This window comes from Molothrus aeneus, chromosome 4 (genome assembly GCF_037042795.1).
Source record: "Molothrus aeneus isolate 106 chromosome 4, BPBGC_Maene_1.0, whole genome shotgun sequence".
Classification (NCBI taxonomy): Eukaryota; Metazoa; Chordata; class Aves; order Passeriformes; family Icteridae; genus Molothrus; species Molothrus aeneus.
Window position 1 is genome coordinate 9,906,921 of NC_089649.1, and position 72,089 is coordinate 9,979,009.

The window sequence follows — 72,089 nt, forward strand, 5'->3', positions numbered from 1 at the left end:
CCTGTATCGCTGAATTTTCTCAAAAAATTGTCCAGTTAGACCAAGTTGAAAAGTAGCTCTTTTACTGTGGTATGTTTAGGAAGAGACACAGATGTTTCCTAAAAATCAGTCATTCCTAACTGTCATTATCAAAGAATTGTGGTTGTTGATTAGCTTAAATGTACAAAAGAACATGAAACTGAAGTCAAAGCAGGTTTTTACTTATACTCTAATTCAGAGCCCTTGGGTTAAAAAGAAGCTTTGAGTTCAGTGCTCTTTGCATCTGACATAATTCCAAAAATTGGAAACAATGTTTTGGTCAATCTTTTGTTATTTTTTTAACAATTTAATATGTGTCAAAAACTCCTGAGGATCACTGCATTTGCCTATGGGGTATTTTTAGTTTTCAATGTTTTCTTATTCCCAGCTCAGTTTGTTGCTGTTCCTGGGGTTTTTTGGTTGTTTGGTTTTTTTTGTTTGTTTGTTTTTGTTTTTGTTTTTTTTTTTTTTTTCAATTATATCTTATTGCATATATCCATTCACTTGTTCCTTATTGGTAGAAAGGGATTGGTTGGAATCAAGGGGAGGTTACCCATTTCAGAGTTCCCACCTCTTTAAAGTCTTTCAAACCAGGACAACTTGTTTGTAGCTCTGGGCAATGCTGAAGCTCAAAAGCTAATCTATGATTAATAACCACAAGTAATTGGGGTAACACTGGAGTTTAGGCCTTTCCCCATGTGTGTTCATGGTTACAATACTGGATTCCAGAAAGATAGTAGGTGGCAAATAAGATGATGCATCTTGGTTTGGACAGTAGATGGGAGTTATAAGAAAACTTTTAATCCATAATGCTGTAGAACAGATCCTTTTGTGTGCAAATGTTCCAGGGCCAAATTTTTGCTTTGTTAAAAGTCACAAAACTTTTGAATTCTTTATGAGTGAAGGGCTTCCTAAAGGCCAAAAGAAGTGTGGTAAAAGGGTATTGAAAAGAAAAATCCTGAGAGCACAAGGAGCAAAGTGATATGGGAAGATGGCAGGATTTTGGCAGAGCAGTGGTAGGCACACAGTTTGTGGGAATTGGGGTGGGGCTGTGGCCAAGCCTCACCCCTCATTGGCTACAGCTGTGCAGAACAGGTGAGCAGCATTGAAGGGAAGGAGTGCCCAGGGGCACTGAGCAAGCACCAAAGGGAGCAGAGGGCACACAGGTGCAGGGCATCAACAGGAGGGGATCAAAGGCTGGGCTGAAGGACAAGAAGATGTTTGCAGCCTTCTGAAGTGGTGGGGTGTTACTCTGTGTGGGCAGACACCAGAAGCCTTCTGATGAGGAAAGGTGTTACTGTGGATGGGAGAATGCTTGAAGCTTTCTAAAACTGTGTGGTGATATTCTGTGTCTTGTGGCTGTCCCAACTGTGACATGTGCTGTGACAATTGGGTTAACTGTGTTTTGAAGCTATGTAGACAGATATAAGGCTAAGTTAAATATTCATGTGGGGAATGGTACTGATGAATGCCTGAAGATGTGTTGTTGAAAAATGTGCTTTTACAGCCAGAACATATCTAAGTATTTCTGCTGAGCATATATTTCTTTGTATACTATACCTAGGGCTGTGGATACAGCTCATCTGTTGTAACGTAAGTGTAAAAACTGAAGTCATATACGTTCTATTTGTTTTCTGCAGTTTTAATTGCAGTTTCTGCATGGTGTGCACAGTTTCTGTGCACACCATGCAGATAACAATATCATACATCTCTAGACAGGGACAAGCCCATTTACACTCCTACAGATGTTTGGCTGTCTATTAAGTTCTGAAAATTACTTATAAAACCATAAGATAGACAAATGGAATAAGTTCATAATTTTGGTCAGAAATGTCTTTGCCAGTTTGCCAAGGCAGGATCACAACTCTGTCTCACTGTGCAGACTTAAGAGGAGAAGAAAGCCAACAATCTGCTCCAGATCCCATAGCTGGTCCTGTAAAGCTGTGTTATGGCCCCTTTAATCAAAGCAGAAAATAGAGCTATAAAAGATTACTGAAATATGTCTGGAGAATAGGATCAAGTCCAGAAAATGGAGTTTGTAAACCCTGTGTAGGCTGTGCCTAGGATTCTAATAACACTAGTGCTCTCTTATTCTAGCACATGTTGAGAAATGAATTGATGTGCTTCTGTAAACCTCTCTACTTTCAGTTTTGCTAAGTGATTTCTTGTTCATTTTCCTTAGAATTTTGAATTAATTTTAGTTTGGTTTCAGAGAAAAGGTTATGAAAAGATTAGTTCATGTGGAAAATTAGTATTGTGGAAGGTTTTCCTGATTTTGCTATACTTTTTATTTTCAGAAATATTTGAAATATTTCTTTGAGAAAATAGACTTGTAGTTTAAAATGCTTTTGGTGGTGGATAGTGCCTAAAAGAGTACAGTATTTCCATGATAGATAATAATAAAATTTTATCTTTTAAATATTCTGGGTTAGAGTGAGCAACAAAAAAAAAAATTTTAATAGTTAGCAGAAGGTAACAGACATCATTAGAGGTAAGTGAAACTGTTAAAATCAGGCTTTGAGATTTCCTTTTAAATGTGCTATTTCAATATTTATAGAATGTTTTCTATTAGATGCAGGTATTTTTCCCTTTGAGTTGTACATGAATGCTATTTGTTAAAAAACAAAACATTATTTGGATAAAAACTAGAAGAATATCTAAATCTGTTGCCTATGAGCTGGAAAGCTGATGCTGGGAATTTAGGCTTTTTACCTGTATTTGAGAGATTCAATATCGTCTGTCTCACAGAGGAAGACAAGGACAACATCTTCAGGGTCACTGATGCATATTTAGTACACTCTGCTGGATTATTGGCTGACGTAGGAGGAAATGATTTTATCAATAAAAATTGAGTAGCAAGAAGTTCAAATATATAAAGAAAAAAAAAAGATTGTTCTACGTCATTTAGAGTGAAGTCTGAGATGTTCCAGGTTTCACCGGGAAATCTTGCCATGCATGTCTTTAGGACATTCAGTTCTAATTCAGAAACAGCCTTGAGGAATGTGCCATTGCAATTAGAAGCAGAAATTATTAAATATAGTATATGTAGCCCATTAGTGTACTATATACAAAATTGAAAGTGTTTTGGTATGCCACCTGCTCTTTTTGTACCTTATTGTTTATTTAATTTATCTGTGATTTTGATATAGGTTTTTAAATCTGTGATAAATATTTTTCATCTTTTCTCATTTATCATTAGTCAAGGTACTTATAACAACCTTGGATGTCTCTAATTTTTCTTTGCCCTCTGCAGCTGAGGAGGGGAAAAAAAGGGTTTTTGGTTGCCTTAAACACCTTAGAGCAAAAAGTGCAAAATCTAAATGCTTTTTAACTGAAAGTTTTGGAAATAGACTGTGAAACTTGTTTAGAAGTAAAACTTGTTTAAAAAGTACAAAGCAAGAAACGCCTGGTTTCCTGGTATACGTAAAAGTCCAGACTATGAAAGTTGTTTATATGTTTTCCTCACTTTGGAAGTAATGGGAATTAGATAGCTAAGTGCCTTTTGAAGTCTGACCCAAACATCCAGGTGAAAATTTGTCAGAATCTCAAGAAATGCTGCTTATTTTCCCCCTTTCAGCTCTGTGACTTTAGAGCAGCTGAACTGAGGTCGACAATTAAAGTGCTTCAAGTTGCTTGTGGAGGAGTGTGTTTGTCTTGAGGAAACAACACTGTAAATGTAAATTTTGCTCTCTTTATTTTCAAAGTATTCATCATCAAAGAGTCTCTCAATGACTCCAAAACTCTAAGGAGCTCATTGTCTCTCTGTAGACAAATAGACAGAAATATTTGGATTTAAAACTCTTAGACAAGGGGGTACGTTTGTTTAAATGTAAGCACCAGGTCAGTCCTTAAATTGCAGCAAAGTGCATGATATGGACTTCTGTGTGAAAAGTTATTTCTTCTTCTGTGGAACAAAATAAGTAAATAAGGACAAAACTTCTGCAAAATGTATTCCACAGTTCCTTATGGGAAAATATTCCGAAGTAATACATTATAATTTAAAGATTTTTTTCTTCTCTGATTTTATGGGCTGAGACTACTTGAACTTGGTGTTTTTCTTCAAGCATATCGTGTCTTTGGCATATTTTTAATGATTTATGTCCATATGTTTATGTGTTAATCAGGCTCTTCTTAGAAGCGACTTCTTCAGTATTTCGAGATATATTTCTAACCCAATAAAAACCAATACCCTAACAATTTTTTTTATTAATATATATCCTTTATTATTTGTTCCTTGCTATATATATATATATATATATATATATAATATGCATTCTTTGGACCTCAGAGAGAAATAGGTTTTTGGTACTGAATAAAAAAAGTAATTCCATAAAGAACTGAGCAAGTAATTCAGTTGAATACTATGTCTAAAAATCCTTTATATATTTTCTTGTCTTGACTGTATGAAGCATTATTTTTTTTTTGTTGTTATCATGGCTATTGGAATGTTTTCATCTCTTTGTTACACTCTTCATCAGCTTCAGCAGCAATTATGTATGCCCAAAGAACACAGATTATCTGAGCTTTATGTCAGCACAATCTCCATTATTTTGTTTTTCCTTGTGCTATACAGGGTTTAAAACACACTAGACTGTTATAGAGGAAGGTTGAGTGGGCTGTTGTCTCATTTGGATAGCAACTCGATTTTATAAAATCTTTACTCCTCTTTCTTTCACGTTCTGAGTTGTTTTGTCCAGGTGACCACTTATTGCTGTTGTTTCTGGTTATATACCATCTAAATTGAATGGAAGTTTTGTATAATTTTCTTTCTTCTAGATGCAAATTTCTGAGGCTCTTGGCTCATCCCTTGTTTCACAGACCATAATCACCTAATCTATTTAATTGAAATTTCCTCTGAAACCACTTCTCCATATCTGACACAATGTCAAGTGACTCTTCTTGCAGAAGCAGAGCATGTCCATTTTGTGTTGTATTTTCTTGCATGCAATGGCAGTGGTTCAAAACCACTTCTCAAATGGCCCTCGTCCATGCGGACAGCTAATTGTTTGTATTCCATTCCCACTGAGTCAGGAGAATACTTGGCTTAGCTCATGAGAAAATAAGGACCATGAGAAATCGAACCAAACTGATGAAATAAGATGGTTCAGAAAATTGCAATATCAAAAAAAGAATTCCCTGGCCCACCCTCACCTCTAGTGTCATGTTTGTTGCTTAGCAAAATCATAGACTGCAATCTTTAGTTGTTCATTAAACTAATGCATCGATAGAACAGAAATATTCTGTTCTGTTCTATCGATGCATTAGTTTAATGAGCAACTAAAGATTGAGAGATTGAAGATCCAGTTCAACTGACTGTCCATTTCAGGGCTGCATAGAAGTTGAAACATGTTGTTAAGGGCATGTTGTCCAAATGCTTGGTAGGCTTGAGGATCGATCACCTCTCTAGGGATCCTCTTCCAGTGTCTGATCACCCTCACTAAAGGTGATGCCTCAGGTTTTAGCTTTTATATTTTTCAGATTCTGTACTGCTTTAGTGTGTGGGTCTGAGCTCCATATGAGGGGCTGGTGAGCTCTCTTCACAGAGTAGGTAGACAAAACAATTCGTTCTCTAGCTGGGGACCAAGGGCAACTGATCCAAATCTCAGGCCCAAGAGCATAAACAACGTGAACTGAAGAGAGGAAAACAAGAAGGATGGGACTTCATAAGCTAAAGCTGTCACTGGACAATTAACTCCAATATGCAAAGGGACCAGAACTTATAAAAGTGTGAGACCCTGTGACCTGTTGTCCATTTTGGGTTCACCTGGGGTGCAGCCCTGGCTGGGCTCTTGTGCTGCCCGAGGTGGATCCACTGAGGCCTTTTAATAAATCCCTACTTTATTCTTTAACTCTCTCTAGCCTCTGTTCTAGGTCAGCCTTCACAAGGCACCAAAGGAATGCTTCCTAACGTCCAGTCTAACCTTCCCTGGCACAGCTTAGAACTCTTGTTTCCTTTCAGTGGGTACCAGAGAGAAGAACTCAGTGTGGAGACCCTGGGGGACATCCCCTAGGTTGGTGGGAAACAAGAATCTTCCCTCACAAAGCTGTTAAGACCCCATTGGCTCCTTCCCCTGCTCCTATGTCCCTCAGCCACTTCCTCCCTATTCCTTGAATGGCCCTCATCTTTGTACTGCCCCAAGACCAGGCTGACCCCTGGCCCCTCGGGAGGGAGAAACCTGGAGACTCCCCATGAAGGTGTCTGGCACCCTGAACATCTCACCGCATGGCTGAATTAAACATCTGTGGATATTATGCAAAGATCCTTTTTGCTTCCTTAGCCTGGGCTTTATTAGCAGCAGTTCAGCCTGCAACAACTCAGTATTTCCCTCTCAGTGTTCTCTTCTTCTCAGGAAGCAGCAGGAAGGAATGAGGTCTCCTGTTAGACTTTTTTTTCTCCAGCCTAGAGGAACCTACTCAGTTGCTCTTCATAGAGCATTCCTTCCAGCCCTTTCACCTGCTTTGTTGTCCTCTTCTGGACTGTAGGCTTGTTTGTTTGGGGTTTTTGGAGAGTACAGTGTAGTTTCCTTTTGGAGATGACAAAACTAAGAAGCTTTAGAATTACTGCAAGTTTGGTTTTGTTTTGAGCAGTAAATCTTCTGTCAAGTCCTTCGTAATACCTGTTATTTACTGCTGAGATCACACTTGCTTGTGCTTGATGGTGTTGAGAGGCTTGATGCTATTGAGGGTTTTACACAAGTTTTGATTGAGTTTAGCTGCTTCAGATTTTTATATTGCATATTTATTTATAAGCATATAGGGTCTTCAACATCCCTAAGTCTCTCAATTCTTTTCTCTCTAGAAGCCCAACATGAACAATTTGTGTCAAAATGTTACATGCATTACACCATTGTTTATCTGAAATAATCTAGTTAAATTAAATCAACTGGAAGCTAAAGAATAGATGCTTCATATATAACAGTGGCTTTGGAGGGTGAGAAAAACTTGTAGCCCACAGCACATGCAGTTCTCAAAAATATAGGTTTTCAAAATGTACTGTAATTGTTAGGAACTAAAGTAAGAAATTTATCATAACATGACAATGTATTGAAATCCACATCAAAAAAAAAACAACGCCAAAAACCCACAAACCTCACCTCCAACCCTAAGAGTTGATCCAACCCTATATAATTTGTTCAGAGTTAAATTCATTGGTATTTCTCTAGTAGGCTTCTCTTGAGTTTTTTTTTTTTTACAGAAGTGAGAGAGCTGAGTACTTAAGCCTGTTAAAATATGGATGGGAGCAATTTCATTCCATTAACATTTAAGCAGTGCATTGGAAGTACAGCTGTACCTTACAGGATGGTGTAAGTCCTGGTATAAGAGAGTGGATGAATTATAAAATAAATTTGGTGGCAAATGGTCCCTGAAAGGTATTCATTTGATCACATCCTTTTTTACAGGATTCCTACACCACTTAGCAAGGCTGGTTAAGTTATTTTTTAGCCATCAGAGAACAGGAAGGACAGAAATCTGCTAAGCAACCTCTGCTATGCTGCATGCCAGGCTACAAAATAGCTGTTTAATAGGTAAGCAGATCTTTCCCATTTAATTATAAAATAAACAGGGGTGTGGAGGTGGAAAAAGCTGCCGAAATCCTTTAGGAAGGGAGGAAAGAAGGAATTTTGCTGTATATGAGTTCTAACACAGCATCTATTAGAAAACCATTTGTTTCAAGTAAGCTGTGAGATTTTTGGTTAGGAACTGTGTTGTAAATGCTTAAGAAAAAAAACCCCAACATTTTCTGTAGAAAGAGATTTGTCTTTGAACAGGCTGTCCAGAGCTACAAGTCATTAAGTTTAGCTGTTTATAATCAAGGAAATGCAAGGAGAACCAGAGACTACATAAATTCCCGAAAGTCTTATCTGAGAGGGACTTAAGGCAATATACTGATGAATACTGTGGAAAATTCCTGAGTTTAAATTTGCATATTTTTTTCTTGGGCACTGCACTTCTGTATTCATAAAGCAGAATGAAGTAAGAACTGCATTCCATGCATAAGGAATTCTTTTCTCTTTAGTGTAAGTCAGCATTGAAAGAGACACAACATGCAGCCACCAACATTATTTTCCTTTCTCTCTGTAGGTCAACTTATTCATTATTTGTGGAAATTGTGGTCAGTATGTGCTCTTGAAAAATGCTCTTTATCTCTGAACATTAGTAAGAAAATAGGAAAGCAGCTCTCAAGAGTTGGCAGGAACCAGGAATGCATGAAATAAAGCATAACTTCAATTTTATTTTTCTCTAGTAACAAACTGATGTTGCTTTCTCTATCAGGAGCAGAGAACGTGCAGGATCTGGCCCTTGTTCAGGAAAGCCACTTATTAAAACTTGATGTACTGAATTATTTCCCTGCCCCTCTCCTTCCTGTAATGCTTCTAAAATATTTGAATGTTGTATTTTTGTATCGTCAGAATTACAAACTAGACGCTGAAGCAATCAAAGATTGAAGTGTGCTGTTGAACATGCATGTATTAGACCTGCAGGGGTAGGTAGAACCTTCATATACAAATACAGTGACTGAATTTAGTTCACAGTGTGTAAATGGACTGTTGAGAAGATTTTTATGTTGCACCCTGATGTCCTGTAATGCATTCATACTGTGATGCTCATTTGTTGTGCCATAGTCCTGTGGTATCCCTGAGAATTTTTTCAGTGGCCTTCATCTACAGATGAAGAAAAGCAGGGTATGTTAAAAAAATACAGTGGGAGTTTTTCAAATGACTAAGAAATAAATTAAGTAATCAGCATTTCACCTGCTGTACAAAAATGGATGTCATTAGAAACACTACAGGGTAGGTTTGCAGCATATAAAGACTCTGAGTAGCTGCAATCTTTGATAATGATGAGAGTTGCATGTTTAATTCCCTGTGTGCCTCGCTGAGAATTAGTTAGTAGCTGTATGGGACTTAAGATCAGCTAAAGCTGTCTTGTAACTCCAAGTTTTAATTTCCTAAAGTTGTGCATACTTTTTTCTTTTGGCTTACAGATCTGTAGACATTCTGCTCTGATATTTTACATGCAAATTTGAGTCTAACTGTAACTTTCTGTCTCAGTCTGAGCTGATGAGAAAAGCCCCATGATAACCATATGTTACACTAACTCTGTAGAGGGAGCAATGGGATATTCTGTACTTTCTGTAGCTGTCACTGGATATGTAACTTTTCCCTGAACTGTGTATTTAGGCCCCCATGGAGAACTGGATTTAGAGTCCTGTGCTTCCTGAGATACAGTGATTTTGATATGAAAACAAAAGAAAAAAGTTTAAGACAGAAAATAATATTCTGTACGACTGTGAGGAGACAAACAAGCCTCAATACCTGGAAATGCATCGTGAGGAAAGTTTTTCCAGCTTTCATGAAAAACCAACATGTGTATTTCTCTTCTCGATCATTTTCCTTTTTCTTCTTGAATGAAGAATAATAGATTCTCTGGGATTTTTTTTTTTTTATTTTTCAGCATTTATGTTAAAGACTAGGGTAGGTATCTTCAAATAGCTTCAATAGTGTTTACTTGCTACTCCTGTTACTGAGAAAGCATTCCCTGTGGTTCTCTCTTGGAACCTGTGACAAGTTTTCCCCGTTCATTGAAAATTCTGGATGTTTTCCTACTGCACTTTGTTCTCCTGTTCCAGTAGTTAGTTTGAAATGTGCTATGACTATTTTCAGACAAACAGAGACTTTCTGTTTCAAAATCTTGCTATGTGGTTAGCATTTTTATCTCATTTTTCTAAGCAACAGTTGGTGCTTTGTGAAAATGAGCAAAAAGTTGCCAATCAGGCTTTATCAAGCTGGGATTAAAATTACACAGATTGTACACAAGGGTAGTAGCTATTTGCCTTTTATTTTCTTGTAGATCCTACTCAACATTGTAGCTGATCTAAGACTTCTCAAAGGTTTTAAATACCTACTTGAATATACTGCCTAAGGTTTTCTTAGATATTAAAAAAAATTGTATGAGCAAAATTGTTTCTTTTTTTTCTTTGCTATGTGTTTTAAGATCATACTAAAAACCAGTTATATATTGAAATTAAATTTTAGAAAATATTTCCATAACTCATAAAAATGTTAAGGACAGCAGCAATTCTGGAAGAATTCTTATTTGGCGTTAGGGTTGGACTTGAAGACCTTGGAGGACTTTTCTAACCTTAGTGATTCTATGATATTTTTAATGTATTTAAGCTATGGTATAGTTAAAAAAATACAGTGGGAGTTTTTCAAATGACTAAGAAATAAATTAAGTAATCAGCATTTCACCTGCTGTACAAAAATGGATGTCATTAGAAACACTACAGGGTAGGTTTGCAGCATATAAAGACTCTGAGTAGTAGTATAAAATATGGGTGGGGGGGTTGTGGAGAGATCAAGCTGAAAAGATAGATTACATCAATTCTGTAGGATTAATAAGATGGGGAGTATTTCATGGAGTAAATGTGTAGTCACAAAGAACTCAAGATGACCTTGCCTGCTGAGGAGACACCATTTTAGTTGTAGAACCAGTGTTTGCTTTGCAATTTTTGTGTTTGGCCAGAGAAGCAGAATTTTCATGGTCACATGTTATTTCTGTGTCTAATAATTTTAGATGCATTTTGGTCACAGGAACTTGTTTTGACAGCCTGTTAAAGTGTCAAAGCAAAATCACATGGAAACAAGCAGATGGATTGCATGCCCAGATGAGAGAGATGCTGCATTACTTGGCTATCCAGTAAAAATGTGATAAATGTCTTAGGCTGGGGAGAGGTTTATGTGGAGCTTACATCTTCAGTACACATCAAAGTCAATCAAACACAGGTCAAAAATCTATAGGATACCAGCCTTCATTAAAGTTCCTAGTGTCACTGTCATATTTTCTGGAAAAATCCCTTTGCCAGGATTTCTGCTCCTGGGAAGCTGAGAAGCCTCAGAGAGAAATGAAAACAATAACTATCTGATTGCTTCTCTTGTGTTTGCTGCTTTGGAATGTGGTCTGGAGAATTTTTACCAACTGGTCATTTTTTGATTGGTTTCATGTGAATTGTTTTCACTTAATGAACAATCACCATCGGCCTTCGTTGAGGCTCTGACGAGTCACAAGTTTTTCATTATTCATTCTTGTTAAGCCTTCTGTCTGTATCCTTTCTCTATTCTTTAGTATAGTTTTAGTATAGCATTCTTTAATATAATATCATATCATAAAATAGTATGGGAACCTGGAGTCAGGTTCTCATCTCCCACCTCATCCTGGGGACCCCTCAAAAACTCAACACTCCTTGGTTTGCTTTTCTGTTGCTGTTTGGAAGTAGGGCTTAGTGAGACTTCTCCGTAAAGATCTTTTCTTCTCTGGTTTGCAGACAGATGATGTTTCTGTCAATTGGACATCTGTAGTTTTGCTGCCTGGCTTAACTTTGATCCTAAAGTATTAGCTTGAAATAACAGCAGCATAGATTTTAGAGAGTACAGGGGCAAATATTTCAAGGGAATGTGAGAGGGTAGTTTGGATAGGGCTGAGAGAATGAAGGCACAAGGAAGAGAGAAGAGGGCAGGGAGGGCATAGTTAGTGGAACATTTTTTATGCTTAAAACAGATGTGTAATAACGTCTTCAGGTTGTTTGCAGGTGTTTGGTTTGCTGCAGTGTGTTATCTCTTCTTTCAGTTAGTATGGGCTCTTTCTCAGTTGTATTGTGATTAAAAGACATTGCATTTACTACTTGGTGTAAAAAAAATAGTTCTACTGCATGGCCCGTTTCTCTGGGTTTTGGGCTAGGGGAAATTAAAAGGATGTTAGGTTTTTTTGGTGGGGTTTTTTTTGTGGTCTTTTTTGTAGTTTTCTCATTTTGGTTTCCAGGAACAAATATGTTGTTTGCAACCATCAGGAGAAGCCAACCTATTGGGGAAAGGTTTGGGGCCAGGGTGGGAGAAGGAGATGACCAAAAGGAGTTCATTTGTTGTGAATTATTGTCCTGGTGGTCCCTAAGCTGCTTAAATATTAACTGAGGAGTTCAGTAAAATGCACTTGAGGAATAACGGGATCCAGTGTTAAAGGCACTAATTTGGCCTCCTAATGCTAACAGATTAAGTGTGTGCTGATCAAAACTGGAAGGGAAAGACTACTGATTTAATAAAAAAATGTGGATTAGGCTCCATTTTTAAGAGGAATCCTGTCATCGTGCCACCCTCTGTTAGAAAGAAAAATTGTGCCCAGGTAGGGCTATTTTGATAAAAAGACAGAATGGTATAATACAGAGGATAATATTGGAATTTGTGTATGTCATCAGGAGTTGATGAGCAATCTCAGAGTGAAATCACCACATAAACTATATAATTCTCAGAAGCTGAATATGTGAGTATTTTGACATCAGCCATCCACTGAGTAGATAAATGTTTGCTAAAGGTTTCTTACACAAGCTTTTTTTTTCTTCTCTTTTTCCTTTTTTTCTTCCCCCATTAGGAATTAACCAGGGCTGGTTGCAACAGCTTATCAATATTACAGACAAATCTACTAACCACCAAGGTGGTCCTCTTGCTGATGATTCAGGTTGTTAAAGCAGTTTTTCTTTATGTAAATTTATAATCACTAGTTTGTTAATATTCCCACACTGGGTGAATGTTATGTACAAGGAGCTGGTTTATCTGGTATGAAAAGAAAATCATCATTTTAGACAAATATTGGTCAAAGATCTTATGTGCATTTATTTATAATAATATTAATATTCAGACTACCTGAACCCCACCAAGGAAAGGCTTTAATTCATTTTTGTTGTTAAATAATATTAATAGAAATTTCCTTACTGACTGTGATGATGGCTTCTTCACTGTTTTTTTTTTTTTAATTTTATTTCTTCTATTACATAGAGGAAAAATTATTAAGGCAATTTGAACTATGAGAAGGTATATATGCAAAAACTGGGGGGGTTTAACACCTACTGTGACGGGGGGGTGAAAGTGGATGGGAAGAAGGAAAATGACGTTTGGGAAGCATCATTTGCATTTTCAAGATTGCATATTAAGCATATTGTTTTAATGAGCACACTGGTGTAATTTTGTAGGTGTTTGGCAATTATCAATGGTGATGTCATTCTCAGAGCAGTCATAAGTATTTACATCCCTGTACTGAGCTTAATCAACTAATATATGTGTGTGTGTATATGTGTGTATATATATATATATTTTCTCCCTATTTTGCTGCCCCCGAAGCATATTTTTCAGTTGTCAAACTCTTTCTTCTTCAGGGCTGTAAATCAGTTCAGAAGACTTAACTCTAATGATTTAATTAAGTATTTTTATTACGGAATATGGCATTAATTTAATTCCTAATTTAGGATGGTTAAATAACCTTATCGACCCAATTAGGTGAATCACATTGAATATCTGTCTTTGAAATAAATAACATGGGCCTTTGTATAAATGGCATCTAATTTCTAATTATCTTTTTGTTAGGATTTCTTCTTAAATATTAAATATTTTATGTTTTGTAATGTTCATGTAAGATCTACTTAAATATTCTCAAGGGGACTGCCTTCTAGAAAACTTGCTGATAGACATTGACTGTGAAGGGTGAATGTACTTGATGCATTGAGTATTAAAAATATGAATAACTTGAGTTCAGCACTGCGCTCTAGAAAACACTGAATTAATATTTATGGAACAAAATATTTGAACATGTGCGTAATTCTGCACACATATGTGTGTGTATAGACTTCTGTTATGCACATAAATTTGCACATCGTAGCACCTTTATCAGTCTAAGCCATGTGTGACCAATTTCTTTAGTATGAAAATTAAAATTATGTTAAGATAATGTAAAGACAGACTTTTTACTTAGTTTTTTTTTGTTAAATTACCAAATTAATTCAGAGAAAGATTAAACCAGAATTCTTCATCCCCTCTGATGGAAATATGTAGTAATGACAAGTTACAGTGCTTTGGGTACTTTTCATCTTCATTCAGTTTAATTTTGCCGTTTTAAAATTTATCATTAAATTATTATGATTAAATTCCATTTTAATGAAATCCAAGGTTGAAAAGCCAGCTTCTTTAATGTCTGTTCCTTTCCCATTGTTTGTAAATAGAAATCATGGCTGTTCTGTATTTTCAAGTTTATTATTTCACTGTTTCATTAAAAAAAAAAAAAGAAATGGAATTATTGGGATGGTAAAACACCCATTTCCATAGTAATTGTCTTTTAACACACCGAACAACATGTCTAGTGTTTTCCCTTTCTGTAGTGCCAGTTGGGATTTATTCAGATGGTTTGCTTTCAGGGCTTTATTTTGCAGAAGGGAAAATGGATTTTAGAGGTCTGTGAAGTGCTGGTAGCTGGAGGTGTCTGAGCAGATGTGCTCGCTTAACGTGTGTGTAAAGGACATAAAAATGAACAGCAGGAGTGGTAAACATGCATGAGGACTGTGTATCATCACAGCTATGCCAGCTCTTTTGGTCCCTCACTGTCATAATTTACTTGTGGGGAATTTTGGAAGGAATCTGAGGTAGGACCTTTGACGTTTTACATGATGGAGTTTATTTTTTTAACTTTTATATAGGCAGGAAGGGTTAGTTTGGCTCACATCTTTACTGCATGGTTCAGAAGGTTAGAAGACCCTTAGTTACTAGACTTTTTAAGGAGTTATTGACTAATAAAACACTGCTAACAAGGATTTTTTATGCTTTTGACCTAATCTTTAAATATTTCATCTTATGGACCCATGCTGCAGTGTAAGCTTGCTTTCCTTGCATTTCAGATTCCAACACCTCCTTAGTCTTTTAAGCTCTCCAGCAGTTCTTTACTGAGGCAGACTCCATAGACTTTTGCTGTTTGCCATCCCAGACTGCCCTTTGAAGCAAGAACCTTGTTCTTACAAAGGTGTTCTCACCATCAGGGCCCGTTCCCTGCTCTGTCTCTGCATAGTGCTTTGTGGTGGTGTTTGAGGGAAGAGATGAGAACATTGACTCCATGTTTCAGAAGGCTGATTTATTTTTTTATGATATTATATTACATTAAAAGAAAATTATATACTAAAACTGTACTAAAGAAAGAGAAAGGAGACATCAGAAGGTTAGACAAGAATGATAATAAAATCTTGTGACTGCTCACAGCCTTGACACAGCTGGACCTGTGATTGGTCATCAAGTAAAAACCATCCACATGAGACTAATCAAAGATGCAGCTGTTGGTAAACCATCTCCAGACCACATTCCACAGCCATCAGATAGTTATTGTTTACATTTAATTTCTGAGGCCTCTCAGCTTCTCAGGAGAAAAGATCCTGGCAAAAGGATTTTTCATAAAATATGTCAGTGACAGTACTTGTGTGAAAATCTTGGGATGGTGAGTGGACAAGGCTGTGGTCTCCCACAATTCACCTTTTCAACATTAAGTTTTCAGTGAGCTGTGACAGAAGGAGAGAAAAAAGAAGAACAAGAGAGAGAAATTCCACTTAGACAGATTAGCCTCCATGCACATTGATTAAGCACAACAGTAAGAGCTTTTGAGAGAGGCTATATAGCAAAACAATAAATTGTCCATTTTATTACAGAATGGAGAAAAAAAGGACATGTGTAACTTAATGAATTAAATTAGATAGCCAAAATTGAAAATTATATGCAATAATAAGAAAAAACACTGCTTTGTTTATTTTCAAAAGAAGCAGAAGTAAATTTATGGAAATTGCTTCTATTTTCCAGCTCCACTAGCTTTCACAGAAAATTCCATTAACAAAAGATGAAACTAAACATATATTTTGTAATAAATGTGTGACTTTTCAAAAAATGAAGAAATTATTGCAAGAACCTGAAGTTCGACACTGCTTTTTCCATTTTATTTTATTTTCCCATTGAGGCAATTGGGAATTATTTAATTTGAATATCTGCAACAGCAGAAGCTGAAATATAATTTTCACTGACCCACTCCAATATAGAAGTCTCTTGAGATGTGTACTTGGTGCTGTTTTTTGGGGGTTTTTTTGGTTACAGTATTTTGGGGAGAATCTTTTTCGTTCCTTTGTTGAACCTCTGTTTCAAAGCACCTTGTCCCACCTATAGTTTCCACTTCAGTTTCACTTAGCCAGCTATATATTTACAGCTCCAAAAGATGGGTTTGCATGAATACACACAGAATAGAGTAACAAATCAAGCTGCACAATTAATCTACCTGGATTCCTGTACTATACTAAGTCCTCTGGTCCATACATTGCATTTCTGCCTGCCACACCTTACTTCATAGCTGGAAAATACCAATGCCTAAATCTCATTAGAGCTTGACTCTCTTCTCACATTCACATTTTTAATGATACTTCTTGTAGCCATAAACCTAATGCATTAGTGTCCAGGTGGGACACTATAGATGGATTAATTTGCTGCAGGAAATGTTATCTGGTACTTTTGGAAATGCTTCAAATTGTTTTGTTTGGAATATTAAATCTCCAGAAGAACCTTAGCAATATTTATTCAAAGTTTCTTGACTCATTAGCAGAAAAGCATGAGTGATACACCCTGGATTGTAATATCAGTGAAATCTGATTAACGTTAGAAAGACCTAATTGCATGAACTTACATTTAGTAATTATAATATTAATACAAAAGAAAAAGCAATGCTGGCATCATATTTGTGTAAACTGCTTTGCCATTCTGGCATCATGTCTGTGTAATTAATATGTCAGTATCCTTTAGTCCCTTACAAGAAATAGAGATGTCTTTAACTAATGACCATCAAAAAGTAATTGAAATGGACTCAATTTCTTTATATCAGTGTGCTTCTTTATACTTCACTTATTTTATTTCTCCTTTCCCTGTGATTACTTGTAGGTGCTTAGGCAATTTGAGTATAAAGAAATCAGCAGAAATAGGCCAATGCATATTTAATTTTGACCTATAGCCTCCTTCGTGGAATTTAAATCTCTTATGCTTTCAAATTAATGGTAATTTATCTGAATGAAGAATCATGTTAAGTATGCCAGCAATGCAGTTCTGACTAATCAAAGGAAAGCAGTAATTTTGCAAAACTAAGGTTCCTGATTGTGCACCTTTATTTTTATAGGAGTGAAGATGTTTGTGCTCAGACACTTATGCAGTCCGCTGCTTACATAATGTGTGTCTGACTGAATATGCATTGAAAGCAGTTGGGTGACCACTGCCCATCCATCCCCCCTGAACTCATCTTTTCTCTTTTTCTTTTGGGCAATAATTTGCTCTGAAACAGATCCAAGGATAAGTTTGATGGATGTGAATCTTTGATGATAAATCAAGCTTCAGAGACACATTCATTAAAACTGAATGGCAAGTCTACCATAATAAAAATCAAGTGTCTCAAGTGTCTAGAATGGAAACATCTACAGATGTTCATTCCTAGAATATCTAGCCACCTTTGAAGCACCCCAGATAATTTTACCTATCCTTTTTCATAAGGTTGCAGCTCAAGATGAACTATAAAGGCCACAATATTTCATTCCTTTATAGTCTCTTAGTTTATAATGCCTTTGCCTGAACTCAGGTTTGAAGTCTCTGAGGCAAAGGCTCTTTTTTTTTTTTCCAAGAAATGTCCGTGACTAGAGCTCCTGATGGTTAAATACTCCCAACAAAGCATTGAAATGCTGTTCTTCTAGAATTTAAATTAGTTTTGTGGTTGAACTAATTTATTTTAATATTTCTCTTGCAGTCTAATAGCATATTCTTCTCAACCAATCAGCCAGTCAATACTAACCACTCAGAGGTAATTTATTCTTTGATATGGGAAACTCATTGCAAGTTACTTTTTTATTCAGCAGATGAGCGGTCTTCTGATGGCTGAAAAATTCATTCTGGAACATGAGACACATAGAAAGCTTTACAAAAGTAGAGAAGAAAGTGCTATGATGGTTTCATAACAATTGAGGCTTTTATCTCAATCTGAAACTTGAGAAGTATTCTAAGGAAGCAGCATTTTCACTACAAGACTGTAAATGCAAAATAATGATCATGTGTTGTTATTCTGAGTACTTTGCTAAACAGACTTTCACTTGGAATTAATTTTCTAGTGCAACATAATTGATTATTATGATGTCTTGGTTTTTTCCTCTGATTCTTGTAAGCACTTATTGTGGTTTAAAATAATTATTTAATTCAGTAAAAGTTCCACAGAGTAAAGTGTGTAGCAGCAATACAAATTATTTAATTCACTCTGATCTGGAATGCTATTCTGCTCTGATTAAAATACTGTAACTTCACTAAAAATCTAAATTGTCATTCAGTTGTCTTGATTAAATAATAATAATAATTTTATATTGATTCTCCCCTCCAGCTAGTGATGATTGAATTTTCTGTATATCATTGATCAATAACACTGAAATCAATGCTATTGCTTACATATGGAAAAGATAAAACCTACTTAATTTTAGTTTCCATATATGTGAACATGAGATTTTGAGCTTGAAAAATCTATTTTTTTGCAAAAAACATGACAGGTAGAGGATATGTCTTTTAATAACTTTAAAGAAGAAAGAAATCAAGGGCTTTAATGAGTTTCTCATCAGCCCTTCATAAACTCCTTCTGTAGAAATAAATGCAGATTCAGAGAGACTGGGTCATGCATGTGATTATGTGCAGGATGACATGATAGGGAGTGGAATGAAAATGAAATTACAAAAAAGAAAAATTAATTATTAGAAGGAAAGAAAAAGATCTTGGATGGCAGCTTTAGGGTGGTATCTGTTTCCCAGGGGGCTAATCCAATGAATTCTTCCATTCTGACCAGTAGAGTCCTAGGCAGTAAGTTGTACAAAATCCATCTAGTGTTTGCTTGGAGCTATTTTTCGTCATCTTTTTTGGCTTTTTATCCTTCCTTGACCTTTACAGCATAACATAAAGGTCATCTGATGTCTTGAACTAATGGGTATACTGGGCTATATATTTGTGTGAACATAACAAACTTTATATTTCCTAGCTGTTTATCAAGCAAATGTTGTATATTTATATTCACATTATGCACTGCTGTTGCCCAGAGTTAGAAAATTGATTCATATGGAAATAGCTGTGAGAAATTTGAGATATAAATGCTCTGACAGCATCCATATTCTCCGCAGCATTGTCAGGAATTTGTCTGGCATATTTGTAAATCATCCGAAGGCATGCTGGTTCAGAGACTCCCACCTGGCTTCCTCCAGCTTGGGTGTGTAGAGGTCAGTACTTCTGATGTGGGTTACTACTCAGAGCTCTCTCTACAAAACACCTTCTGCTGTTACCCCTGTGCCATGCAGGCACACCTTTCTGTCACCGTCATATTTTCTGAAATATCCCTTCACCAAGATTTCTTTTCCTGGGAAGCTTACAAGTGTCAGAGAAAAATGAAAACAAGAATTATCTGATTGCTTCTCCTGTGTTTTGCTGTTTTGGAATGTGGTTTGGACATTGTTTACCAACTGGTCATTGTTTGATTGGTTTCATGTGAATTGTTTTCACTTAATGACCAATCACTGTCCAGCTGTGTTGAGGCTCTGGAGAGTCACGAGTTTTTCATTAGTATCTTCTTAAGCCTTCTATCTGCGTCCTTTCTCTATTCTTTAGTACAGTTTTAGTGTAGCATTCTTTTATATAATATAATATAATATCATACAATAATAAATTGGCCTCCTAAGAGCATGAAGTCAGATTGATCTTTCCTCCCCACGATGGGGGACCCCAGAAGATAGCACACATTTCAGATTTCTACCAGTGGAAGCACCTTGGGGCAGGGGGCATAAATTTTTTTGCAGTCCAAAGCAAAGACAGAAGGTTCAGTTGGGCGAGGCAAACTCTCAGGCTCTGAGCTCTAAGGAGCAGCCCTGGGATGTGCATTTAGCCTGGCTGGCACCTCAGGATGATCAACAGCAGAAATGTTGTTCTGAAACCTCTGTGAAGTTTTCAAAAGTTGGTTACTGCCACTTTGTGTCCATGAGGCAAAGACTTGTGCACATATTGATTTCCAGCAGGAAAGGTGGAGTGCATTTCCAGCACTCTTGCTGGCCTTCTCTTTTCCCAAGACATTGCCAAGGACTATTCAAATTATCACTTTGTTACACGCATGGTGAATTCTTCCCCCACAAACCAGGCAGTGTGACACAGCATTCCCTTGACAAACTTGTGAGTCTGTGGTTTGGCTGAACTATGGTGATATGCATCTAATTTTCAATTCACAGCAGTTTACTGTCCTTGGGCTGATGTGCTCAGGACAAGTCAGGCTCCAGAAAAATCCTAAGTGAGGGCAATTTAAGCAGTCACCTAAAAAATCTGAACAGCAATAAAATAGAAATTACTCTGACTTTTATGGAACTTGAAAGGGTTTCTTTATATATGTTTTTAAGACTTTGTTTTGAGATAATTGTTGAATCATACAGACAAAGAGCATGATGCTAAGAAGTGTCTCTAAAATTAAAATGTGAATAATCAGTACAATGTTACAACAGCTTTTTTTTATTAACCTCTGCTCATATTTGACTTGCGATATCATTTACTCCATAGCTTTTATGTTTCATAAAAATGCTGTGCAGCTGAGTATGGCACATGAAAGCATGTATGATATGTATGCAGTACTTCAGCAGCAGTAAAGAAAAGCAAAATACATATTTTCTTTGTAATCCTAATGGAGCACTTTTTTTAACTAAGCATCAGGGAGCATGTATTCACAATGTGTATTACAGAAGTTACATTTCTCATTAATTATTTTGTAGCTGAGTTTCTTTCAACATCAGACATAAAAGTGAAGGCTTTTTGTTTTTGTATTAATTAGTATCTTTGTGATAAACCGTATTTTGCTCCGATGGCTGATAAAATAATCAGTATTAGCTTATGTGTATGAATATTCCCTTAGGGTTCACTTCAAAGACTAAAACTGAGGAATGTTTTCATGAGCATGAAGAATTGCTCCAGAAATGCATGACATGTTGTTTGATAAACACTTCTGAGGTAAACCTTGTAATATGCAATATACAAACAAGGTATATGTCCTTTTAAAATTTTTAATTAGAGTAAAAATGTTTTCTTCAATATGTAAGAAGGGAAGGTTATTATCTAGGCGTTTTAGTGATTCTGCAGATTGGCGTGTTCTATGTTGATGTGATTTTTAATTTTTTTTCTTCTAAACTTACAGATTTAAGGATTGTGGAGCATGTTTATCTTCCTGCTTACACACAGGGGATCTTCACTGTTCCTTGAGATCAGAAAGGAGCCAAATCTGGCATCCTGAGCCAAATTTCCCCACAACGTACAATATCAGGAATATTTGTCTGGTAGCATTGAATATAAATATTCATACTTTCAAATTGTACCCTCTGTATTTATGATTTTGGCAATCAGCCTGAACTTTGCATACAGATGAACAGGTCTTTAAGACCTGAACAAATGTGACTTAGGGTGTTTAGAGATAGATGAACGTTTCTGATGCTCTTCATCACCTAGTACAAAGTAGGTGATAGATGTTACTGGCACAGTAACATGTACATGTAGTTACACTGAAAAAAAAAATCACCTAAGGGGTGTGTTATTCAGGGAAAGGATTACCTGTAAGCAGATCTTTACCTCTATAGCATTTGCAGAGTTCTTTGTCTGGTCATTAGGGAATTTGTAGGGGAAAAAAAATAAATCTGAGATTATCTACTGCATCTGAAGCGTTACACTCTGCCCCTTAAAAGCCTATTTTATTATGCAGCTAATGGAGAGCTCATGAAGTGGGAAGTAGTGTGGAAGATCGATCTACCTGCTTGCAAGGTATTTTTATCTGTAAAATAGTGGCAACAATTCACTGGGAATTTGAAATTTGAAATTGAGATGGAAATTTTTGCAAGAAGAAAAGAAAGGCTCGCATGATGAGGCTATTCCTGAACACACCAGTGGAACGTAGCACTACGTCTTGGTTATGACTTTTAATTCTGTATCTGCAAGTTGCGTTTCCTAGTTCCTCCTTGCTTCACTGCAACAAAGGTGGTTTTGGTCAAGTTATGGCCTCTTGGCCTCTTGTGTAATTTAATTTTGCTAAATTTCTATCTCTTTGGGGTATGTTGAGAGTTCTTGGTTTGAGCATGGCTGAAAGGAAGCAAGAGATTCCTGAGTATATGGCCAAAGTTATGTCTTCCTCTTTGAGATGTAATTTTTTTCCTTTACAATCTCCCTCCAATAATTTATCTCATTTGTATCAGGCTCCAATTTCAAGTGCTCATCAGAATGAAAATCCAGATGGGAATTTGTGTTTCTGTACTACCCAGAGACATGGTACATTAGCTGAAGTATACCTTATTATAGTGCCTGCAGTACCTGTTGCCACACTCCAGTCTTTCTCATGAGGGTTCTTTTATTTCTGTAAATCTTGAAGGACTCTAACTGATACTTTTTTTTTTTTTTTTGCAATCAAACTTGATGTCTCCTCTTTTGAAGATGTGACCAAGTGTATGCTGATTGACATTTTGCATGGAATTTTGCAGATTGCGCCCTTGTTTCATTAGGCTTTTGTTATTGTTTTCTACTCTTGCCATATACTTATGGCAATGTCTCTGAGGATGACTGATTGCTGTTGCTCTTGTTAGTATTACATTTACTGATTTCTGACATAGTTTTTGTTCTAAAGAGCACCTAGACTCAAAGAGATGAGTGTTTTTTTCAAATAATGCTAAAACAGCTACTTAGGTGTTTTGTTGGTATTGATAACAAATTGCCAGTATGTGACATGCACTGGGGACAGAAAAGCTACAGATGACAGAATTTGGGACTGATAGCTTGTCATGTTCTTTGAACCTAGGGTCAGTGAATATTTAAGGCAATTTTCTGGGTATTTTCTTTTACAGTCTAATTGCTGAGTTAATTCATCCTGATAATCTTTTTAACACTACTGAACCGTGCTGTACTGTAGAGTTCTTTATCTGCCTGAGACCTTTTTGTTAATCTTGAGAGCGAGTTCCTCAGTGCATACAATCATATGGCATTTGCACTTTATATAATATCTCAGCAGACATTTGAATGCATAACTGTTCTAGTCTCTCTCTCCTCCTAATTTTTTTCTACCATGACATATCCTATGATAAACTCTGCTCATATTGTGACTTTTTTATCAGCTTAACAAGCTTTTAATTTCTGAAGTTTTTAAAAAAGTATTTTACTACTTAGAGAAAGATAAATATATATCTGACATTTTAAGCTTTATGCCAGCATTTTTTCATTTAATTTCTCTCCTTCTGTGAAGAGTGTAGGGGGAATCTGTGAGTCTTCTTAAGGCTTTTTTCTCACAACTCTTTTTCAGGAGGTTACATGGCTGAACCTTATCTGTGCTGGCCTTGAGACAGCTGAATTCTTAGTAAGAGATCTGACAGAGAGTGCAGCTTGCCTCTCCTTCAGTTTATTGATAAATCTATTACATAGAATAGGTGCTAAGATGGATCCATGAGGAACCTGATTTCTGGACCTAGAACAAACCATTAATCACTACTCGTTGTTGACTTCACTGGGAATCTTTTGGGAATGACTTCACATTTAGCAGGGAAAAAATTTCAAAGTCTGAACAAAAGAAATTTTCCCCACATTTAAAAAGATTTTTATGAAGAAATGAAGTCAAATCAAATGTAAAAAATTGATTGCAAGTTCAGCACAAATTTTCTTGATGAATCTATTTCTTAGTCTCAAATGTTGATGAAATGACTCTATTAATTGTTGGGGCAATTTAAGCGAACAGGAAGAGAATAATGTGAATTATGCTGATATGCCTGGATTTTGTCCATTTTTACAGTACACTGTGATCTGCCACCAAGTGTCCTGGTTCTGACCAAGATGGGGTTAATATTTTGCAGTAACTGAGAGAAGGCAAGGCCCAGGACACATTCTATACCACCTCACACAAATTTCTGGGGGTGGGGAAAGGGACTCTTCTCCAGGGGGAAGGAGCTCCTTCTGGTCCACAAAATGTGGTGAAGGAAGCTGTCCAGTATTCCCAACTATTGGGGCAGAGGAGAAGGGTGGTTTTTTCCATAATAACAATTTATTTTCTTAGACCCCCTGTCATTAGTATTGTTGATGTTACAAATAATTTTCTTATCTCATCACTGCTTCTCATTGCTGCAAATTGTTCTTCTCTCAGCTCACAAACTTTGTTTTTTTGTGCCTCCAGTTGGAGGAGGAAGGGGAAGCAGCGTGTGGTTTTAGTGGGAGTATTAAATTGAAGCATAACATTTCTAAATGACAAAAGGAATTAAGGTCACTGGATGCTTAAATAAAGAAATGTAAACATTAAAAATGTTAAGTATGGTAAAATTCTTGGTGGTGTAGCAGAATAGAAGAACATCTGTCTGCAAGTACTGGTAGGGAAATTATGCCAATTTTTTTTTTTTTTCTGTAAGGATTATGTAACACTACTCTTCCCATGGAAGAGTTCTGCCTAAAAAGAATTCTGAAGCACTTCATTATATAATTTATTCTTCAGTTCAGGTGATGCTGTTAATTTTCCTTGCTGGCAGTCATTTTTGTAGCAATTTATATTGCTATAGCAGACTTCTATAGATCACTTTTATCTATTTTTGATGCCAAGGCTTTGAAAGTGAGTGCCAGTAATTTTACATGCAAAGTCTGCTATGTGCTTCCTCCTTCTCAGAGCTCTAGGGGTTTTTTTGTTGGTGAAAATACTGAAGATTTTTTGTATGTTTTCGTTTATGTCATTGCTTTTCCTCAGTAATTTATATTTCTCTCATGCTCCATGTTCTTTCTGCTTCCATTAATTTTGCTCTCCTTGTCTGTTCTCTTTTATTGTAAATGTCTACTTTTTTGCTCTTGTTTCACACATGAAGAATTAATCACCAACCTTTACAAAAAACACCATTTTCCTTTATTCCAGTCAACTCTCTATCTGTATGCCCAGCATCCACATTTCTTCCTTTTGTATTACACCTGAACTCAATCTGTGCTCTGAAGTGCTTTTCCTCAGACTTTATCCTTGACTCTCTTTATTCACTGGTTCCATTTCCTCAGGTTAAGTTTGGCCTAAGTAATCTTTACCTCCTTCCCAGCAAGTTGGGTCCTCCATGACCTGTAAGTCATTTTCAGCACAATCAACTCTTCTTTCTTTATTCCCAACTTGGTTTTCTCCTGATTCTCTGCTATATCCAAACTTGAGAGATCGTTTGGAGAACAAGGATATTCGCTTTAACCTTCCTTCCAGCTTTCTGTGGCTGTTCCTGTTCCTGCATCTGTGTTTAGCCTCCTAGCTTCTAAACCCTTTTTTCCTCTTGAGGTAATTTTATTCATAATTCACATATTAAGAGAAGATCTATTTTCCTCCTCTTCAAATCTAAAACCCGCATATAAACTGGAAAACACAGGTACAATGGTTTTCTCATGACATATCAAACACATCACATAATAGTATTTAAAATCAATTTTTCTTAACCATTTGTTATTATTAATAAGATATTTAGAATTGCTACTTTGTGCTCTCTGCTATACTAATCTGCTTTACTATTTCAGATAAGAAAAGCCATTATAAAAAAATGCAGCAACATGTCTGAGTAAATCCACATTTTTCACCTTCAGTTTTCAACCAAGACATAATTTTAAATGTTCTGCATGATTTTAACATCTGGACACTTCACAGAAATGTCATAACACAACATGTGGAATTAAGCAAATGATGCCCAAACATCCTTAGTTTCTTTTTGTTTGTAGCTTTACATGTATTTCCTCAAAGTTGCATTTCTAAATATATTTATAAAATTAATGTTACAAAATAATCTCTTCAGCAAAAGGACTGTTGCTGTGGTTATGTAGCACATACACTTTAGCAAAAGGGGAAGGTTTCTCTTGCTTTGCTTAGCTTTAAGATTTACCAAAAGTAAGATGGAAGATTTGCAAATATATGTGTGATGTGGTGTGGTTCTGATGTCTTATATCTCCTTCTTTTTCATGACATTTAATCACTGAGGTTTTCTGACTCATCAACTCCTCCATTATCCATTTCTGATGTTTTACTGGGTAGTACTTAATAAAAACAAGGCAGCAAAAGTAAAAGACATAACTTCTTGGTTATTCAATACATTTGGCTATTTTCTAGTCACTGACAAGTGGAATATTTTGTTACCTTTGAGAGAGACAAATCTCTATTGCTTACAGTTGGATGCTTAATCAGAACCTTTCCCAACCCCAAAACATTTATTCTGAACATATAAGTGCAAAAGTGCCTTAAAATACTTTTATTAACTGATCTTTGTGAGTTTTGCAAATGTAATGCCAGAGATCTGCTTTCACATATCAAGTCTGGTATCAGAGTTCAGAGAGTAACTCTGAGTTACTCTCAGGTTTTTGGGGGATGGAATGGTGTACAGCTGGAAAGGTATTTGGATTGGACATGTTATTAACCTCTGAACAGTTCCACTTTTTGTTTGAGAGTACCTTTTTCACCAAATATTTCAGTCTTCAAGCCTCAGTTTGGAAAAGAATATTACTTATTTTCAGAGGGCATCCTCCAGTCTTATTCAGAGCCTTACATCTTCTGTAAAAAACTGTGGTTGCCTGGTAGGTGCACTCACATACACCTACCTGCATAGGGAGGATTGCTGATTCAGCCTTATTTCATATGTCATAGATCAGCAGCAGCCAAAAATGCTGGCTGTAGAAGGAGCAGGATTAAACTATTTGAATGTTGAGTGCTTGTCTCTTGCTTTTCAAGGTCATTGTTGCATATGATTGCCTTCAAATAATTTATAGTTTGCTTGCTCATTTGCTCTATATGGAAATTTTTTTTTTTCACCAAAGAAATTTCTTTTGAGAGAACTTTTATCAGCAAAATAGGAAACTATCTGGTGAATATTAATAAGCATGTCTAGTGTCTGATGCTTGAAAGTAAAGTTTAAGTGTTTGATCCTTAGCTGCACTGCAGTCAGCTTGAGCCACTTAAGTAGATATCATGAGTAAAACTGAGAAAAAAGGAAAAAAAAACAAGAAAGAGGCTGTTGGAGTTCATTACTTGAAACAAGTGGCTTCACAGGCTGGAAATGAAGTAGCTTTGTTCTCTGTTTCTGAATGATTGAAGAGCCAATGTGTTTATTCTTTAGAGCACAATAGATCTTCCACAAGACAAGATGCGGCCCTGATATGAGAGCTTTGGCTTCTGGCTTGTCACGCCACTCAGCCAAGCTGTCTCTATGACTGAGTTATCCTGATGGGAGGAGGGAGAGGCTCTTTTTCCCCTATTAAGATCCTGTGTTTCTCACCACATAGGAGGAAGGAGAGAAATGCAGCTTTTCTCTGAGTTTATGAATAGAATTGGAGTGAGAAGGGCTTTGAGGCAAGTCTTTATCATGTGCACAACTGGGGTCAATGACTTCCATTCTCACAATGCCTACTCAGGGCACTGCACTGAGTCCTCAGCATGGTGCAGGGATGGGTGCATTTCACCTTGAAAGCTTTAAGGTTAGTGTCTGGCATCAGTGATTACATTTGCAATTCAAGTTAGTCTATTTTCTGCTTTTTAGCTTTTATTCAACTGAATTTAGTGCTTGTGAAAGGTGTTCAATTGTTATTTCTGGAGGCTGATCCTCCCCTTGTCCAACATTACCCCTTCTGGTGTCCCTAATGCTGAAGAAATATCTCTTAGAAGTGAGAATAATGTTTAATTTTCATGTAGCTGTAACAGTTTTAATGAGTAGCTCTGTATGGAAGAACTGAAGAGAAATCTGAGCCTATCCAAATTATGGAGTAGTAGCAAATAAATGACAGTGACTGTCACCCTGTAGAATCAATACTGGTTTTAAATGTTCTGCATTAAATTTGGGGTAATGCAAATTGGTGGGGGAAATATATGTGGCTGAATTTGGCTTTGTGAGTTTCTGGGAAGCAAGGAACTACATCTCAAAATACTGGGAAAATGAATACATCAGCAGGGATGTTTTGTTGGGTTTTCATGGACACATATTTCTAGCATGTAATGCATTGACACCCAGATTGGAAAAAAAATTTAATTTTAAATAAATTATCAGACTAATTTAAAGATCACTGCTATAGAAAAGTTAAATAATATGTTCCAAAACATGAAGTGTTTTTGTGATATGGGACTAACAGAAGATGATGGTGTTGTCTAAGAAAGGGAATGTAATTGCAGAGCTGAAGCTGAAATTCATAGTTCCCATTAGGAGCTGTGCTAAAACAGGGAAAAAAGAATTGAATGTCAGTTATGCATAACTCCTGTGCAAAAAGTTTCCTAAGAGCTGCCAGGTGCTTTGTAAGTTTTAAATCATTTCAGCTGCTGGAGATTTAGAGGAATTGTTCAGTGATATGGGGAGAATGTTCTCTGCAGGTTTCTGGGAGGCAGCACGATCTAATGGCAGATTCATTGGTCTGGAGAAAGTGAAGACAAACATGCATCTCTAAATTAGAAAATACAGCTGAAAGCTGTCCTGGGTGTTTCCTCCCAGCTCAAGAAATTAGGAATGAGGGGAGAATTATGTTCACTTTCTGATCCTTAAGAAAATTAAGTATTTATTTATTAAAGTATTTATTTATTAAAGTATATACACAGGTACCAAATGAAGTATTTCCTGGAGGTGTTTATAGAGCAGTCCTTCAGACCTCTTATAATTCATACATGTATCTATTTATGTATATACTTTCAGGTTAACCAGCTATAGACTTAAAGTGCATACCTGTTTCTGAGTGGTTCTAGAGGAAATTTGAATATTTCCTTAAAGAGGGAGGATTAAATCTTAATGTCTCACATATTTGGTGGGTTAACTGAATTATATATAAAAAAAGGGAATGTCATATCTCTCAGCCATGCTTGTAGCAGCAGAATCAGGATTCTGCTACATTTCAGGATGCATATAGGGTTTGGTTTTTTGACTGTGCTGGGAGGAAAGCATGAAATAAACACCAGGTTACTCAGCTGTGTTGAGGCATAAGCCACTATTGGTCTTCTCCACCAGAATTTTGGTCATCATAAGGAATGTGAGTTTTGAAAGCTGGTAGGCCTCTGAAGTTTTTATCTTTCCAGGCTAATGTAGCTGTACGGAGATTACAATTGTAAATTTGTGAGCCATCTGTAAGTCTCACTTTTAGACTTAATGTATGGATTCGGATTTTAAAGCCTGTCTTAGCCAAATGAATGTGAACTTCACTAAAGCCTGGAAGCTAAAAGTGTGAAATTTGAAATAGGCTCAGAATTGGAAGTCTGAGCTTGTTATTTGATATTATTGAGTGTAGTGCTAGACTACCGTTTTCAGAATCTCTTTTCAGCCCAGAACTTTAGAAGAATTTTACAAAAGTCAAGTAAGATTTCAGAAAAGATGCAAGGATGAGCACTTTAGGAAAATAAGAGTTTTGTAATAGTAAGAAAATCTAAGTTGCTGAAGTGAGGGTAGAGAAACATTTTGAGTTCTCATGATAAGTATGTTTTGGAGATGAGGTATCCAGCAGCAAGTAATTCTTCATGATGTAGGAAAAAGTAATGCCAGATCCTGTTTGCAGTTGAAATTAAGTAAATTAAAATTAGAATTAAATGTGTATTTTTAACTTAAAATACTGCAGCTATTGAAAATGTGTTTGAGGATTAATTTTATTGTATGAAGTGTGTAAATTAAAGACTGGATGTGTTTCTGAAGGTGAATGGTAAATCAAAGAGCTGGACTAATTACATATACACACACACATATAGGCTCTCTGGTTTTTCAAGCAGGAAATAATTCTAAATTTTCTAAATTGAGCTAACTGCAAGATGTTGCAGGGAAAACTACTTCACATTTAGGGAGCTATTAGAGGTCATGCTGGAAAATACTAATTCCCTCTCTTCTAAAATCAGCATGCTAGGGCAGTGTGTAAGCAGCTCTCCTGTGGTGCATGATGGACAATAATTGACCCCTCTCAAGGGAGGTCAATTCCCCCCATTTTTAACTCTCCTGTGTGGCCTTTTACTCAAGGAAGACATAAGCCCTCAAACTGGTGAGGTGAGCAGGGAGGCATTGTAACTCAGCTGCACAGCGCAGGAAGGGGAAGAAAAAAGTCACTTAGTGATCCCTGGCTTTTGCATGCCTATAGTACCAAGCCAGAGAGGAGAAAAAATGCTTTTCAACATCTGTCTCTGTGCCCTGAAATTATTTCAGCTAAACTACCCAGGCAGTAGAGAATGGAGACAGGTTCAACTATCTGTGGCACAAATATGGCATAGAAACCTCCACTTAAAACCTGTTGATTGGAATAGTTTTGGCAGAATTGTACTTTATTAATCATGTCTTTATTTTTAGATAAATATTTTTGCTAAATATTCATGCCATATGATCAGCTTAATGTTTTAAAATGTTTGTTTTGCAGCAAAATAAAGTGAGATTTCTTACATGAGATAAAAGGAATCCAGAAATTCTTGCAAGCAGTAACTGCTGATTTCAACCCACAGACAGAAAATATCTGAGCTGTGTTATGAGAGCAACAGATGCATTCTATTGAAACCAGGATTGTTCTGTGAACAAATACCAGAGAGAATAAATTTTCACTGATTACAATTAGTGTCAGACTGATATCCTAGAAGATTTAATCTTACTTACAATGCCAACTTAGGAGATGCTTAAGCACATGCTTAAGTATAATTAAGCATATGCTTGGTCCTTCACTGATTTGGGGGTTTGCACTGAAATGTGTGCACAGGGCCAGCAGCTTTCCTGGTAAATTCTGCAACCCACATAACTGCCAGGCTTACAGCCTAATTTATTTTAGTGTTAGAAGAGAAACTGTAATTCATTATGCAATTACTTCATTGAGAGTTGTAGTTCCTGCTGGCTGTGACTGTGTATAAAAAAAAAAACAAAGGCACATTAGGAATTACCTTGGAAAACAATAAAAAACAGTCTCTGGGTACTTAAGAATATTGACACTAATTGTGTATTTTGAGGAAAAAATTCCTAAATCAAGTCAGGGAAAAGTACTGGGTAGGCTTTCCCTGTGCAGTTGTCATGATTTATGGGATTTCTGTGTGAAGGATCATAGCAGTGGGCAGATGGACTGTTCCTGTAGTGCTGGAATCTTGACTTGATGGGTAGTGGTTTTTAACTCCAGATACAGTACTCTTTTAGTGCTTCATCAATCTCTATATCCTCATTTCATATTTTAATGCACATGATAGCAACCCTAAATAAATGTATATTTATTTTTAAGGCATTGTTCGTCAAACCCGGGATAGTATTGATAAATACATTACAAAGAATAACCATCCTCTGTTTAGAAAACAATGTAACAAAATCTGAGACCTTAATGGTCACTGTGACAGCTTTTTTCACTTGATTTCTTCAAGAAAAATGTTAATTTAATGTATGCTGGATTTTCAAGGTGATTTCCTTTTATTTTCAGTATATCACTGCAATGTCTCTGAATTAATTAAAGAAGGGGAGCCATCTCAATATAATGTTGTCTATTGAACCCTGTTTTTTTTTTGTCATTGTATGTCTTGGGGTTCTTTTAACATTCTCTGATGTCATACTATTCCCAATAACAGTTTTTCATCCTTTATAAATGGCACCTCTTGATGACCCTGGCCTGTTGTCAGTATGGGGTTAAGGAATGCGTTTACTTTCATTCCTATCTTTGCTGTCAGCACATTATTTTTGCCATCTCTGAACCCCACTGATCTATCTTTTTCTTAATGTACTTGGGGAAAAGTCTTACCTCAGCCTCTTGCACAGTTTATGCCCATTTTCCTTATTTGGCTCATCTTTCCTCATTTCAGCTTCTACCTGTTTTGTATTATATCTAACATATAATGCCTTTTTATTCTTGATTACATTATGCAGGTCTGATTTCATCCAAGCTGGGATCCTCTTTCCTTTCTCACCTATTCTGCCAAATGAAATGCAGAAAGACTGAGCATATTGTGCAGAAATACCCTATGAACAAACAGTTCTTCTTTGCTTTCATAAACTCTTTACTTTCTTCAAACCTGTTATTTAAAAGTTTTTATATGGATTTGTTTGGGTTGTTTGAGGGTTTTTTCAATGTTTTGTCTTTTTGTTTTATGTTTTAGAAGCTTAAACTCTACAAAACTTGGCCTCATTTAATGTTTAATTTCTTTTGGATGCATATTGCTATTTGTATCTCCTACATTGCCACAGAATAAGCCAGATTTTTTTTTTCCCCACACCATTTTCTTGATAAGAAAAATACTTTGTCTCTACTCCTAAGTCTAGGAAGAGTATGATTTCTAATTCCACTGGTTGTGCTTTGGTTTATATCATGGCAATGAAAAAAGAATAAGAATATAAGAGTTTATAAGAATATATTTCCTTTCATAAGCCATTGTCACTGACAGAACAATGTGCAAATGATCAGCTTGCTTGGTTTGATATCAGTGTTTCAGGAGAATTCCTTTAGTTGATATGATCAATGTCTTCCATCTGTTTTAATTTTGTATCACTGTAACACTACTGATGTCCAAAGTATAGTTGTATGCATAGATTGATTTAAGAATGGTGAAAATATCCAGGCAAAACACAGAATTTAACAGATAATTTGAAAAATACATTTGGGACTCAGATTACATTGAGAAACATGGGGTTTTTTTTTTGCTGGGTGAGGGATCTGAGAGAATCTCACTACTAAGAACAGAGCTTAGCTCATCTGTGAATATGTTTTTACATCTTAAATGATCTGATTGCACCTGAGATTAGCAGTATGACCATTCATTGCTGGTCAGAACCTAGGTAAGGCTGGTTGAGTGCAGCTACACACATAACTTTTTGCCATCAACTGCATCTTTGACTCTGAAAGTAGAAATATGGCACTCCAAAATGGCACTCAGAATCACAAAATGGACTGGGTTGGAAGGGACCTTAAAGAGCACCTAGTTCCAGCTTCTAGTTCCTCTCTCTAGAACAGGTTGCTCAAAGCCCCATCCAGCCTGGCCTTGAGACTTCCAGAGATGGGGCACTGACAATTTTTATGGGCAGCCTCTTCCAACCACTCACCACCTTCATGTTGGAGAATAGATAAAATCAGCTGATGCTGCTTTCAGTACAACATGGTCAGACTGCACAGAAAACAAAATTTTAAAAAAGTGCACACCCCCAAAAGGTGTCTCTGTGTCTAGACAGAAGATTCCTGGTGATGCTAACAGGCTTCAGCATTGCAACCTAATCAAGAAAGTTGCAAGCTTTAAAATCTCATCAGCATCAGCTGAGTCAGCACAGCGAAAGTTCGTCCTCATGAGTTAACCTTCCTTGATTGCAGTGGCTGATATTTGCTAGCTTGGAGTGTGGGAGAAAACAGAAGGGTCAAATATTAATTATGAATCTTAAGTCATTATTATTTCCTCATGAGTATATTATTAAATACACGCTATAATTTATTATATAGTATATGTATATAATAATTAATAATTTATAATTTATGATTTATTATATATACATAAATATATAGTATAATATATTATTGTAATAATTACATATAATAATTATATGATATTTTATTCTATAATTATATAGATTATATATAATATATAATTTTATATAATACATTTTATAATTTATAAATTGGCATATATATTCTATAATAATTATTATATAATGATGTGAGTATACTAATATATTATTATATAAATATATAGTATTATATAATTTACAAATTAGCATCTTTCCTGCTTTATTTCAAAGTGAAAGCAAATTAGGCCCCCAATAAAAATGTGTAGGAATGTATGACTGAGAAAAGTATTGCTGATAGCATTGTGCAGAAGCCTTTCCAGAGATATTGGGATGAGGGCAAAACAAGACAATCCTTTTCTTCCCCTACACCCATAATTCTGTTTTATTTAGCCTTTAACTTGAAATGAGTGAGAGATTTTTAAAGCATTACCCTTGAACTGTGCCAAGTGAGTGCAAATTTGGAATGGTGGGTCCCCTGTGATGCAGCCTTTCCTCACTCATATTGCAACATGAGAGAAAAATGACAAAATTACATTTGGCTGAGAACTCAAAGCCTCTTGTAGAGTGGAAAATTGACCTTGAGGTACATGCATCAGTTGTTCTATTTTCAATAGAATATTCATTTGATAACTTAGAAAGTTAGTAAATAAATGGTATCTTGTTTTCTGCTAACATAGTTAATCTACTTTGTAAATGACTTTTCTTTCCAGTTGGAATGGTGGGTGACAGCTTTTTACCTGTATGTCTCTATGTTTGTCTAGCTAAACAGATGGCTTTTATTTTTGTGACACCTACTAATTAATACCTGAAAATTTAAGATGTATCATTTAAGTTTTGGCTTGAAAGAGTTAAAAAAAATCTGACAAAGTCTAGGCAAAATTGATAAAATATCAGTTTGCCCTCACAGATTTGTCTGAATATGAATATGATGGTTCATGTTAACCTTTTGATCTGTCTTTGGTTTTTTTTTAAGCATTTGGGTAAGAACTGATGACTGTTTGATCTAACCTATCTATGTCTCTTATCTCTGCTAGTAAATATACTCTTGTAATATGGATTTTCTGACCATGATGCAGGTTGCAAAAATATGGATTTTCTGATCATGATAATGTTGCAAAAACAGGCAATGACTGAAAATATTCTCTAGTATGCATATAAATGGACTTCTCAAAAGTGGGTGTTACTTGTATTAAATATATTAAACATATTTAACTTATATTTATAACTATATTTAACTTATATTAACTATATTAAACTATATTAGAACTTTAAACACTTCTGTTCAGCTGTAAGATTTCCTTCCACAGGCATAGGTCAGGAAGGATCTTCACTTAAGGACAATGATGTTTAGGAGTATGTTTAGAACTCTGTTACCTCTGATGACATAATCCTGACTCCAGATAATAACAAACCCACTTTGTTGGTTCCTGCTGCATGATGTCGTTGCTAGGGGTTGTTGCAAACCTTTAAAAAATTCTTTAGGCATGCATCAAAAATATAACAAACTCAATCTGTGCTGTAAAATTCTGGCTGAAAACTCTAACCAAGCAGCTTACAAATATTTTAAAGAATTTTTACTTTCTGAGATGGAAAAGTGGCTGTGCTCCTCTATAAATTGCTGTTAGATACAAGTAGATTTTCACTGTTTTCAAAGGAATGTGTGAAGATTATCTGCTGTGATCAAGACATATGTTAAAAACTGGAAAGGACTAGCAAGTAAAGAAAAATTATGCTTTGACACACAAAACTAAAATGTAAATAATTACTCTTCTGATGAAACAGCCTACAATGTAAAAACTGCTTTCTTCAGTTTCATTTAACATCAGTTAAATAAATCTGCAAGGTTCACACTTTCTTCAGATCATTTTATGCTGATCTATCAGTTTTGTAAGGAGCTGTACTCCAGTGGGTAAAGAAAATGTTCTACTCAGTCAGTGCTAATAATTGTTCATCCTGACATGGCATTAATGAAAAGGTTTCTGTTCCAATTTTTCAAATATGTATTTGAAAAAAACCAGTTTGGCACAGAAACTCTTGCAACAAAACAGCTGGTGTGAATATGGGTAGCAGTTGAAGTTCCACACCATGGGTTACTTTTGCTTACTACATTGACCAATTTAATTGTCTGCAAATTACATTTCATTTAATTCATTATTGAAGTGATCACTGTCAAATGGGTTAGATCTTTGAGTAACACTTTAAAGTGACAGCAGTAGGTGGTAGCTTTGATCAAGCTTTTTCCAACCAATTAGTTTTTGGGGAAAATCAAAAAAGATCAAAAGTTAGGAGCAATGTCACACAATTTCATTGAAGTATTCCTGTTGCTTTGTTGCTCTTATCTTTCTTTTTTTCCTCTGGGTTTTACTGCTTGTGAAACTGACTTTTAGGGACAGAGTATGTGGTGATATGGTGTATTCTTGTTTCTGACAGTGACTTCTGCTTCACCTCTCTTTTAGTGCTGATATGCATAGGTTGGTTAAGTTTGCAGCCCACAGATTTCAGGCTGAGAATGAACCTTGAACAAATAGGAATTACACAGCCTTTTTAAAGCAGCTCTAATTTATTGGGCTGATCTACCCCAATTGCCCAATCCACCTCTTCTGGTTTCCCCAGTCCCTTGCTTACGGAGTTTGTGCCAGTTGAAACTTCACAGAACTGCAGAAGTGACTGCCCAGGGCACCTTTTCTTCCTTCAAGCCACTTGTAGCCCCTTAGAATTTCCACAGAGGAGGGAAAAGAGAATTCCTTAGCAGCTGTCAGCAAGTCAGTCATAGGTACTGGAGTTATTTCATCATTTTGACAATGTGCAGGATATTACTCAAAATTCATGTTCTTCCTAGGTGATTATAGAAGCAAAGGCTTTACTCAATTAGTAAAGCAAGAGAAAATCAGCAGGCAAGATTTTTCTCTAATTTATTCTCCCCTCCAAAATATGGGAGATGTTGATTTGATACCCACCTACTAAAACAAAAATCAGCTTTACAATATATATAAAATATAGGCCTTAGATAAGTTTACTCAGACTGGGACATTTCAAACTGAATGTTCAGTCTGTCTTTGAAAGAAGGAGAATATTGTTGGGAGGAAGAAACAGTTGAAGACAGTAAAAGAGTACTTAAATGGGTGGAAATCTTTCAGATAGTGGTTCAGAGAGTGCAGAATGGCTGGTGGAGCTGTGCTCTGCAGGTTTGACAGCTGTATGTTGAGTTGAACATATTGAGTTGTTGGGTAAAAAGGAAAGGTAAATGACCTTTTGGAATTAGTAATGTGATGTGTTTAAGGGCAGTTGATACTTGGTGGTGATTAGGTTATGACCACAATCACTGCATTTTTCAAGTAAGGAAATGTAAATTTTATGATTAATTTAATTTCAGCATTTTTCAGATATGACAGGGTAATGACTTATAAAAGTTGGAGTGCAATTTCAATTAAAGATGTGTAGGTGGTAGGAAATTTGCATATTAAAATAACAATTCTTTATATTATTTTGAACTCCATTAGACAGTATGCTCAGTTTTCTCACCATCATGAGCTATTTGTCTTTTATCAGTCTTTCCTTCTATGTGCTGTTGTAGCTTTATTTGCAAGGTGTTTTATTGTACATTATATAAGGGAAATTGGTGGTATAAGCCTATTTCTAAAAGTGTAACAAAAACCTTGTAGAAAGCCTTATTTGTTGTGAATAAGCACACTTGGAATGAATTCATCTGACTTGTTTTCCATTCTACTTGCTAAAAACCTCTGTGTTATTGCTGAGATAAAACAGCATAAGTGCTTTGTTTTGAAGGAATACAATAGCTGGATAGCAAATTATAAGCAAACAAAAATAAAAGTTCTAGTGGTGAAGAAAGAAGTCTCAAAATTTCTTAAGACATCAGCCAGTTCTTCTGTGAGAGGGATGGCATTATCAAAGACTTGTTTTGGACTTGATTTTCATCATAGCTGAAGGGGCCTTCTCCATAGCAGGAGCTATGGAAACACACAGCAGGAAGGCCTCACTAAATATTTGCCTTTGTTGAGCAGAAAGCTGAATTTATTATGTTTTTATTCCAATTCAAAAACTTCCTTTGAGTTGTTCTACACACGTGACTCAACTTTATATATAGTTTATGTAAGTTGTAGAGCCATTGTAGGATGCTTGCTATGCAGTGGGACTCAGCACATTGCATACTCTTGGTTTAAAAATGAGAATGAAAGACTGAACTCAACTCCTTTAGCTCACTGAGTCCAGCTTTGCAGGAAAGGGGTGAATTAAATGCTTTAGAAAGAATCATCTGTGCTAATGTTGTAGTGGAAGAAACTATGAAAAGGTCAGGGACAATAAGGAAATGTCTCAAGATTAACAAAGCAAAATATTGGTAAGCAGCAGGCAAGCAAAGCATGCACCAGCAGTCCTCAGTCCAGGGCAAGTGTCATGATAAAAAGAAGTCTTTATCAGCAGAGGTTTCAAGACCCTGCATTGTCTGGGACAGGCTCAAAAGATAAACTGGGCAGTACAGAGATGAAGCAGGCAGTTCTGTAATCTTGTGATGCAAAGTCACATAGCCCTTAGCTTCCCTAAGCTAGGGATGGTCTGATGTCACATAGCTGCCTCTTGAACAGGCATCCTGGATTTGCTGAGCAATTCTTAATTTCTGCTCAGGAAATGGAACTCCACTAGCTTTTCAACTCAACTTCCTTGTTCTGTGCCTTTTCTCTGCTTTCAGGAATAAAAAATTTAGAGTACTCTCTTAGTAAAAAGACTCTCGTGTACACGAAAGTTTGAAAATTATTGAGTCATTTTTGCTTCACCTCTCACATACTGTCATAGTAAGATGAAGCCACTGGAATTTTTGCAATTTTTTTTTACTATGATATATTGTCACAGTAAGACAAAGCCATTGGAATTTTAGCAACTCTTGTTTTGAGAAGACGTTGTCAGACTCTTAGAGAAACTCAGAGTCTTTAAACTGCTAGATTGTGCATCCAATCACAGATGCCTTTCTCATCCTGAAATAATTTTCATGCTGGTTTCAAAACATTACATTAACTCTGTATATTTTTTATATGAAATAAAATTTAACTGAAATGAGAGCTGTGGTGAAGGCACTAGTTCATATTGCATCATCAGCCCCACCAAACTTATCCAGTAAAATTTGGTTGGCACGCATATGGTCACGAAAACCTTGAGTATACAGGGAACAAATCTGGTAGTGAATTTTACATAGCATGTGGAGGTGTCCCTGTAGACTGTGAGTGACATGGGGGAAAAGAAACCTTCATGACAACTGAAAACCAATCCAAAAACAAAGCACAGCTTTCAAATGTGTTGCTATAGTTAGGTAGCAGTACAGGAAATTTAGACACAAATGTAAAGAAAACAACAGATTACGAAAGTTAAAATTATTTCAAGAGCTAGTAAGGTTTTTCTTTGCATTTTAACTCAGGCTTCTTTCAGCTAACTAGGATGTAGAGTGCAAAAAGCTGAACACTCATTTGTGTTCTATGACTTCTGTAATGCTCATGGCAAAAGGAGCATAAGAAGTGTTAAACAGCATTTGAGATTGACTAAACACAACGTGAAAGCTGATGAATTGATGACTGCAAACCCCATATATTGTGAGTATAATATAATAAAATTATTATATAAATCTATTGGGTTGTTAGATTAAAAAAAAACAAAAGAAAATAGATTCTGTTCTATATTTAGGCTGCTAAAATCCTTGCTTTCCTTTGCTCCTCATTTCTTGTTTTTATTCTTCTAGATAAAAGAGTTAATTTCTTATTTACAATCCTGTGGATTAAGGAGTTAAAGATGAATGGTTTAAGAAGGGTTAGTAAGCATGCTGAGTGCAATTTACACTTTTCAAACAGAACTCAAGGATTGGATAGATCCTATGCCATATTTTTAAAAAGAATGAAGTAGTAACTGCTTGCTGAAAAATTTACAGTCCCTAAAGAGTCCCTAAAATGTCTCTAACCTTCCATGAGATTTTTCCTATATCTGAAGCAATGTGACTAAACTTGTTTGGCTCAATTCCTTCTCCCTCTCTAAAGAGAATAAGCTGAAGATGAAGAAAACTCAGAGAAATATTGTAACTTTTTAGCCTCACAGATATATCTTTAGTATCAAAGATATATCTTCCAGTATAAATACTTGATTGCTAGCTAGATAAGGGACAGTAGCACTCAGATCCAGAGTCTCAGTTCACATCATCCTCATCAAATAAAAGAAAGCAGATGACTAGAGGTGTCCAAAGGTATTTCTGTGCCCAAAAAAAAAAAGGCCAAGGGCAGAGATAAAAATACTTGGCAGATCAGTGGTGGAATTTGGTTTATACTGAAAATACATATGATGTATAGGATAGAAATAAAAGCAGCCTTTAGTCATGGAAATCGCTCTGCAAAATACTCATAAGGAATAATCTGCCTTCTGTCTGTAAGCACTGCATGAACAAAGACAGCATGCTACTCTATCACAATTATACTCTCCAAATTATATTGTGTAGTACTCTCCAAATTATGTTGTGCTCTGCTAGCATTTCTTTCAGGTTATGTAAGCTTTCGATAAATACAGAACACTGTAGGATTTATGGGACAAGTTCTACTTGTCAGGATTATTTTTTTTTGTATCCTGATGACTTTTCTGAAAAGTCTTTCTTAGCAAACAGCAAAACCTCATCTGAACACTAAGTTCTGCCACTCAGAAGTGATGGCAAACTAGATCTTTACAAGGAGTGGATCATCTAGCTCAGTTCATATGCACATAAAGAAAACTTGTTCCTCATGGCATTTTGTTTCTCATTTTTCTTTGAAGTCCATTTTATATGCTGGTGATGCTCAAACAATTCTTACCTTGAATATAAAACTATTGTGGCATTAGAATATTTTTATTGAAATAAAGCTGAGAAGATTATGGCCTTGTATAAAATGTTATCATATCATATTTTAAGCATATTATGTTATCTTTCTGTATATGAGCATTTATTTCAACCATCATTCTAAGATAAAGTTTTTTAAAAATAGGTGAGATTTAATTTAAAACCTCTTTAAAGTGGTCATGGAGTTCTGGTTTGGTGGCTCAGGCTCCATACGTTATGTTGGAGGTGGTTCCTTGTTGGATAGTTATGTGCTATTTCTGGTTCTGTAACAGACTTTATGGACACCATTCTTGGTTTTTATTTGGCTTCAGCAGCAGAATCATAATTCACAAGACTAAAATTTAAACATTCTGTTTCTTTATTATGGAAACCATAATTTTTAGCTGAATGCAATCTGAATACTAAATGTCATCATGAATCATTGCAAGCTACGGTCCAATTTCTTCAGATTGCTATCATAAAGAAAACATGTATAGTGTTTAAATGGACAGGCAAATATTCCTACTGGGGCAGATTAAGATAATAAAACTACAGCCTAGCTTTCTGCTGATATTGATAAACAGGTTATATTTTCCCAATCTCTATTATTCCAATATTTACTCACTAAACAAAATATTTATGTTCCTGGTTCTCTTATTTTTAAAGCAATAGCAGTTGCAGCACAGCTGTTCTCTGGTGAGGCCAGTGTGTGTTCTGTTGACAAGGGAAATCTGTTGCTATAGGACATGAAATAAAATGATGCGGACATGGGACTTTCCAAGTAAAAAAGAGGGCATTTAATTTCTGACTTTAACATTTATAGATTTCCAAAAGTGACAGTGGATTGGAGGATGACAGTGCCACCTCTCCAATGACACTGGACAAACCAACAGTCTATCAAATTTCTCTTCTTCCATAAAATAATGCAAAACAATAAATTATTTACATAAAGTGTGTGAGAAAATTCATTACAAGAATGTAAACATCAAAAAACTTTAAAAAACCAGAACAACAGAAATCTATGCATTAGTTTGCATGTCCCTTCATTGTCAAAAGTGATGTATTTGGAACTTTGGATCCTTGCTTGTTTCATCTTTGATATTTTAGCAGGATGAAACCACAGACCCATTACTCCTGTTCCACCAGAACCTGGAAATGGGAGCACTTAAGGGACTCAAGGCATTCCTTCCCTGGATGCACATCCACGGGACACACCTCCACATGTTCTGGCACCATCTTTAGGCTGGCTCACATCACAATTTCCATTGTATTCAAACAATCATTTTCCTGTCTTAGTCTTATGTGCTCCATGCTTCATCATTCATCCTGGATGAGCTGTTGTTTATTTCCTGTGCTTGGCTGAGAGGTGCAGGTGCCACTGTGATATTTTATGAAAAATCCCTTCTCCAGGATTTTTCTCCTGAGAAGCTGAGAGGCCTCAGAAAAGAAATGTAAACAATAATTATCTGATTGCTTGGGATGTGGTTTGGAGGTTGCTCACCAACAGGTGCATCTTTGATTGGCTCCATGTGAATTGGTTTGACTTAATGACCAATCCCAGTCCAGCTGTGTCGGACTCTCTGGGTCTGTCATGGGCTTTTATTATTCATTCTTGTTAAGCCTTCTGATGTCTCCTTTCTCTTTCTTTAGCATAGTTTTAGAATATCACAATATAATATAATATAATAAAAGCCTTCTGAGATCTTGGAGTCAAATTCTCATCTCTCACCTCATCCTGGGGACTCTCACAACACCACAACGGTGCAGGCCTACATTATCCACCAGAGGAATTCTTACTCTGATTAAAAATGACTGCAGGCACCAGGAGACCTGTGAGTGAGCACAAAGGAAGCTGTAAACATTTCTCTGTGTAATTGCATGACACTTGGAAAGACTGTCTCTGTAGGCACAAGTGGTGCTGATATTATGAAATTGCAGCAGCTTCTGCCTTCCAGGCTCAGTCAGGAGATCAGAGTGAACCTTAATAGCAATAGTGCATCTCACTTGCTGCCTTCTTTGTGCCTGTAATTATTCAAGCATGCTTGTGAATGCTTAGGCACTCTAACAAACCCAGTGTTCTACACTTAAAAAAAAACCCCAATAAATTTATTTGGTTCGAAGGAGGATAATACAGTTCTTGTCATATTCTGACCCGGCTTTAGTACAGAAGATTCATCTTATTAAGGTCATACTTAATGTCATTTAAATCAATTAGCATGAAAGTTTTCTGTCAAAAGTAAGAAATGTGCCAAGGGATTGTCAGTTTGGCTCATTTTATATGGAAGAGGGATAGAATGCCTTTCTCTAACCTGGATTTCTCTGTACTTGTGCCATGGGTAGGAAATATAAAGCTGAGCTATTGACTTGTTGCTCAAAAATTTCTGAGAAATGTTTATTCTGAAATGTTAGAAGTTTCCTGAGATTTTTGTACTGCTGGGTTTGCATTTGGAAATGGAACGAGTTTGGTGGTAATTATCCCTAATACCATTCTGCTTTGAATCTCATATTTGTTTGGAACGTTATATTTGCCCACGTTTGTTTAAAAAGACAAAAATAATCTAGAATATTTTTTCTCTCCCAAGATTTTTTGTCAGCAGTAAGCACCAAAACTCTTCAGGGAAGGGACTTTGGAGAAGGGTACATTAAAAAAAAAATCCATTGAGATTTTATTTTATTTCTAACCACTTTCCTAAGTAAATTACTATTTTTTTATTAGTTTCACATACTTCAAATATTATGCAGTTGCAGATAAAGGGAATGTTTCTGTTGTATATAAAGACTGGGGGGAGCTATTTACAGAAAATGACTGTTGTATTTGGTAAAGGATTTCTATTTGACAGGTGGGAAGAATTGGTTTGTAACTGAGCTACTGCCCTAGGGAAAAGAGAATGCAAACAAAAGACATTTATGCACTCCTCAGTGCATGCATCAGCCTTGTTGTGAAATGAAATTCTGAAGTTTAAACAAGATGACTCTGGAGGAAAGAGCATAAAGAGATGTGTTTTGAGCAACAACACCTTGTAGCCAGGAGCTGTCAGGGTTTGTATCCTCTGTAAATTGACATAGTAGGCAGATCCTGTAATGTGCATTTATCAGCACGGTGTATATTGCAGAGAGATTTGTAAGGTAAAGTTGTGTTTGAAAGCATTAGAGGGACAGGTTTTTCTGCAAGGGTTATGTAAGTCATCACATAAAAAGGAGAAGAATGACATGGCTGTGGGGAAAGATGAAATGAAGCCTAGGATGTGGTTTGAGTCCTGCTGTTTAGAAAGAAACCTACACTCATGTAATAGTGCTTTGTTCATCTTTTAATTTAAGGGTGGAGATCAGGTTTTTGATCTGTAAAAATGTGATTCTCTGGTACTGAATGCATCATCAGAGCAAAATGTGTTTGTTTGTCCTAAGGAGCTGTTGTACTCAGTAGTTTTAGCACACAGCAGTTCTCAAACTGTGGCTGTGGCTTCCCTGGGGAGGCTCAACTCTCCACCAAGTGAGATCCAAGCAGATGTCAGCAGCATGACTCCTTTAGTGTTTTTCTTGAGATGCAGGGTGAGTGTAACCTTGTAATGAGTATTTAATCAGGAATAGAGAATAAGAATCCTGAAGAGTTCAAACTTTTATAACTTCACATATCTGAAAATACTTGGCCTTAATATTTTCCTCAATTTTTATGTTCCAAAGAAGCTGCCTAAGTCATTACCTAAGTCATCTACCTAAGGTCACTGGGGATTTTTTCCCCGTATTTCTGCTCAATATTTACTGTTCTCTAAAGCTTTTGTAGTGTTATAGTAATGTATGTAGTGTTTTGAATGGTTACATGGCCTCACTTCTGTCAGAAGTGCATTCTGTCCTCTGACCTGAAGTGCCTTTGGACACTACATTTCCCTCTGAGGAAAACCTTGAATATTCCTTCTGTAGAAACTTTTGGAAACTTTGCCACAGCCTCCCCTCTGAGACAATTTGTGAGAGCAGCTGTGTAAGTTTTTTTTTTTGAAAATTGCTACCCTGGGTGGCCAGCGTAAAGAAAATAATTTGTTTTCCTTTCTTGAAAATTTTGTAAGTCATCCCTCTCCCCCTAGGGTGGAGTTGGCATAAGAAAATGGGAATAATGACGCATTGGTTACTCAGGAATTTGAAAATGAAATATTACTGTCTTTACAAGATTTGGTGAAAGAATTGTAGTGTCAGCAAAATGAGGAAAACAAAAAAGGGCTGCAGGTTGAGAGGCTGCTTGCTGCTGAGTGCCAGTGTTTTAGGGAGCTTCAAACAGAGTTTTTGACTGTGCATGAAAGAGAATTGTACAGGAGAAACTGGGGGATGTAGAGCTAATAATATTCTCAGGAATAGTTCTTTTGACTCAGACCTTTTTGTGGAGGAGTTGGGAGACAGTGAGCCAATCTGTTGTTCTGATAAAGAGGGAGATTTAGATTTGCATCTGATGATGAAGAAGCATCATTACAACCCTCAGTTAAAACTGAAAGCTCAAATGATTGTCAGATTCAGCAAACTGCTACTGAAACAGTGCTGCGTGCTGCTACCAAAATGGCAAAGTCTGGACATGAACTGGGTGATAGTGAAACCCAGTCTGAATTGATTTTGTGGTGGAATGTTGAAAGGCAGCGTGTACTTCCCAAGAAGCAAAGAGTTAAAATCACCAGAGCACGGGTTATTTGGCAAACATGGGTCATTTGGCAAAATATTTATGGCTCACGGCAATATTTTTGGCTCACAAGTGAGAAATAGAAATCTGCTAATCTTAACCCTAAAGGAAACCCAGAGTCTCTGCTATCACAGTGCTGGATATTTGCTGCAAAACAAAAATTCTGAAGTTATAGAATAGAGTTGTGACGAGTTATAGAATAGAATTTCTGAATTTGGACCTACTAATAGCTGCAGAATTAAGTATTGCAAACCTAACATTAGAGTTCCTGATACCAGCACACATTGCTTCAACAGTAGAGGAATGGTCTTAAACTTCCCTTCTAATTCTCTTATCTGGCCTACTTATTACAAGAAATTAAATAGCAATACTTTTCTCTTAAATGCTGCTGAGCTAAGTTTTGTGGAACTGGTAACTAAAATTTAGAGAGCTTTCTGCTCATGGATGGCTACCCTAGTTGTAAAAAAAATGTCTTTTATAATTCCATGCCAGAAACCTGACAAGGCTGAATTAGCCCTTACCTGCATGGTGGGGAAAGGGCAGTACACTTCTAATTACCTACTGCAGGAGTTAGGTGTTGTGCTTGCCTCAAACCAGAGGAAAGCCCCCTGGAAAAAAATTAGGGGAAGTAACAGCAGTGGGGAATGCATTTAGTAACGTGAAAAAAGTTCGGACACCACCTGAGAAACACCAAGCCCAAGCTGTTAAACAATTTGAATCACTAAAGCATAATCTGTCAGGGAAGCTGGTGGTGTTGGCTTTTTCCAGGAATGCCAGCACCTCTATCACTGAAGATCAAAGGAATGAGTTCCAAGTGGGGAAGCCACCGACAGATTTACAAGGAAAAACTCATAGAAAACAGCCAGAAAGATCAGATAATCATTTTTCCCTTAAGCAGTTTTAAGCTTGTGGTTACTTTTGTGTTATAAGAAAGAACAAAATCAGCACTCTGAATTTTCCCTATTCTTTCATAGGAACCTGCTAACAGAAACAGAGGGAACTTTTAACTTCCCCCTTAATTGATTGTATTATCACTTATAAATATTTGTGACTTGTTTCTGTGTTCATTGAGAGGAACTTTTTGGGAGACCAAATATTAGTAGGATTATATGAGACAAATCATTTTATGTATCATTAATTTGTTTTTTTTCTATTAAATTTTTTATTAATATTGTGTGAGAAAAGGTTTTACTTTTGTTCTATGGATGTATACTTTTGTTTCAATGAACTGAGAATTAGAAAATCCAAGCAAGTATAACCTGGGAGTTGGTAAAATAATCCATCAGGCAAATGTGCATTTATTGTCTTCTGTTGAGCATGTGATATTCTTCCAGTGCCTCCTTCAAATCTAAGAATAATACTGGACTTTTAACAGTATCCATTAGAGTATCCATTGCATGAGGTATAGCTTATATGTGTCCCTAAAATTTGGAGCATGGAGAAGATTTATGTACAACATTGAGGTGATTTTTTTAACTCAAATATTGCATTGCAATTTGAAGTGGCATTGGCTGACAGTGATGAAGAGATCTGCAACTAATTTCCACTGCCTCAACCAAGCCACCATGTGTGCACACTGACTGTGAGCTGGAAATCATGGCTTCAGTTTATGAAAGCATTGTAGACCTCTTACTGTTTAAAGAACTTTATTTTGTAGGCCCAACTTATAATTTTATGTTTTTATACAGCAAAAAAAAACTTTTATGGTCCAGCCACAGTAGGAAAGAAAGGCATGGTTGTATCTGTGTGGGATATGGAGGCATTGAAGTTTAGCTAAAGAATTGTTATTCTGCTTTTTGAACAGTAATTACTTGAACTAGCCTATTTGATTATGCTAATGAATTTGTGCTTTGATATTATGGATGTTGAAATTCTTTAGCCCTCTATGGAAGTGACCTAAAATAACTCTGGTCCCTTTTAATGACTTTGAATTCGTCAAGGTATTGTGTTCCCTAGGAATTAGAGCTATTAACCTCAAAGAGAAAACTGTGCAGAGTAATTTTTCCTGCAACCAGGCATGGGTTTTAGTGCTAAGGAGAGGAGAATGGGGATAGCTACCGTTGTTTTTAGACAGAACTGCAAAATGCCTGACATGATTCATCTTTCATCAGTTAAAAAAAGATAGGATAAAAAAGGGAAAAGAAAACAGGGAAATAAAAACTCAATAATAATATCTGCATGGGAAAGGTAGTTTATTTTTTATTCTCTGAACTGAGATAACTAAATGGACTCTGCATTTTGTTTTTTTAATGTAAATGGATTTCAGATTTCTTATACAATCTCAGAAGCAGAGACCAAAATTTTATCAATTTTTTTTTGAAGATTAATCCTGCCATTTAATTCCAGTATGTCTAGCCTTCGTACTAAGATTTTAATCTCTTTTTACTCTGGGCAAATGAATGTACACTAACTGTCATTCCTGCTTTTTTGGTGCAAGTTCTATGTTTTAGTTGACTCAGTGGTAAACTTCTGTCCATAAAAGTACTGTTAACATGGACTGTTCATTCCAGGTGGCAATGTGAATTAAAAAAAAAATAAAAATAGGACAGTTAAAAAAGGCTGCAAAAATCCAAGGTGTCATTGTATCAAAACTTACTGCTGGCTTCTGAATCCCATTGGTTTTACCATTACTCTGGATTACTAAGGATGTATTTAATTAAAAAAAAAAAATCTTTCTCAATCTAAAGGGCCCACTCTAGTTTCCTTTTACTCACACAGGGAATGCAGTTGAAGTTGAATAAGGGTATGAAAATCTGTGCCTTCTTGCTGAAAGGTAAGATCTCTTCTACAGTACTCATCATGGGCTTTGTAGCACTACCTTAAATAAGTATTTTTCTGTGATATTTTGCCTTATTTTGAAATGTAACCTCTTTACAACAAGCCAAAACCAAACCAACAAAACAATAAAAAACAAGACAATCTCCAGGAGATCAACATTTGAATTCTAAAATGTGCTTTTGAGATCTAAATATGCCTTTTCCCATAAAAGTGAATATGTTTAATACTTGGAAATTGCTGGAAATTGCAGTGAGACAGCCTTCCTTTCAGTAGCACCTACTTAAAGATGGTGCCTTGAGGGTATCATTATTAAATTAAAATTACTACTCACACTTCTGTGGTCTGGAAATTAAGCTGGAATTTTTCTAAGGGGCAGATTTCATTGTGAACACTCTTCTGGTTTTGCTTCACTCTCCTTGTGATTTATTTAACACCTTTAAACAGTGCTTTCATGGGTTTCCTTCATAGAAACATGGTGAAATACAAAGCAGTTTTCTTTGCTTTCTTGTAGACCTTTAAATAAATCTGGCCTTTTAAACTCATGGTTTTTCAAGTTGTGTTTAATCTTTATGTAATGGAGCCCAGGACGAGCTCCAAGTGAAATGTTGGAAATCCTAAACTGAAAGATTTAAAGTATCACTGAAACCCTTCCCCACTACCCAGGCCCAAGAGGGATACTGCTTGAGAGATCAGATACTAATCAAAGAGAGTAGATTTTGGAAAAAGGTTCAGTTTTTTAGGGTTTTAGCACTCCCAGGTTGTGAGTAGCTTGCTGCTCATCACAGCATTTGGAAGAATCACTTTTAAAAAGCAAAGGCAACAGGGATGGTCAGAGCTGTGATCCAGCTGATACCCCATGGAAGACTCAACAGCTCAGCAATTCCTAATTTCAAAAGGACATGTTTAAGAAGCAATTTAAAAAGGTGTCTAGATTACAAATGCCACAGAGGGGATGACTAGGAATTTATAGCTTGTGGGGTTTTAGCATTTTAGAAATTGACTTTTATTGTGCATAATATTTGTTTGATGATCAGTCAACAGTTAAGCAGAAATTCTTTTGCGTTCTCTAATTCAATTCTGGTTCTGTGGGTAGCAAATATTTAAGACTCCCTGGTGAGTTAAAAACTGGAGGCAAAATAGTACTCTTACTGTGTTTGTATGTAAATCTATCTGTGTTGAGGAAATTTATCAAAACAGTGGCTGGTGGAGACACAAACTGAAGTCTCAGGAAAGGCATTCTGAATCTAGACCACAGCTTTTTTTGGAATGACTTTAAATTTTTCCGTCTGTTTAGTCCCATAACAAAAAAATATGTTCATCCTTCATGCCTCTCACCAATTCCTGGCTTACAGAGATTTTTAATTTATTTTTCCATTGGTAATTCAACTAGTTGCATAGGGATAAATTTCAAAATGAGAAGAACTCAATTAGGCCGGGGGAAAAAAGTATATTTGTGATTTGCCAAATAATGAATGTTCTTTTTTGGCATTAAATTTCAGCTGCTAGAATCTCCATGGCCTTGTATGGATTACATGGGTAAGAACTGAAGGCATCATTTGGCACTTAATTGGACTGTGTGTTTGGGAACAGATTTCCTGTAAAGCACTAAGCATGCTTTAAGTCTGCTTTCACTGAGACATCTTTGGGATTGTTATGAAGAATAACAAGGATGTCTGAAAGTAACTTTCTTAATTTTGGTGTGCAACTGAGGCAGCATTAAATGGCAAAGCAATTTAAAAGTGCTTGCTACTGTGAAGAGGAAAGTTTTCATTTCACTTTTAAGTATTTTGATATGTACGTGTTTGTTCTCAGAAGTGCAGTAGAGCTTTAATTGCTTTGAATAAAAATACCTGAAACCAAAGTTTGCTCTCAGTGCAGCTGAGTTTGAACACAGTGGAAGGACCAGGTTTATAAATCTTAAGTAACTTCCTTTCTCTGGAGGTTTTGTTAGGTTTTTTTTTTGCTGTCGTTTTGTTTTGCATTTTGCTTTGTTTTTTGGTTTTTGTGGGGTTTTTTTGTTTGGTTTTTTTTGGGGTTTTTTGTTTGCTTGATTTGCTATGGAAAATAGATCTGAATAAACCAAGAATGATGTGCAGGCTGTGAGGTGTAAGTAAATGTGTCATAGTGGTGTAGGTAGACCTGATCTAGTCCCAGTGATATAATAAATGAATTCCATTGTGGTCGTTACAGAAGCGAGAATATCGCAGCACTGAAATTTGGGGTAAATTACCTGATCATTTTCTGTTCCTCTGACACCAAAATATAACTCCAACTCCCTGATGAATGCTGCAGTCTGGAGCCATATATGATTCTACTCCTTTGCCAACTTGTTTTTGGGTTTTACTGCCTATTTTTAACTCTTGAGATGGAAACTTCTGCAAAAGATAAAATAAAATTGTGGATTTAGACAAAAAAAAAATTAAGCATGTTTACTATGAGAAAATGTCTGTCTCAGAAAATCAATATTGAACTTTTAGAATGTTTTATTTAAAGAAAGTTAATTTTCTTAGATAAAGTTAGAGGATTTTATTTTGAGCTTTATTTGCATTATTGCTCTTCTGTTGAGAAATAAGGAAATTTCCAAGCCATATGAATTACCCAGCTATAAAAATTGCTGAGATTTGTTCATGTCTCAGAACATTAAAAAATTGAAAGTAACATGCAGGGTGGAGGTGAACAACAGCAAGCTTTCCTTGATTTTATTTTTTGTGGTTTTTATTTATTTTTGTCTATAATGTTCTGTGCTAAACTTGAAATGTATGGACATTTATTTTTTTTTAATGAAGAAAAACTCCTTTGAAAATATAGAAGCATTGATACAATACAGCTTTGAAGATTTTTTATATTTTTCTTCTGCAAGCTGAAATTTGCATTGCAGGAGAAAATTCTCTCAAAAGAATCAAAAATTATGAATACATATGAGTGGATGTTATGGGAGGTGGGTGTAATGTAAAAAAATTTGAAGGGATATCAGAGGTAACAATTTTAGTATTTTATAGAAGGCAACAAATTGCTGTTCTCTTCCCTTTCCCCTTAAAAAAAAAAAAGAAAACCAGCTACTTTTATTTTCCTTTCTTAATTATTTAAACGAGGCTGGGGCTTTGTTAGAGTTGGTCCTTCTAAATTTGGCTGTTTGAGAGGATAAATCTTGCAATATTTCTGAGTCTTTTTGTAGATACTGTCATGAAAAGATTATCTTTTATAAATATTTGCAAAATATTTTTGTGAACGTAAAATGGAGTTCTGCATTTTAACGGTCTCAGGAATAACATCCTGAATCAGTCCAAGTAGTGCTTGGGCTGGGCCGCACAATGGGTTACAAAGTGAAAGTCCATAAATTTATGATGTGATTGTCCAGATTGCTCCTGGCACTGGCAATTGAAGGGGTCTCTTTGCCCACGCCTCAACAAAAGAGTAGCTTAAGGCAATCATGAGCATTTTCTTGCTTTTAGCTAAATGAAGCTGTTTCATTACTTTCAGCTGATGCGTGTGGGCTGGTGCAATCAGGAGAAAATAATGTGAACGGGCTGGGCTGAAAAAAAAAGTTACAAGTTTTGTCTTTTTACAGGAGAAAAAGCAGGAAAGAGTCCAGTGGTTTCTTTTAGAAAGGTCTTGCTGCTTATGTTTCATTACAGTATTAAAAAGTGTCAACAATTCATTTAGTTGGAAATTGCCTCACCTGTGTGAGAAGAAAGAGAGAGGGTGGAATCAAGAACTTTTGGAATGCTGGCATTTTGTTTGTTGTCACATAATATTTGGTTTTCTCTAGTCCTGTAAAAGTTTCCTACCTGCTTGGGCAGCACTTTTACCTCCCTGCCCCATGCTTGCTTTGAGACTATCATAGTGCCAATATGAAGCGATCTGAAAGAGGGCAGAAGTTACCCTACCACATTTGATGCAATGTGTGATTATTTTTCAGGTGGGGAATAGATCCTTCTCTTCCTTTGCCAATACATTAAGGTTTGGTACTGCCAGAAAGAAGAGCAGCCAAAAAATGCTCACTTGTAGGAGATTTTTCTAAAAGTATTTAGAAATATTTACGTCTAAAAATATTTCTGAAAGGTTTTTTTTTTCTGCTATTTTAGTCTGAACATCTCTGAGTAATTTAGGGATAGCAATGCACTAAAGCATTTAAGGAAAAACAAGGTTTGAGCCATTGGCATTCCAGCTTCATTGGAGGGCTGATCTATTTTCAGTGACAACAGCTGAGGGGAAGATGATAAAAACATCTGCAGCACCACCAGATTTTAATCTTCCCATTCAGAGTTCTGAAATCATCTTACAGATGTCTGCACCTCATTACATGACTACTGGGGGATTGTTTCATCTGGTACACTTTTGCAGCCCGGGTGAACCTTTAATAAGCAATCTGGCATTAGCCTGTTTGTGCCACTGGAAAGCAGAGAATTGAGATATATCAATGATACTGTTAATTACACTGCTGTGCTAGGCATCATTAAAGCTCATAATGCTGAAAGGCATTTCAGGAGGATTCACTTTTCCTTAAGTGAATCAGCGCTGAGGGACTCAAGGAAACTGTTGCAGGTTTCTTTTTCCTGGCAGCCCATGGTTCAAGATGAAAGGTGTTTGCTTCAGACCCTTTTTTTTTTTTTTACTTCAAGCATTCTTTTCAAAGTAAAAGGAAGTAGCTGTTTTATTGGAGACTGTTGACCAATGATGGAGCTCTGTGGTTTTATGGAATAAAGAAAGCAATATCATATGAAAAACTTCAGGTATCCTGCATGTACCTCACACTCATATGGATACAGAGAGCTTGTTTTATATAGATTTTGATCAAATGCCAGGAGTGGAAGAAAAGAAAAAAGCAAGAAACTTGGGACAGTATATTATGTGTGTATATAACAGAATTCTACTGACCAAATTGCACTTTTTAACAAGCTAGACATATTTCCAGTGACCCAAAACTATATAAACTAGCAGAAAGTTCTTTCTAGTCAGTACTCATCTTGATCTGAAGACTACTATTTTTCATCATAGGAAAAGTGGAGTGACAACATGAAAACAAAATTAGCAGCAGTATCACATTAAATACTTCAGTTATTCCTGCATGTACCCCACACTCATATGGATAAAGAGGACTTCTTTTATATAGATTTTGATCAAATGCCAGGAGTAGAGGAAAACAAAAAAGCAAGAAACTTGGGACAGCATATTATGTGTGTGTTTATAACAGAATTCTACTGAGCATGTTACAGAAACTGCTTTTCAACAAACTAGACATAGTTCCAGTGATCCATGTAGCATAAAGCCTTTTCCAGTCAGTACTCATCTTGATCTGAAGACTACTATTTTTCATCATAGGAAAAGTGGAGTGACAACATAAAAACAAAGTCAGCAGTTATATGTTAGGAAAGCAGTTATACTTTGAGGAAAGTGTAATTCTTTTAATACCTTTTAATGAAACATTATACATAAAAAAATAGTTAGCAAGGAAAGCCAAGATCAATAATTCTTAATATTTACATGACATTTGCAGTTATTGCATAGTTTGCTTGGCTAGCGTGTTAAGTTGTTCCCTCAGCCTAAATTTGACTTTTAATTAAATAAATAATGTGCCCTTATATTGTACATTTGATGAGCATGACTTTCACAAGTGCCTTACAATAACATAACTAGAATGGCCGAGCTGCTGGTACTCTAATCACTGCCATGGCAAACTAATTGTTACAAAAAAGATGCATAAGATCTAGTTAAGCCATCAAGTGTGTGGACTTTATTAAATATTAATTAAAATGCTCTTTAATTGAAATGCATTATTACTTGCTTAAATTAGTCACGTTTTCTAATCTGTAACACCCATTTCTGAAGCTTTTAGGTATTACAAGTGTCCAATAGATGAGAAGAATTGCACCTGTTCTCTCCAAAAGAGAAACACCTGATTCATCACTTTATCTTCAAATTTTTGTCCTCCTGTTTTTACAAAAGGTTATGTGTCTAAGAAAGGAGTTCAGCATGCTGTGAAATATTGAATTATATATTTTTAATGAGCATAAAGTTGAAGGAGCTGATATAGTATAGTCTAGCATTATGAAAAGCAATTTTTCATGTTTGAGTAGTTAGAAAATCAACAGAGATACTCTATGCATTCCTCTTGTGGTTTCTTCTTAATTTAGCTCTAAATGTGAGAGGTTAACTGTATCAGAAATCAGTGAGTTACTTTTTTGCCGTGCTGAAAATAAAAGCTGAAATCCTACCTTTGATGTAATCTAGCAAAACAACTGTTGCCTTCTGTTTGAGCAGCAGTTTCACGTGCCCATATAGCATTAATTTGGATTACGAGATAGTCTATTGAGAAGGACACTCGGAACACAGACTGAACTTTGTGTTGGGTAAAATATCAGAAGGATCTTCAGTGCGCTAAGATTTTATTTGTACTTTAAAGGATTCTCAGAGTCTGTGATGAAAATTGCTGTGTAAGGAAAACCTGCTACAATTGTGTGACAGATTATGGAGGAAAGGGTAATTCACACCAAAATATGTTCACAGTTAATTGAAAGTGGAGAAAAAGTTTCTTTTTTACTAACCATTAAAAATAAGAGGACCTTCATTATCCCAATGCTCCTGTCTGCATTAATAAGATTGGACTGGTGGAGAATAAAAAGCCATTATAGACTCTAATCTGCTGCCATCACAGGCAACTGTGCAGGGAGCTCCATGAGTTGCAAGGCTAAGAACTCTTCTAGCCTGATATAAAGTAGTCCAGACCAAAGAGATTGAAACATATATAGGAAAATATCAAAAATTATCAAGAAAGTGTTCAGTATTCCAATCCTTGGATCAGTTTGTGAATTGTTAAGTAGGGCTCTGGCAGAGTCCTGATGTTGACCAAATATAGAGAAAAAAACAAATGCTTTAATCATGTTTTCCTGACTTTACATAAGCTCAAATCAGGAATTTAATTACTTGCAAGTTTTGATATCTTTTAACATCTGTTCCTTTAACCTGCAATGTAAGCTGCAGAAATTATTTGCAAAATTTTCACTCAGTGACTATGTGCCAAATACTTTTAATCTTTCACCATATATCTGTGCAGAAAGTATTTCTTCATTATCATAACCTGTTAGATTTGAATGAGGAAAATATAACTAGTCAGTCTGAAATTTCTTCCACTTTCTGTCAACTGTCTAAAAATAATTTCACTAGTAATAAAATACTATTTTGGTAACACCAGAGCAGCCAATATGATAATCTATAAAGGCAGAAAGGTGACAAAAGCTTGTGGCTTCAATAATGTCTCTATCTTTTCTATGCCTCTTACCTATATTTTAGTGAGAGGAACTAATGCACAAAGCCAAGTTTTGAATATGTTTCTTAAAAGCATAAAGCATGTTGTTCTTACCCAAAATATTAGCTACACTAACAAATTATGAATAAAATCTCCTTAACTTTATCCACCTCCAAAAATAAAAATATATATGTAAGATTAAAAAACACTCAGTTTTTCAAAATTACATGTTCATATTTATTTTTCTTATTTCTTAATTGGGCAAAAGAATTCAATCTTCTCAAGTCTGTGTCTGAAATTATGCAGTGTTGGGATTTCTAGCACAGAAACTTTCAATTCTAAAATAATTCTCTGATTCAAGAGAAGTTTGAACAAGTTAAGGGAAATCCTACAATGATGTTCAAGGGGTACAAATGATCACATCAGTCCCTTCTCGTTTTTAGTGCATGAATTGTGAGACCTGAAAACTTAGCCTAAAAATAAAAGCTGAGAGCCTCACAAAACATCTAACTCCTAGAGCTGATGCTTTAGTAAAACCTCCAGATATAAGAGCACTGTTGTAAAATTTGTCAGAGTGATCATATTATTGGCAGATTGCTGATGAGAGTTGTGTCTGTTTTCAAGGGTTCTCCAGCTGGGTGCTCTGATGTGAGATTTTCACTAAGAGAGGAGCTGTGCAGCTAGTCCCAGTGGAATTGCACTACTCTTCCTCAGGATAAAAGGCCTCCCTTATTCCATGATGTGATTTTTTTTTTTTTTTGTCTTTTCCCAGGTAATGGGAGAGTGCTGGCAAAGGGACATTTATTCTCATCATGGTTGTATAGAATGGTGCTTCCATATTTGAAGAGGGTGTAAAAACCATTCCTTGTTTTTCTAATAGACTCTTTTCCTTATCTTTCTCTATTATTTGGATGATGGTTAAAACTGCCCAGGGGTCAGATTTGTCACAAGAAGCTTGGTTATATGCAGGAGACACGAAGCAGGGCTCAGTATGTGTATGGCAAGTTATATAGAGATACAATGACAGAACATGTTATGGGGTACAACAGAAAATACTTTATATTGCATGGACATGGGCCAGACTGAGGATACACCTGTGTGTGTGCTGGCACAATGATTTCCAGTAGAATTCAGCTGTTCAAAGAATCTGAGCCCATAAGGTACAACCTTCATTCTCCAGAGCTCTTGGAACTCTCTTCATTCCCAAATGTTTCTCTCAGCCTAACTGCATGTGAAAGTGGGATACAGAAGCAATCTCAGTGAGAAAAATAACTACAGGAATTGTTGATTGCACTGATGCTTAACTACTATTCAACTTCTATGGTTTGTTTATTTGGCCATAAATTTTGAGCCATTCATCAGTATTACTGATATTTTTATAGTTGGAATGTTTTTTTTAAATATTGTATTCAAAGTACTGTGTATTCTTAGTTTTAACAACATTCCATTACAAATCTCTCATTCCACTTATGCTCAAAAATATTACAGGAAAAAAACCCTCTTAATTGGTGGTTAAATCTAAGAGCAAGACAAAGTTCTGTAAAGAAGGGCAGATGAAAGTATAAAATTCTGTTACTCTCTGTGACTTGGACATGCAGTTGGGAGAAAAAAATCTTTGCAAGGGATTTAGACATACCCTTCTGGAGGAATGGGGTTAAAATGAAAAAAAAAAAAAAAACCCCAAAAAAAAACCAAACAAAAAACCTGAAAAAGAATAAGTCTCCAGCATCTGAGGGAGACTCAGTAATGTGAGCATTGCCAAAAACTCCTCTCAATCTCCCCATCTTAAAAAGTGCTCATGAGGAAAATGGTTTTGCTTTGAGGAAACAACACCTTTTCCTTGAGCCAAGCTTCCATAGGGTAAAAGTGGGATGAGCAATAAAATCTGTGTGTTTTATTGGATTGTTAAAATTCAAGTACTACTTCAGTAAATGGTTTGCAAGCAGGGGAAATTTATGTTGAAAAGTAATATATGCTAGTTATAAAGATATAATGTGATTATCCATATGATTTATGTGGTCATTATAAAAATTTGCCAGCCTTACTTTGTGTGTTTGTAACATGTTCTATATTTTAATTGTAGAATTAAAAGCTACTTTAAAAAATCTAACAACTTCAAGCTGCAAAAATGCAGCTCACATTACTAACCTTTTTAACTCTATGAAAGAATCAATGAGGTTTGAGTAACTGCACGCTTGGTGGTCTGATCTTAGTATTGTGCAAGCCTAAGAAGTGAATTTTAATGGAAAAAATAATAACTTGAAGGATGATCAGATAACATTCTGTGGGCTTGACTGAATGCAATCAGTACCTTAGAGAAATAAATGGTTGAGTGAACATGACTGTGAATTGCCACTGTGATGTGATCACAAAAAAATTCAAATGTATATTTGGGAAAACTTAATTTGCACGGGTATTGGTGGGTATTAATTCCAAATTAATAATTTGTCCCCTGTTAAAATGTTAAGGTAATAGAAAAAGATGCATTTGCCATTATACTTATTACAGATCCATCTGTCCCTAAAAAATAAAAGGCACCCCAAAAAAATTTTCCTGCTTAATTTTTGAATTCTTTCATCTGGTAAGAAGGTAAGATGAAAACTATTTACTTCAGATAAATGCCAGTAAAAAGTAAGACAAGTATTTTGGAAGGTTAGAGGAGATGTGAAAGATAAGATTAAGCTGAGGAAAGGAAACATTAGATGAAATATAAAGTCAGAACTCTTTCTTTAATGTCAATAAATGTGTTTTTCTTTCACAGTAGATCGGCAACATCTGTCTCTTTGCTCATTCAGAACTAAGCACTGAGATACCTGCTGTAAAGAGCAATTTTATATTGCCAAGGACAAATACAATATGATCTAATAAGCTTTTTCTCATCACAAATTTCTCTTTGTGGTACTTTAATCTGGTGATTTGTAAAACTGAAAAGAGAATTGCAAACAAGATGAATTCTTGGTTTGAATTTGATTCATATTTTTGCTATTTTTCCTCATGGCACACCTATAATTATGTTCTTGTGGATTTGCTGAGATTGAACTTCTATTTGTCAAGTACAGCATCAAGCCATTGACCTGCATCACTCACAAACTCAAAACCCAGTTGTATAAACTAGAACCTGAAGTACCTTAAGAACTTATCTCTTCTTTTATGACTGGGTTTATCCAAAAGAGAGGGAAAAGTCATTTACTTTAGTCTACTTCACACTGCTGTTTTTTCTTTCATCAGAGTAACTGCTGTTAGGTGTGGAAAAGACTCCTTGTGCCATTTATTTTCGTGTCTAGGGAAGTAAAGGCCAGGCAGATTACTTTTCCTAGTAGCTTTTGTCTGGGAGCAATTCTTGGATTTGTTTGAGCTCAATTCTCTTTATTTTAGCTTGATGAGAGCAGAAAACTTCGAGCCTGAAGCTGAAAAAACACGAAGCTCAGGGAGGACCAAAAGCATTGGTTGGAGAAATTAATACCTCAATTATGCTGCTTGTGATAGCTACACAAGTGTATTATTCTTCAGAAATAAAAAAAAGTTCTGTGCTTTTTCTCATGGTCAGACTTCTAGTTTTTATTTCCAAGGTCTCACATTTCATATATTCCTTTGTATATATGGCTCAAACATGTTTTATTCACCTCTGATTGCCCCACTCTGTTCTGCTCTGGTGCAGCCTCACGTTGAGTACATCCAGTTTTGGGCAACACAATATTACAAAGATAATAAGGTGTTAAAGAGCATCCAAAGGAGGAACAGGAGGGTGCTGAAGAGTCTGGAGGGAAAGCCATATGAGGAGTGGCTGAGATTTGTGTTCATCCTGGAGGAAACTGAGGGAGACCTCATTGTGGACTTCAACATCCTCACAAGGAGAAGAGGAGAGGCAGGCTCTGATCTCTTCATGCTCATGACCAGGGACAGGATTTGAAGGAATGGCATGAAACTGAGTCCGGGGATGTTTAGGTTGGATGTCAGGAAAAGGTTTTTCATCCAGAGGGTGGATGGGCTCAGGAATAGGCTCCCTAGGGAAGCAGCCAGAGCACAGGACCATCCTCAAGAATGGCACACATCATGTGCACAGGAGCATCGTCCAAAAGCTTCTTGAGCTCTGTCAGGCTTGGTGCCATGAACCTGGGGAGCCTGTTCCAGTACCCAACCACCCTCTGGGTGAAGAAGATTATTTTAATATCTAAATTATACCTCCCCTGACATAATTTCAGGCCATGCCCTGGGGTCCTGTAACTGGTTGCCATGGGAGAGATCACTGTTTGCCCATCACAAGGAAATTGGTGACTGTGATGAGGTTCTGCCTTCAGTCTCCTCTTCTGAACAAACAAAATGACATCAGTTACTTCTCAGACTGCTTGCCTTCTAGGCCCTTCACAATCTTCCTTGTCCTCCTTTGGACACTTAATGCCTTTTTTAAATTGTGGCACCCCAGAACTGCCCCCAGCACTGGAGGTGAGGCTGCCCCAGTGCAGAGCAGAGCAGGACAATCCCCTCCCTTGCCCAGCTGGCAGTGCTGTGCCTGATGGCCCCTAGGACAGGGTTGGCCCTGCTGGCTCCAGGGCACTGACTCACATTCCACTTTCCCTGACCAGGACACCTTTTTCTGTGGCCCTGCTTTCCAGTATCTCATTCTCCAGTCTACACATACCCAGGGTTGCCCAATCTATCTGTAGGATCTGGCACTTTTCCTTGTTCAAATTTGGTTGGTGGTTGTCCAGTTGTCTGATTTGTTGAGGTCTCTCTGCCTTTGAGGGATTCTGCTCCTCCCAATTTTGTGTCATCTCTGACCTTGCTCAGTACCTCTCAGTCCAAGTCATTTATGCAGATGTTGAAGAGCAAAGGGACTTAAAATGAAGTTCTGTGGAACCCATATAATCACAGGTCATCGGTCTGATGTTATCCTATTCATTATGAATGATTTCTGGATAAAAGTGCACAATTTCCTAATTCTATCTAGATTATTTTTTCTTTTAAAAAATACTAGCTCTTTCATTTCAAGCTGCAGAAATTTATTCTCATTTCAGGAATAATTAGGATCCAACTAACCTGTCAATTGCTTCAGTGATTGAAACCTCCACAGGTTGCTAAGTGGTTCTTGATTGTCCCAGCTGGCATCTGGAGACAGCTCTTTTTGTGTTTCTGGTCAAAGTCCATGTTTAGAATACAAATGGGATTTTCATGCATTAGCCAAATACAGATCTTCAAGTTCTTTCATCAAGGCAAATGGATAGTTCTGAGATGTCTGTGAAATAATACAAATGCTGCCATTGTGATATGAATTCGCTTCAGTTGTGTATGGAATTAAAAATTCTAACTGTGGTGTATTTTGCCCATGTTTATGTATCTCATAAAAATATTAAAGCCCAGTATAGGCAACTTATTTAAGCTTAATCATGATAACATTAACTAGGAAGTAATACATATGAGGAGTCAAATCAAAATCTCTGTTTGCTTATGTTTGAAACTCATACCATTAATTTTTTAATTATGTATTCATTGTTAATGGGAACAATGGTTCTGTTGGCTTCTGTAGTGCTCTCTATGTATATCATGGGAGATTTTAAACTCAGACATATAAATATGATAATTTCCTAGGTTAATATCCTCAACTCTTTCTCATGCTGAAAATAAATGATTGTGCATGTGATGTCACATCTCCTTAAATCTCCTAACAAGTGTCAAAAAGGTGGAGTTAGAGGAGTGGTATCCAGTGAAGGGACAAAGGGGGTAAAGCCCATAAAATGAAATATAAGAACCATCTAATATAAGAAAAATAAATTTCCCAAGAGCACAGTCAAACACTGAAGTAACATTCCCAGGCTGGTTGTGGAGTTTCCTTCCCTGAAGATTCAGAACTTCCCTGGACATGATCCCAAGCAGGCCTGCTTGAGTTGGCCCTGATTTGAGCAGTGGGCAGTGGACAATGTCCCTACCAGCCTAAGCCCCTCTGAGGTTCTGTGAAATCCTTCCTTGGAACGGTTGCCTTTAATTGCAGCTGGTTTCAATGAACCAGCTGCAATTAAAAGAATAGAGAAAGCAGGTTTTGTTTTTTCTGGTTTTTTCAATGAAGTGTGTTTCTTCATGCCCAGCTGAGGATGTAAGTCAATGGCATTGTGTATTTAGATTGTTGTGCCAGTAATTTTTAATAAAGCCAACATCTGATTTCAGGTGATTCCCCTTAAAATACTTGTGATCCTTTCTCTGTTTATTGTATCTGAATGTTCAGAATCTGAATTAATCTTGAACTGAACATTTTTAGTATAGCACCCAGAGTTCTTGTAAAACATAACAAAAAGGTTTTAAAAAGTTGTTGTTAGTATTAATGGGAGCTTAATACTTTGATCAAGGAAATGAAAGCTCTTTTGTCAATGAGTGCAGATTTGTTACAAAAGTACTTATTACTGGAATTATTAAGAGGGATATTAAAATAAATTTAGATAATACACTGGTCACATTTCAGAGACATTTTTAAAAAAGTAAAATTTTTAAACAGTGTGAACAATGGTTACTATAGCAAATTGTACTCTGTCCCCAAGACACTCTGTGCCATAAAGAGGCACTCTCTCTATGCTGGAACAACATGTGATTTGATTACATGAAAAAACAGAGGATTATTTCAAAAGAATTTAGTCAACTTGTGCAGACTTCAGAGAAATTAAATATTATAATCTTTCCTTCTCTGACAGCTGGAAAATGAAATACACACTTTAAGTGCAGCATACTACTTCAAAAATTGAAAACAAAGCCAGAATTGTGGTCATTTTCTGCACAATATTTTTTTACTTCTGTTGCAGCAAATCACTAAATTACAGCAGTAAGGGCTTTGCATCTCACTCTGCAAAAGTATTAAACATAATCTGTTTTTAACATGTAACCCTGTCCCTACCACCTGTGTGTCCACTCTGCCCTGCACACTTTCAGTTAAGGATGGCTTGCTGTACTGCCTAACTCTGTAACAGTCTGAGTGTATTCAGCAATGAGTTCTTTTAATTGTACATCTAATGCTTTTTTCTTTTTCTCCAGGGGCCATGGAGAGCACTTAAATTGCAGATTTTATAATAGATTGTCAATGGAGGAAAATTATTGAGGGTGTTCCTTTGTAGGTGTGTTTCTCTAGACCAAATCCTTCCGTGTTTATTCATATGTGAGTAAAAGCCAAACAGCTTTTATATGTTTTATTGTATTTCTGAAGATGCTTGTTTGTGGTTTGTTCCTTATTTTTTTTTCCTGAAATGTCCTACCCAGCTGAAGCATGGTCATCTAAATAGGATTAAAAGTCCTGAGTTGCAGAAATATATTCCCTGTTGTATTCCTACTGACTCCTAATTTCCTACAGGAGCAGTTTATTGTTCACTCATAATCCACTTATTTTCCAACTTCAAAGGGAAGAGTAATCTGATATTTTTTCTATTTTATACTTGAGCAGTTGATTTTCTTTTTCCTCTTCTCACTAAATCTGTGGGTTTTGGAGTACAATCAAGCAAAATGGGGAGAATGAAGAGTATTATGAACAAAATATACTTTAAAGTAACATATGAGTGTATTGAGGTGCTTGAATGTACCTTGAAGGGTGCAACAAAGCTGGTGAAAGGGCAGGAAAGAATGTCCTCTGAGGAGTGATTTAGGATACTGTGTTTGTCCTCATTGCAAACAGCCTCATTGCTCTTTGCAGCTTCCTGAAGAGGGGATGTGGAGAGGTGCTCACCTCTTCTCCCTGCAAGGATTTTTTATTACAAGGGGTGTTTTAGCAGCTTGGCTCCTTTTTGTGAGTAGCACAAGGCGAGTTAAATTGAAACAGGAATATTTGTGTGTCTATGTTATCTCCAAAACCCTGTAGTGACTTGACAACAGCTAGTGCAATTTTTAGAAATACACTTAAGATTGTTTTAACTTGAAAAATTTAAAACATGAAATGTTGTTATATTAAGCTCATCAAATCTCAGCAATAAGTTGGATAAACTTTTAAATAAATACTGATGGGAATATTATCTTCTTTTGTCCATCAGGAACAATCAGATCTTTTGTTGACTTATCACTACATGAACAATGGAAATTCATTCTTTGGTGTTGCTCCCACATTATAGAACTATAGACTCATTAACAGAATCTTGTATGCTTCATTTTGTGTTATAATGATATCCATGTGGAAAGTATGACCATGGTCAGAGCTCACCCTCTGGTGACTTCAGTGGGCCTGACAGCAAACTGTGTTTCCTGATTAAAGACCCTTCAGGCTACACCCTCTGGGATCAATGGGAATAAGTGGTCACAATACCAAAGTTGGATACACATATTAGACAGCTGAGATTTCTCATTCTTTCTTTTATACTGTGCAGTTCAAAGATAAACACTTGATTCCCTGTAGCATTAATGTTGCATCCAGTGAATAATTGCATTGCTGTAAGTTTTGAGATAATTCTGATAGAAAATTTCTGGCTCTGTAAATATCCAGAGCAGGATAAGGTAGAACAGAGATACATAAGAGCAGAGTTGACAGAGAGGCATTTGCACATTGGATTCCTCTTTACTGGGCTGTTGACTGCAAATGAAGGTACAGAAAGCAAAAAGGGATTCAGAGAATATTTTGCTGGTTAAATATAGACATGACTCTGACCTTGACCACACAAAAACTTTACACTTTCCATAATATATTGACCTTAAAACCCTGAGGTTTTGCAAATTCTGTACCTGGAGCAACACTTATTCTGGAAGAGAGGACTTCACCTATCTGCATTATTGCTGCCTTCTTGAGCAGGCAGAAATTACCATGTTGCCAAAACTGAGTGAAGGACATTTGCTTTCATATTCTTTATGTGTATCTCGCCCAATTTGATAGAAATGTACACTTGATGATGATTGGCCTCCATTTTTCTTTGTGTTGCTTCAGTGTCTTTTTTTGATGTATTGTTTCCCCATTTAATTTTTAAATATCTATTGTATCTGCAAGGAAACTAATCAAATTTTGTCTTTAGACATTATAAGAAAAGAAGTATGAGTTGCAGAAGACCAGTAAAGAATTAGTGAAGAAGCTACCAGGCTGTGACAGAAAATACATGATAAATAAGCACAATATGTAATCTGCTGAATAAATAGGAAGTTGTATATTGCCATCAGAGTAACTTTCTAAATTCAGCTGAACTCCTCATGCTTATGTCAATATTATATAAAAACAAACTCGCAGTATCCTTGATCCAAATAGTAGATGTGAGACAAAAAAGACAGTATGTCCTTCAGCTCTGATAAGAAGCATCTATTTATCAGATAAATAGAAGGAAAATGTAGATGGTTCTTTCTTGGCTGTCTGCTCTAATGTATCATTTTCAAGTTTTGAGAGTGCTACTGTAAAGCAATTGTGATGATATAAGAATTCTCTTTTTAAAGTGCTGGCTGAAGAAAAATATTTCAAATAATAGTAACATTATGCAAATGGTGTATTACAAGAGCTGATTCCATTGAGTGCTGTGTTGCAAAAGGGATTTTGCTGCTGTGTTGTCTTCCCATTCTTCTTTTTACCCAGGGCACGGCGTTAAGCACATTACACTGGAGCCCATCTCTTGGTTTATGTGGCTTCAGCGTTGCTCTTACAGATTGCTAACCTCTTGTGGTGTTAGTTCACCTGGGGGCACCCAACAAAATCCTGCAAAGGTGGGTGCTTGGCCAAAGGGAAGAGCTCCTGCAGCAGAATGTGAGCAGGCAGGTGTCAATAATCCTGCTGCTCTGGAGGGAGATGGACCAAAGCAAAAACACAGGGGATTACATTGCAGTTATAAGAATAATGGATGAGAGTGAAAAGAAAAACCCAGGAAATTCGTTTTGAAATCTGTACAGCTTCAATTATGTCTGTGGAAGATCCTCCCCCTCTGCCTGTCATTTTTTTACTAAGCTTCTCCTATTTTTTTTTTAATTAAGCTTCTGAGACTGCCATTAACAAAATGCAAACATAAGTTACGCTTATCCAGTATAGCATTTCCTATCAACTGCTTCACAGAGGTGTTCAGAAGCTGGTAGTACAAAATTTATAGCAAAATCCAAGTTTTTTTGCTTCCTCCCACTTTGCCTCTAGCTGTGTGATCACTAATTTGAGTGAAACACTTAATTATCTATTAGCCAAGGTTATAATATAAAATTAGTCACAGCCCTCTATGAAAAATAGCTAACAACTTTCTTCTCATAAAAAAATCAAACAAAGACTTACCCATTTTTGGTACAAAGTGACTGGAATAAAATCTGTTTGAATGAGTGTATTAAAACTAATCTGAAAAAAAAATCCCTAAATTAAAACCCAGAAAAATTCCTAAATTAAACCCCAGAAAAAATCCTAAATTAAAAACCAGAAAAACATAGAATGGAATGGCCATTTACATTTTAATATTTTTATCCCAAAGATGATGAATGTTTATAAAAGACCTCAACCTTCATTTTTAGGTTTGAATTCCTTAATACATGGGTGGAGTAATACTTAATTTCTCACTAGCCATAAAGGAGTTCATTCAAACACACCCTGATCTTCAATTACAGAATGAAATACTATTTTTCAAAGCAACATGTATCAGATTATTCTGAGATACACAAGTTTATAGTCAGTAAGCTTTAAAGCAGATGAATGAGGATGTTCAAAAGGGGATTTTGCAAATGCATGGACAGCAGATACCAAGGTCAGTATGTGTATACAAACCCCATAATATTCCAAATCCAACAGCTGTGAATCCAACAAATGGGAAAATCCAAAGGGAAATGTACCACAGAAAGTGGCTGAGAATGTGTGCTATTCCTAAATGGAATCTTCTATGGCTTATGTCAGAACTGTGATCTTGGTAAACCAGTGTTATAATGGGATTTTTCTTGTGTTCTTTGTTAAAAAAGAAAGATCAAGAAAGATCTTGATATACCAGCGTTCTTAAAGGGATATTTCTCGTGTTCTTTACTCTACAAATATTATAAAATGTGAAGATTTTAATGTGTATTTGCTTTATGCACCTGTTCTTTGGTTAGTGTGATGGTTTGTTTTGAGCTCACACGTCACAGTGGGAAAGGAGAGGAAAAAAATAGATGCACAAGGGCATAATGTCTGCATGCACACCTTTCAGATATATCAGCACTTTCCTGGTTTTGTTGTGAAATCTCTACTCTTCTACAGGGCATCACAGCAAAAACAAGACTTGAAACTCCCAATATGTTGCTTAATTTGGCGCCCCGGGGGGTTTTTTGAAATGCCTTAGCTTCAGCTGATATTTGGATCATCTTTTCGTGGGGCTTTTTTCAGGGTCACTTATCACTGTGGGCTCAGGAGACAGCTTCAGTGATGCAGAGAGGGCTCCCACTGGCAGGAGCATTAAAAAAAGCATCCAAACCAGGATGGATTTGTTTGGTGCAGCTTGGCTGCCTGACCAGCAGCTGACAAACTCTGCAGCCTGCTCACTGAACCCAGATCAGGCATGCTTTGTTTAACATCCTTCCACTTTCTGGTTTCAGGTAGTAATTGCCTGGTTTATTGTGCAGCCCAAGGTGCAGCAAAGAGGCAGGACCAAAAAGGAATAGCTGCAACGCTCACTTTTCTTGCTCCGAACTTTTTGTTGCTAATTATTCTGGGAATCTGCCAAAATTCCCCTGTCTGCAGGACAACACAGATATCTACATGCTTTGAACAGCTTTGAAGTAATGTAGCAGCTAAAGACTGGAATGGACATCCAGTGCATGAGTTAAAAACCTTGGCCCTCAGAATTTAATACATAAATGAAAGGCTTGCAAAGTGATTTCAAGAATCTTTTGAGCCCTGTTGTGTGGTTTTTTTTTTTATTTTTTATGCTGCTAGTTTGCACTTTCATCCTTTTTTCCTTTTATTTCTTTTACCTTTTCTGATGCAAAAAATCTTTGCTTCATTGGCATTAATTTAATTTATTGCATTGATTTTTTAAGGATTTTTCTCTCTTATGTGAGCAGCGTTAGTTTTCCTTTTCTCTCTTAAAAAAAATCCCCAAAAACTTGTTTTTGTCAATTTATTAGTCTAAGCCAGCAGCAAGTACAATCCCATTATTGCTGATTGCATTCAAAAAGACAGCACATTTTTTCACCTCTCTTAGAACATGAGCAAAGTTCCCATGTAGCAGGTGGTTGTAATTAGTTTTGAATTCAGTTTGGCTGGCAAATTCCTTCCTGTTCACTGCATAATTTCACTGCTACAGTCCCAAAACAGTGGTGGGTAACAGCAAGAGAAGTCTCTGGTACTCTGGTATAAATCCTAGAGAATTTCCTCTAAGTCCTGCTAATGCAAGCTGCTACACTGAAAATTAAAATCATGCAGGTTTGGGGGTCCCTGACACTCAGGTCATAGGACTGAATGATAAAATAAAAGTCCTTCAGTCAACATAATGCACAAAATGTGAATTACCTCACTGGTTTTAGCTGACCTCTGTGATGTAAAGGATCATGTAAAGAAGTCTGACATCTCCACCCCTAGTTCTCAGTGGGAATCACATAAACTGCACTTCTTGTCCTTATTTTTGAGGTGTGTTGCATGATATTCCACAGAATTTTGTGACAACAGTAAACAGAGATACTTAGCATCAGCTGAAATAGTAAATAGTAATAGTTACTCTTCAAGTAATAGTAGTAATAGTACTATTTAGTTGGTAAATAGTAAATCAATGAAAACCCTTGTGAAGATGGCTGCCCGTGCACAACCACGTAGGAAATGTGTTGCTCTGGCACAGAAAGCAGCTTCTTTTGCACTGATGGTCAAGTCTTGCAAAATGATGCAAAGTGGACTTTCCTTAAGTACTGATATTTTGAAGGCTTTCCCAGGTTCATTGATCTTGCCAAAGAAATGATCATAAAATCAAAGACATGCTCTTGCTTTGCAGCAGAAGACAACATTTCTCAAAACTGAGATGGTGGCAGTGACACATAATCGAAGTTCTGCTAAAACCAATCAGCTGGCTTTATTATTCAAATTGCTAAGTGTTGATAAATTATACAATTATAAAGTGCATTCAAAGCCTGTGTTAGATTAAATGGGTGGCTGTATATCTGCTATAAAAGATAAATCACAATACACTATTAGTTGAATAAGTGAAACACAGAATTGCCAAACTTTCATTCCCTCCAATTGTTGAACAGCCTTTTTTATTTCTTCATTCCTAACCCCTCTACTTGCAACAAGGATATTTTAACAACTATTCTAACTTTATTTTTTCTACCACTAAAGCTGAGTAAAACCTTCAAATTTCTCATTAGAAAATATTGGTTTATCTCCACTGTGAAGCTTTTCACAGGGAAGGCCCTGTTTTTTGCTAAAACTGGCCTTGCAAATCCCTCAAAACATGGAATTTTGCGTCTTTTAGTCATACTGTTTATCATAACAGTTTCATAAACATCTCTGTAAATGGTGGGAACTTTCAGTGGCTGTTAATGATTGAATAACCTAATTCAAATACCAAAACTATAAAAAAACCCAAAAAAACCCCACCACATCTGAAACTGTAGCCCCATGGTCTCTTTGAATCTTGCCCACTGACTTTTACTCTTGTGATGAACAGTTGCATTTTTCAGATGTGTAGTGTTCTTTATACTAATCCTCAGTGCAGTGCTTCACCATTTGAATTATTCTCAGGCTGAATCCTGAAGTCATGTGAAGATACAGGCAGTGAGCATGTCCCCATCACAGTGCTTTATTATCATTACCAGTGAGCTGAACAGTGGACTAGGTGCTTCAAAACCACCAAATTGTTTGAGTTGTCTGAATTTTTATTGCCAGTTGACTAAAATGGAGACCCTCTTCACACTGATATTAATTTTCCTTTTCTATTTGCTTTTATCTTTCAATTATGTCATATAGTCTCAGTCAGTAAAGTGATGCCTCCTTTTGTCCTGTTCCTTTACAAGCTGTCAAGAGCTTTCTTTCCAATTCATATTGCTAATAAACTGTATGCAATAGCTTATACTGAAGGAGAAAACTGATCACTTGATGTAGGCTTATAAAGACCACTGTATCATTTTATCTTCCACAGAAGTCCCACTGTCACTCAATAAATAGGATTTAACTATAAAACATGACCACAGGGTCTGTCCAAGATGCTTTCTTGAGATAAAATCCTCATTAGGTTAATGTAAGATCACTGGCTGTAGCCTACATTTTATATAATGAGCTCCTTTTTATACAATAAACCTTATGAAAGGAGAAATTATTGGCTGATAGGGGTAGAGATGGATGAATATAATAACGCTTCTGCTGGAGGGATTTATGATGTATATTTAGCATCACAGACAAGGTACTAAATCACTGCCACAGCCAATGTGAAAGATACATTAGTTGTCATTTGTTTTTACCAGCTTCTCTAGGTCCTTTTCAGATGTCATTCTAGAGATTTCTAAATCAGTCTCACTTTGTGTTATTAAAAAGTCTATTATACATTCTAATGCTACTCTAAAACATGGCAAATTGTGTCACTTTCATTGGTTTTGATACCATTAATATCTGCTCCCTCTTGTGGGATATTTATACTAGATAGAAGAAGCCCTAGTGCCAGTGTGATGAAAACAACACACTAATTGGAAAGGCAGATAAAATGTTTGTGAGAAATGTAATAGGGATAAATTCCCCTCAGTTTCCTGGGATTTACATGTAAACTGACAGTGTATTCTCTGATCAGATGCTGCTGTTAGTACTAAAACAAAAAAAGAAATTATTAGTTTGGAAAGGGCTTAGAAGGGCAGATCCAGTATTGTAGCACATGAGCTCTGTCCATAGTGCTGGCTATGGCAATGTCTGTAATCAGAAGAATGCCATGCACTTGGATTTTTGTGTGGAAACTTCATAGGAGCATCTATGGCCACGCTTGTTGAGACCAGTGTTTGCTCACAAGCAGAGTTTTCATAGAACTCTTCATAGTATCTTTATGCTGCACAACATGATCAGATGAAAAAAAAAATTAAGCTTTTTAAAAATAGAGGCGATTGGGAGACTTAAAAACTCAAAGGATGATAACTATTACATTTAGTGAACACTCCCAGCTCACATTCTTCAGTTTCTGCCCCTCTGGTAACAAAATAAAGTACACAAAATGCTACCTTGGTGAAGGGTGTATCCATCCAATGCAACTTTTTTAACTTGGAAAAGAAAGACTTAAAAATCATTTAAGAGTGTTTTGTTGTAATGTATGGCAATGTCTTCCAGGTATCTCAGAGAGGCTGAGATATCAGAAATGGCCTCAGTTAAGAGGGAAGACACAGTGTATGGGAAGAGGGTCAGTACTGGAGTGACAAGACTGAAAGCCAATAAATGAAAGTTTCTCTTGCAGCTCTCAGAGGGAAAAGTATAGAGCACCATCACTACCAGGTTTGTGTTCTTTTAAGTAATATTTTGCTTGATCTTGTTCAGTTCACATGGGATGTATTTTGCTGAGGTGCATGGATACATAGATGACTGGTTAATAATGTACAATTTTGTCTATTTGTTTGTAAAAGCTTCAGTTCTTTTCCAGCTTGTCCGAACATGTTTTTCCTTTTTTTCCTTTAATTCTATTATTTTAAGAGTTATTGAGATATAATTGATTTCTAGGATTAAGCCATACCCAAGTGACTTTCATGTATTTATTATTCATGGTGTTTTCCTCATTTTAAATTAACCTTTGATGAACAAGAGCATGTGTTTATTTGCAAAGAGGAATATTTGAAATGTCTGGCAAAGTTTTTATAGCACACAAGAAACTTGTCACTATGGTGGAGAAAGTTGAGGACATCAGTTATTGCCAAAACAGTTTTATTTCATCTCTTTTACTGTCACCTAGTTGAAAATGTTGCAGTTCTGAAACGTGGATTTGTTCCACAGCTACTGATGGTTTTCCTCTGGCAGAAGCAATCTATAAAGCAGTGTCTCTGTGGCTTAAACATGTAGATTAATCTGAAACTTCGTGTAACACAGTTACTAGCCTTCTGAATTCCCTGAGAAGAAAATGGCAGGCATCTTTTTCATCTTTTTTTTTTTTTTTCCTGTTGTTCAGCACTCAGAATACAAGATGTCCCATACCATTTATTGGGAAATCCCCACAGGAAAGGCTCAACAAGCATGTCTCTGTTTTCACTCATGAGGAATCCTGATGAGAATTATCCAAGCGTAATGACAAAATGAAGGAGGAAATATGTAAGTCAGTCTTCAGATCTGAAAACATGGTTTTTGTGTTTAATTTTATGTTTTGAAAAATAGGCACAGACATGGAGATCAGTGCTTTGTGCACATTTGCAGTATCACCATTGACAGCTTCCTTTTTATGGGAACAGTGCCCTCTGAGGACCAAATACCTCTTTGTCTAGATTGCCTGAGGACAGAAACGTCTAAGATAAGCAAGATAGCAGGAATTAAATATTTCCAAGTCCCATTAACTCTAATGACCATAAAGCACAAATAATGCACACTCAAACTAACCATTATTTATAATGATTTCTGAAACTACATTATAAAGTCTGAAGTAAACTCAGATTAAAATCAATACTATGTCACATCAGTAGTGATGTGTCTTCTGGAGTTGGCATGGAATACAGAAAATGGTTATTAAAGACTATATTCATTAAAATCTGTGAATTCATGTTTCTAAAAGCATCTTTAAAAAAATAGCTTATATAGAATCATAGAAAATGCTGAGTTGCAAGGACCACTGAGTCTAACTCCTGGCTCTGTACAGGATGCCCCAAGACACCATATGGACAATGCCTAGAGTATTGTCCAAATGCTTCTTGAGCTCTGTTGGGCTTTGTGCTGTGACCACTGCCCTGGGCAGCTGTTCCAGTGCCCATGCACCCTCTGGATGAAAAACCTTTTCCTGATATCCAGGCTAAGCATCCCCTGACTCAGCTTCATGGCTTTCCTTCAAATCCTGTCCCTGGTCATGAGAGTGAAGAGATCAGTGCCTGCCCCTCCACCTTTCCTCAAGAGGATGCTGTAACTGCAGCAAGGTCTCCCCTCTGTCTCCTCTTCTCCAGGCTGAACACAAATCTCAGCCTCTCCTCCTGAGGTTTTCCCTCCAGATCCTTCACCATAGTCATTTTTCTTCCTCTGAATATTCTCCATCAACTTAATATCCTTTTAATAATTCCAAAACTGCACACAGTAATCAAGGTGAGGCTGCGCTAGTAGAGCAGGACCATCACCTTTTTCTCTTTTTTCAGTTTTAAGTGTCATTGGCAATGTTCTTTTGTATATATATGTCACCTATATGTACAAAGA

At 36.3% G+C, this 72,089-nt stretch overlaps 1 long non-coding RNA gene across 1 annotated transcript; it reads left to right on the forward strand.

Moving 5' to 3' along the window:
- The first annotated feature begins 7,466 nt into the window (after positions 1-7,466).
- LOC136555903 (uncharacterized) lies at positions 7,467-55,675 on the forward strand. The gene is made up of 4 exons (XR_010783555.1): positions 7,467-7,544; positions 47,575-47,629; positions 49,134-49,170; positions 55,653-55,675. It is a non-coding gene; the product is annotated as an uncharacterized lncRNA (long non-coding RNA).
- Positions 55,676-72,089: the final 16,414 nt, after the last annotated feature.